Consider the following 72089-nt stretch of genomic DNA (forward strand, 5'->3'; position numbering starts at 1 on the left):
AATATTTCTTAACAATATGGCCTATTCTGTTGTTTTTGTTTTGAACTAAATTCTGGGAATTGCAGTTCCAACAGACAGACAGACAGACAGACAGACAGACAGACAGACAGACAGACAGACAGACAGACAGACAGACAGACAGACAGACAGACAGACAGACAGACAGACAGGCCCATAGGTATTGCTATATAAACAACACTACAGATGGATGTTACACAGTAGGACTTCCAAACTTAGGAAAGACGCTCAATGGCAACAAAACGCTCTGTTTTGAAAAGCAATCTGTATCCTCATTCCTTCATTCAGTGGGTCCCAACGTGAGGTCCAGAGGGAGCCTCAGGGTTCCTTGAGGGGGTTCCAAATGAACCCTTATAGGTCTGTAACTCTGAGAGTGTACACATGGAACCAAATGGACCCTTACAGGGTCTGTAACACTGAGAGTGTACAAATGGAACCAAATGGGCTCGCAAGGATCCATTGTATTCTCTCAGAGTTAGGAGGTCTCTGAAATTTAATTTAACAAGTTTACGTAAAAACAAATCCATTAATTGCATTTTGTTCCAATCGGCAGTGAGCAGATCCAGAGCCCCCAAAAGATCCAGTGCAAATGGTGGGACGTCATCAGGACAGATTGCCCCCACCCCCAAGGTGAGAAAGTGCAGTGATGCACGCAGACCGTCAGTTCTTCTAACCTTCTTGTGTTATTTTCAAAATGTGAAATTACAGTTGGTGTAAGTGCTATTCATGTGTTATAAGTGCTATCTACAAGTTCTAAATGCACAACGCTCGTTCCATTTACAGATTTAAAGATGCTAGGTTATCAGCTCAGATCATTTTATACTTTTTCGAAGACCTCACTGATTTCTGTGAGCCATTATGTGTAAACACACTGAAAAATGATCATCTGTCCAAGAAGGAGAGCAAGAAGAGTACGACGATGAAGGTGATGGACAGGAACAAGGAGAAGAGTGGAAGAGGGAAGAATCACAGTAAAGGATCTGGAGGTGGGTGAACATGATGCAGTAGATGAGTTTACATCGTCTTAATTCAAAGACTTTAAAGGCATATTTAAACAACTCAGCATCTGGGGACAAGCAAAGGGCACATATCTTTCTAAATGATGTACATAGCATATGTAAGCATGAACATAAATAGGCAAGTACCTATACAAATAAATAAGATGCAAATAAATATGGTAGGAACCTAGTCCTTTCTCCAGCTAGGACTTGGGTATAGATATAGGTAAATTAAAGTACAATTGAACAAATATGAAATATTTGTTTCGGGGGCCCGAATCCCAATCTTGCTTGGGGCTGCCAAAATTCTACCGCTAACTTTGACTAGGTGGATCACAAAAATATTAACGTCAACTCAACTACTCTTTGCCCAGAATCAAACCCAGAACCTAACCCAGAACCCAAAACAGAGCTACAAGGAATTATAGAGGACTTACTGTGGCAGTTGACATGTTTTGCAACAGTATACAGATAATTAAATGCTGGCAAGCCACTGTTAATCTCCCCTGGAAGAATTATGTGATGTTATTATTATTATGTGAATGATCTTCACCTGCGTCTAGTAGTTTTGGTAAAATGTGTTTTCCTACATCATATGAAGACACTATAAGACACTTCCAGCTTATCCCTGGTCGTTAACTGACCATATTTCCTCTCTTGTTCTTCCTATGTTACCCCTCTCCATTGGGGGGCTCAGATCACAGTAGCGTTGGTGGTGCGGGAGGGGGACCAGGTGGTTCAGATCAACACAGTCTTTTCAACCAGAACCAGCTGCACCAATTCAGCGCCCAGATCAAGGCCTACAAGATGCTGAGACGCCGTCAGCCTCTACCAGAGCACCTGCTGATGGCTGTGCAAGGCAAGAGGCCCATGCCAGGCATGCAGCAGCAACCCATGCCCAACATGCCACCTTCCACTAGGCCTGGAGCTGTACCAAGAGCTGGTCCAGGACCAGCTCAAGCCAACTTTGCTCAAGCTAGCAGACAACATGGTGAGTTCTTTTTTTTCCTCCATAATATGTATTTCTACTGAATTATCGACTAAAGAAAACACAATAGTTTCAAACAAAGAAGTTGTATAAAGGCTGAACAGAGACCCCTGGTGGCAAGATGTGATTATGTTGCTGTGCTGCCTCCCCATTTTGAAACCATTCTGTTCTCATGTATAGCATTTATGTTTGCAGGCATGGTAGTTCCAAGTATGCCTCCTCCCGGACCAGCAAGCGTTCCTCCAGGCCTGCCAGGGAAGCCTACCAACGGACCTCTCAAATCATGTCCCAAAGGTAAAGCTACTTTCAAACCTGGATAGGTCAAGCGGCGCGATTACATACAGTAATCTGTTATATAATATATCAATAATCACCAATAATATAATATACCATCATTCGAGGGAGGGGGAAGAGAGCTACAGATCTCGAACGAGCGGAGGGATTTTTTTTACATTTTTTTTACCGGCATTAACCAAAGTGAAGCGATTGAAACAACTGGAAACAAATAAAGTATATCTTTAGGTTTGAATGCACCTAACTGCTAACTATAGCAGACAGCATGGTGAGTTATTTTTATCAGCTTGCAGAGCTTATCAGTGATAGCCCTGAGTGCTAGTAGCGATGTAGTGGCGAGATTTTCACGATTGGCTGGCCTCCAAGCCAATGGGAGACTAGCCCTATACGGCCAATGGGACACTAAGCCCCACGGTCAATGGGAAGCCCGCTCTCCTCTCCCCCACCGCACCATGACTAGAGACTGCACACGCAACTACAGGAAGCCCCACTAAGGCCCAATATGCAAGAGAATGGAATGCAAGCTGATATATAATGACTTGAGTCATTTGTTGTTTTCCATAATTTATATATTTTTGTTCTACAGAATTATCGACTAAAGAAAACGCAATAGTTTCAAACAAAGAAGTTGTATGAAGGCTGAACAGAGACCCCTGGTGACAACATGTGATTATGTTGCTGTGCTGCCTCCCCATTTGTAAACCATTCTGTTCTCATGTATAGCATTTATGTTTGCAGGCATGGTAGTTCCAAGTATGCCTCCTCCCGGACCAGCAAGCGTTCCTCCAGGCATGCCAGAGAAGCCTACCAACAGACCTCCCGAATCATGTCCCAAAGGTAAAGCTACATTGAAACCTGGATGTGTCAAGCGGCGCGATTACATACAGTAATCTGTTACATAATATATCAATAATCACCAATAATATAATATACAATCACTCGAGGGAGAGGGAAGAGAGCTACAGATCTCGAACGAGCGAAGGGATGTTTTCCTTTTTTTTTTTTTTTACCAATGCTGACCTGCATAACCAAAGTGAAGCGATTGAAACAACTGGAAACAACTTTATCAGCTTGCAAAGCTTATCAGTGCTAGTAGCGAATAGCGATGAAGTGGCGAGATTTTCACGATTGGCTGGCCTCCGAGCCAATGGGAGACTAGCCCTATACGGCCAATGGGACACTAAGCCCCACGGTCAATGGGACGCTAAGCCCGCTCTCCTCTCCCCCACCGCACCATGACTAGAGACTGCACACGCAACTACAGAAAGCCCCACTAAGGTCCAATATGCAAGAGAATGGAATGCAAGCTGATATATAATGACTTGAGTCATTTGTTGTTTTCCATAATTTATATATTTTTGTTCTACAGAATTATCAACTAAAGAAAACACAATAGTTTCAAACAAAGAAGTTCTATGAAGGCTGAACAGAGACCCCTGGTGACAAGATGTGATTATGTTGGTGTGCTGCCTCCCCATTTGTAAACCAATAAAACCATTCTGTTCTCATGTATAGCATTTATGTTTGCAGGCATGGTAGGTCCAAGTATGCCTCCTCCTGGACCTGCAAGCGTTCCTCCAGGCATGCCAGGGAAGCCTACCAACGGACCTCCCAAAACATGTCCCGAAGGTAAAGCTACATTCAAACCTGGATAGTTCAAGCAGCGCGATTACATACAAAGTCAATGCAAAGACGAGACATGAACGAAGCGAGCGGTCGCCTGATATCTTTGACTTGTCCCAGCTGGACAAATCCAACTGAAGCGACTTTCGCTTCCCCCCTACTCCACCCATCATGTCAGCCAATCAACATTGATGTTTTCTGGAGCCAAGTAAATGTTTTGGCTGTTTGGTTTTATTCATACAGCTCCAACTCAACTGACCGCAGGGACTCAGCAAAGTACAATATACAAACCCTTTGCAAAGCAATAGGAACACATTTTGTTGCTCATAAATGATATAGTAGCAGGAATTATGTTTTCTAGCTCAGCTCTATACTGTAGGTGTTTCAAGGTACAAAACGGAACGAGCAGATCCATTTGGTTACACTCTCAAAGTTAAATGACAGTGTACTTCTTATATCTGTTATATAATATATCAATAATTATCAATAATATAATCTACCACCACTCGAGGGAGGGGGAAGAGAGCTACAGATCTCGAACTAGCGAAGGGATTTTTTTCTTCAAGATGGCATTATTTGGTGTGCTGCCTCCCCATTTGTAAACCAATAAAACCATTCTGTTCTCATGTATAGCATTTATGTTTGCAGGCATGGTAGGTCCAAGTATGCCTCTTCCTGGACCTGCAAGCGTTCCTCCAGGCATGCCAGGTCAGCCTACTAGCGGACCTCCCAAATCATGTCCCGAAGGTAAAGCTACATTCAAACCTGGATAGTTCAAGCGGCGCGATTACATAAAAAGTCAATGCAAATACGAGACTTCACGTAAACGGGTGGGCGCGAATGAGGCAAACAGGGCGACGTGAACGAAGCAAACAGTCGCCTGGTACCTTCGACTTGTCCCAGCTGGAAGTCGCAAGAAATTGCAGCGGTCTGGTCTGACCAGTTGCAGACCAGTGCCATTTGTAGATAATGGTTGCAAGTAGTTGCAAAGAGTTGCAGTTGCAACTAGTTGCGTTGCGAATCCTTGGCTTGGACTGGCCTTTAGACTCCAAGATTATTATTCTTTTTTTTGTTCAGGTAATTTCTTTTTGAAGCTTACCTGTGAAAATCCTAGTACTGTAGTTTCTTAGGCTAACCGTAATCATTGTCGGTTGTCTCTGTGTGTCAGGTTCTATAAAAGCTGTAGGAATCACGACAGGGCAGGTGTATCCTTCGAGAGCGTCCAGCTATGTCCCTGATGTGGATCCCATCGATGCAGCAGCTCTCCAGAAGCTACTTGGAGAATCCCAGTCTATCAATGACCATCAGGTACAAGAAACCAAGGTTATTTAAAATAAAAGCTTGTAGATCTGCTATTTTTTAAATATTTTCACAGTTTCTTGAAAGTACAACGTTGTATTTTGAACGCTTCAGTTGATGTTACATTTTTTTATTTTACTGACTTTCGCAATTATTAATGGAATTCTCATTTATCCCTAGAAGTGGTTCTCAAACCTTTTAATTTCAAGGATCACCATAACTCTGAAAGTATACCAATGGAACCAAATGGTCCGTTTGGTTCCATTTGTTGTCTCCACCAGGCCGAAGGCATGGGGAGAGAGTATGTTTTGCACTCCGTCCGTGTGTGCGTGTGTGCGTGCGTGCGTGTGTGCGTGCGTCCGTGTACAGCTAATATCTGTTCCTTTCCTATTATTCTATTTCTATCGCTGTCTCTATTATTTCATTCCTTTGTTCTCTTGTTCTCCCGCTCTTTATACACTGGGAGCTCAGCTCGCAAAACGACCACGGAGCAAAGCCGGGCAGTGCTGTCCTGTGTCCTCCTGGCCGTGCAGTGTGTGTGTGTGTGTGTGTGGAGACAGAGGAACGGGGAGGCAGGGGAACGGGGGGAGCTACGGGAGGCAGACAGGCTGGCTATACTGCGAGCCCGTCTCCCTGTTCCTCTGTGCGTTCCCCCACAGAGGGCTCAGTGATATTATGTTGTAGTTTTCGGTGATAGCGGTGGTCACCTCATCACCGAAAACTCAACTATGAATAGGCCTTGAGGGTCCCTGGACCACACTTTGAGGACCACATACTATCCTAGATGTGTTTAAATTACACACTGATATTGGATCGGTACTCGTTATGGGTACGAAAAAATGCTACTAGAAAACTGAAAGAATAATAATGCTCAACAATATAATGTCTGTTTCTGTTTATAGACGAATTCAGAAGACGGAAATGTGGTTTGTTCTCCTGAACAGAAGAGAAGAGTTTTACCAGCATGGATGACAGCATGGATGACAGCAGAGGAGGTGAGTTTTCTGACAACGGCGGAAGATTGGGAGTGAGTCTGCAGCTCTGATTGCAATTGCAAGTTCATTCCATAGTTTTGGAGCCAGAAGGGAGTGAGCGGGTGAGTTGTAGGGTTGGATCAGACTTTGAAGATATGGGGGTTCCATTTGGTTGCTTTGTAGGCCAGCATCAATGTTTTGTACTCTGTGCGGGCAGCAACCGGTCCGGGAGCCAATGGAGAGAGCGGAGAAGGGGAGAGACGTGAGAATTTGGGCTGGTTGAAGACCAAGCGTGCTGCAGCATTCTGGATCAATTGGAGAGGCTTAAGTGCACATGCCGGTAGGCCAGTAAGGAGAGAGTTACAATAGTCAAGTTTTGATATAGCTAATGTCTAGTTAAGGAGCTAGGCTGAAAGTTCGGGAAATCGGATTAAACCGCATTTGCTGCGCTATGGGGTGATGAAACTGAACGAGCAAATGGAATTGCGCACAAGTCAAATAACTTATTTGACTAAACTATTATAAACACAATGAACACAAGGAAGTGACAGGCACTCAAGGAGAGATGAAGCAGCCTTCGTGTCGATGTAGATTGGCTATTTTAACTATTCAAAAATGTTTTTCTAAATAGTAAAAGAAAAAAGGCAAAGTGGTTTAGGGTGAAAATAGAGCCATTTGTGTACAGGGAGAAACGGAGTGAACCAAGTACATATCCCTGTGGGACCCCAGTTAGGAGGGTTCTGAGGGTTCCAAGAAACCTGGTAGGTCCGGTCGGTTAGGTAGGAGGAGAACCACTTTAGTGCCGTCCCAGCGATGCCTAGGTCAGTGAGGGTGTCCAGGAGCAGCAGGTGGTTCAAATTCTGCTGGTAGATCTTGAGAAGAATCAGGACTGCAGAGCCTAGCCAGCATGTAAGTGCTTCTGTGACTACAAGGAGTGCAGTTTCCATGGAGTGGGCCGGTTTGAATCCTGACTGGTTGGGATCCAGCAGGTTTTTCTGTTTTGAGGCGTCAAGAGCTTTTTTCTTTTTTCTTTTGAGTGGCATTATATTACTCTAGCTGACTTGAAGGCAGATGGGGCCCAGCCTGAGGTTACCGATTTGTTGATGATGGAGGTAATGAAGGGGAGCAGAGCGTCCTTGGGTTAGTGGTACAGGATTAGAAGTGGATAGTGAGAGGGAGAAGGCAGAAAAGAGTGAGTTAAAGTGGGAGAGGTCATCTGGTTGCTTCGTCTTATATGCCACTTCCTTTTGTCTGCCCTGAGGTGTTCGTTCAGCTCTGAGGGTTTCAGATAGCCAGGGAGGGGGTGGACATGGTTGTGCTGGGCTGGAAAAGAGAGGACAGTGATGGTCAAATGCAGATGAGATAGTGGAGAGAAAGGATGAGTTTGCAGTGTCAGGTGAGGCGTGAGGGGAAGGAATCCAGGTAGGGTAGCGAGGAGAGTATGGAGGACGAGAGGATGGAGAGAGAGCAGTAGTGGTGGGTCGGTCTTGAACAATTGATTCATAAGAGCTGGTTCTTTGCCGTGAGCCGTCACGTCTTGAAATGATTCGGTTTCACACTATACTATATTGCCTCCCCCTGGTGAGCCGGGACCCCTGATGGGGGGGGGGGGGGGGGGGGGGTGGAACTGGTTGAAATAACCTGTTCCCTCCATGCGCTACGTCCTATCGGGGAAAGGGGATAGATGCCAAACAGATTTCCGCAACTAACACAGAGAATCAGGCTGGAACCCAGGTTAGAGTTTCTTAGGACATTTAATATGGTGCTTTGGACACCTCATAGAAATTAGTTTGCCAGGACTAAGTAAAAGTGATCTTCAGTCACTCTCGGTTTGGATGACAGATACTCCTGCAAACTGGTCGCTCTTCATAGCTAAGCTCAACTTGTGATGGAATGAACTCTATAGTTGTAAGTCTAGTATTTTTTACTTCAGTACTGTTTGGTATAGTTTAACGGCCCACGGTAAAATCTTCATCTTTGCACAACCATGGTCTATCTTTTAATTAGACAGCTTTAAAGATGCTAGGTTATCAGCTCAGATAATTTCACACGTTACATTTTTTTAAAGACGTCACTGATTTCTGTGAGCCATTACGTATAAACACACTGTCTTATTTTAAATTAGGAATCACTTGGTAGTAGCAACTCACACAAGAAGAAGAAAAGAGGCCGTGAAAACTTCATTTACCGGGGTGAGTCGAGGATGTATGTCAAGCCGAAGAAGGATAAGGACAGGGACAAGGCCATGGAACAGCAGCACATTACAGGACCTGAAGGTGGGTGAACATGATGCAGTAGATGTGTTTACATTGTGTTAATTCGCCAAAGACGAGATAACTTGTCAAAGGCAAGAAAGGCGAGATTTTGTGTTTTTTATTGTTTAAGTTAGATCGTACTCGTTGCCACTGTCTGAATAACTCTCGGTTGCTAGGCGATCGAGTAAACAAGAAATAAACGGAAGTCAAACGTCAGCCAGCTGTCTCCCTCCAGCAGAACAGATTTTTTTAAATGCATTTATCTCGGATTCTTTTCACAGATTGCGTTTTTTTCCAAAACAAGCTTTATTCATGGGCCATAAAAGTGTCGATGATCACGAACACGGTTACAAAATGTACGTTTCGGGTAAATTAAAATAAGATCACGAGACAACTTCACACAGCCGTTTTAACTTCCGGTCTTCAAAATAATAAGAATGAATGAATGAATACCTGCTCAAAGAGTTAATTAACTCAGCATCTGGGGACAAGCAAATTACACATATCTTTCTAAATTATGTACATATAGCATATGTGAACAAATAAGCATTAACATAAATAGGCAACAAGTACTGCAAATAAGTAAGTAAATAAGTATTCAACAAAGCCATCTAATAAGATAAATGTTGATTTAGAAGAAACCTAGTCCTTTCTCCAGCTAGGACTGATATAGGTAATTAAAGTACAATTGAACAAAATATGTAATAACAGAATTACAAAACAACACTGTGCTTAAACTGCACGTGCAAATGTACAAAAATAAGCACACAACCTATTGGCTACATTGATTATCCTCATAATGTAGTAACTGGTTCAGTATGCGTGGAGTTATATCCGATTCTGTATTTAAATTATTCTCATTCTCTGTACAGGGTTTCTTCTTCCAGGCACCTCCGGTATGTACACCTTCAAACATGTGGGTCCTATGTATGCCATGGGCCCACCTGCTCCGTTACCGTTCTCATTCCACCATCCTGAAAACGATCCTAAGAAGGAAAAGAAGAAAAAGAAGGATAAGACTCAGAAGGAAATAAAGAAGGTAATGTTAAAGCCCCATTGTGTGTGTGTGTGTGTGTGTGTGTGCGCACGCGATTGTGTAATTGTGGGCAGACATTCTAGTTGATGTCTAAAATATGACAAATAAATACATCTTTGAATCTCATATTCCTCTGTCTTCATTCAAACAGCCCAAGAAAGCAATGCCCCTTACAGGGTACCAGATGTTCTGTAAGGAGTCCGGGGGAGCAAAAGCACTTAAGACTGGAAACAAACAACGTAAACATTTCATTTATTATTATTATTATTATTATCCTACTGTGAATAAGCAAACCTCTGTCTTCAAAATCCGTCCTCAGGAATTCTGTCCTCAAAACCTGTCTATTCTGCCCCGTTCACCTCGGTTGCTGGAGCAATTCATCTGAATTTGCACACCGACATTGACCATCATCATATGCACCAAACAACAATGCCAGTTATTCACTTTCCCAAAATATAAGCTGTTTATTGTGAACTGTCATCGTCACGGTTACAGCCGTCGCCATCATCATTACAGCCCCGCAAGCTGTGGGATGACTGCTGCTCATGTCCAGCTGCTGGCGAGTGTCGGCCATTGCCACACAGACAACGCTAGCCTGCAAACTTAGAAAGGACTTTCATTTACGGCCCTTGTCCACAAACACTACGTTTTATGAGCTGGAGGACGGTGCTTTGGATATCATTTTCATAGCATTCGCACGCAGATTCACATATGTGTGTGTGTGTGTAAAATAATGATTAATTCACTTGAATGGTGCTAATAGTTGCTCCTACTTTGCAATGCACAGTGGATAACCCAACTTTGAGTGTGCAAATTCCCGGGTATGGACTAGTTATTATTATGTATATCTTTTTTGTTAATGAATCAATCTAACATTTTAACATCTATCCCAACATTTCAGTGCTGAACCTAAGTGTGTGAACAAAAGGTATCCAAATAATAATAAAAACAAAACTCTTGTCTGATCATATTTACTTACAAGAAGATGACCACATTATAGCCAACATCACAAATTAATCACAACCTAAAGGTTTCCAGAACTATTGTACTTATTTATTTTCCTCTTGCCAACTTACCAATGGTTTTGCTTTGATGTCTTTCCATCATGCTGTATCTATAGCACTTTCATTACTGTCTCTTGCGACTGAGTTTCTCTCACAAGATCAATAAAGCTCTCATCTTACATAATGTCAGGATAACAGATAAGAAAGCACTGTTTTTATTTTAGAATATGTTTATTATACAAAACTATAAGAAGTATATAAATATATCAGATAACTTAGATGACTGACTGGACTGGACCTTTAACTGTAATGAATTGAATGGAACTAGCACTAAGTCAGTCTGTATTTCTGATCTACAGTGTTTGGACAGATCAGTAGCAGGATGGCAGAGATTTGGAGGAATTTGCCTGGAGAAGAGAAACTGGTGAGTTAGTTCAAGCTTTTAACAGTTATAAGTCATAAATATCTTTAGTGCTCTGAGCGTTATTTCGTTAGGGCTTGTGGTGTTGGTGTGTAACATGCCCCTTTTGTTGCTCAGATGTGGAGGCAGAGAGCACAGACTCAGCAGGATCAGAAGCTCAGAGCAGAGTCTATGATCCTAGAGATACGCAAGCAGAAGAAATTAAGAAAGATGAAGAAGAAGAGCAGCAGCACAGGTAACCATTCCTGAACTCTTCATTTTTAGTAGAAATTTACTTCCAAGTGTTAAAAGGATCCCTGGTTAATAAGTAAAATATGCCTTAAAACATTATAATGAACTAAAGCTATGCACATCACTTATAACATTTTAAAAGCTATTTAAAAGTAGGGTATTAAATAGATATAAAACATTATCATAAGATCATTATTATTATCATTATTAAACAAAAAAATGCTTTATTTATTTCCTTTGTATTTTGTTTCTTTTCTTTATATTAACTTTGTATTTCGTTTCTTTTCTTAAAAAAGGCTAGGCAAAATGAGCTTCGGCTTCAGCCTAGACCTTTTCGGTGCCATCTCTTTGTAAAAACTTAAATGCAAATGATGAAACTTACCATGTAAATGTAGCGCACCGAAATAAACTATTCATTCATACATGCCCTCTATAACGAAAATCTTAAAATAAAAACACCTTATGCAGCTGGTGGCTACTGACGTGTGATAATTAGAAATGTCTTTGAAAACAGCAATGCAAAGTGGAAAGTGCGAATCATTGGTTTCGACTGGCCTTTAGTCTCAACTCAGCTTAGCTGTGAAAATCCTAGTACTGTAGTTTCTTAGGCTAGCCGTAATCATTGTCGGTTGTCTCTCTGTCTCAGGTTCTAAAAAAGTGAAAGGTGCAGTGTCTTCGATCAAAGACATGGTCAAACACGAGAGGGAGATGACGAGGGCCTGGACGAGGAAGAAGAGAAGAAAAGGTAATCATTCTTGAATTCTTCATTTCTACTAGAAACTCGCTTCCAAGTGTTAAAGCCAGTTCCCACCAGACATTGCCGCAGTCTGGACTGACCAGTTGCAGACCGTTGCCATTTGTAGAAGATAATAATAATAATAATAATAATAATAATAATAATACATTTTTAAAAATAAACAAAAAAATAATAAATAGAATAACTCGGCTTCCCATCATTGGTTTCGACCGGCCTTTAGTCTCACCATTTCTTTTTTTGTTTGTTTTGTTCAGTAATTTCTTTTTGAAGCTTAGCTGTGAAATCCTAGTACTGTAGTTTCTTAGGCTAGCTGTACAGTAATCATTGACTTTTGTCTCTGTGTCTCAGGTAAAAAAGCAAAAGCAAAAGAAAAAGCTCAACTGTTAGCGCGCAATCGCAAGATGAAGAAGGAGAGAAGCATAGGTAACCATTCCTGAATTCTTCATTTCTAAGTGTTTCTCACCAGAAATTGCAGCATCTGGACTGACCTGTTGCAGACCGGTGTCATTGAATTCGCTGATCTGTCAGGTACCCAAAATAATTCCCCAAGATCATAAATTTAGGGTCTACTCTACCCAATAAAAATATAATTTCCCTGTAGGATATCAAAGGTATACAGACGCTAGTCTCTGGAAAGTACACTCACATTTACAGTATATTTTAAAAATCTGCAAAACTACGCAGCATCAAGGGGTTTATTGGGTAGACCCCAAAATTATGATCACAGGAATTATTTTGGGTACTTATGATTCCGGCTTGTGGTTTCCTGCCTGATGACTACAAATCAGCGACTACAACATGACATAAATGGTGCATTTATATAGCGCCTTTATCCAAGGTGCTTTACATTCACCCATTCACACACACATTCATACACCGATTGCGGCGGAAGCCATGCAAGGTACCAACCAGCAAATCGGGAGCAATATGGGGTTCAGTGTCTTGCCCAAGGACACTTCGACATGTAGACAGGAGGAGCCGGGATTCGAACCGCCGACCCATGGATCATTGGACGACCTGCTCTACCTCTTGAGCCACAGTCGCATTTTGATCAAAGATCCTGGGAGGAGATGCATTTTAATTGATTTTCATATAATTCAAAATGGCGGGTGATCTAGAGGTCAGAGGTCAAAAGTAAGAGCACCGTTCTTGTTCGGCATGAGGAGACTCATATGTGTGTCGAGGTTTCATTGCTGACGGTCAAACGGTTCATGAGCTATGCGTGGTCAAAGTTTGCATTTTCAATATTGCGCCACCTTTTGGACAATGGTTGTGGGCTTCGCATCCTCACCGTTTGGCATGGCCCTCTACCATATCTCCAAATTTCGCGAAAACCGACTGCACGGTTCAGCCAGAACTGCTATTTTTGGCGGAAGAAAAGAGACAACACAGGACTGCTTGGTCCTTTAATAAAGGACCAAGTCCTTTCAGGACTGCTTGGTCCTTTAATAATAATGTACTCAAGGTTATTTTTTTATTTTTATTTTTTGTTACACAACTAAGCAACAAAACTTTGTTCTTTTCAGATCCAGCCTATGAAAAGCTTCAGCTTGAAAAAATGAAGGCATCACTGAACGCATCACTACAAAACATAGAGCGGAGAATGAGGGCAAAGAAAAGGAAAGCTGGCACATCAGGAAATGCTACAGTGAAACGAGAATCAGTGGCTACAGAGGAACCAGAACTAGAGGCTACAGTGGAACGAGAATCAGTGGCTACAGAGGAACCAGAACTAGAGGCTACAGTGGAACGAGAATCAGTGGCTACAGAGGAACCAGAACTAGAGGCTACAGTGGAACGAGAATCAGTGGCTACAGAGGAACCAGAACTAGAGGCTACAGTGGAACGAGAACCAGAGGCTACAGTGGAACGAGAACCAGAGGCTACAGTGGAATCAGAACCAGAGGCTACAGTGAAACGAGAACCAGAGAGTCCTGTAGAAATAGAACCAGAGAGTCCTGTGGAAATAGAACCAGAGAGTCCTGTGGAACTAGAACCAGAGAGTCCTGTGGAACTAGAACCAGAGAGTCCTGTGGTAATAGAACCAGAGAGTCCTGTGGAAATTGAACCAGAGAGTCCTGTGGAAATAGAACCAGAGAGTCCTGTGGAAATAGAACCAGAGAGTCCTGTGGAAATAGAACCAGAGAGTCCTGTGGAACTAGAACCAGAGAGTCCTGTGGAACTAGAACCAGAGAGTCCTGTGGCTACAGTGGAAGTGGAACCAGAACCAGGTTGTTAACCCATCTAAAAATGTCTTCTACATCCTGACAGTTTTCTGAAAAAGCTATGTTTCTAGTCAGTGGTTCTTTGATTTTTCAAAAATAGCAGACCTACAAGCTCGTAGCGCGCCACTCGGTGGCGCGCTATGAGCTTGTAGATCTGCTATTTTTCAATAGCTAAAGCATAACATAATGCTAACACCAAAAGGGGTTCCCGCCCAACTCAGCAAGGGTGCAAAAGCTCATTCCATAAACAAGATGGTGATAAATACTGACTTCTGTCAGCGGCGGTAGCATATCATAATCCTCAGTTGAGTTGTGTTTTCCAGATAGCGTGCCTTTGCGTCCACATTCAGTTTCTCTCTGTATGGAATTTCTCTGCCACGCATATATATCATGTATATATTTATACTTTGTAAACAAATGACCATTTAACATTGAGCTGTCCACATTGTTTCGCTGCCCACTGGACCTGTATCCGTCTGGGGTTAAAGGGGCCTTTTACATAAAAAGTGGCCAAACCCCCGAAGGGGTCTTTCAACCTGGCTTCCATGTTGGGCATGTCATTTTAAAAAAAGAAGAAGAAGAAATAAGAGATCTACAACCTCACAAAGCACAATGATATGACGCTTTGTGAGCTTGTAGATTGGCTACTTTCATATGGCGAAGTACATAGGGCATTTAGATTAATTTATTGGGGATACAATTTAAGGCTTCTGCCTGACAGCAATGATATGCACAAGTCCAAATATGTATTTAAATATGTGTATTTTTCACCAAGTTGCTTTTCTTTTTCAGGTGGATCATGAGGAGACTGATTTATTGGCCAGGTTCACATCACACATCATTCTACAGAAACAGAATCTGGGGGATAGATAGCGGTTGTGTGTGTGTGTAAAGCAAAGCAAAGTTCTTTGTTTACCCAGGGTGAATGGACTAAGCTCGAGATGCTTGTTTACAGCCAGACCCTGCTCATAGAACATGGTAGGGGTTCAATGCCTTGCTCAAGGGCACTTCAGCGGTGGTAATTTTAACGTGCCGGTCCGGGGATTCGAACTGGCGACCTTCCGATAACAAGACCGCTCCGCAAACCGTTCGGCCACCGCTGCCCAATGAAGTGTGTGTGTGTGTGTGTGTGTGTGTGTGTGTGTGTGTGTGTGTGTGTGTGTGTGTGTGTGTGTGTGTGTGTGTGTGTGTGTGTGTGTGTGTGTGTGTGTGTGTGTGTGTGTGTGTGTGTGTGTGTGTGTGTGTGTGTGTGTGTGTGTGTGTGTGTGTGTGTGTGTGTGTGTGTGTGTGAGTGAGACAGAGTGCAAATTTGATAAACTTTGTTGAGAATGTTGTTTGCCAATGATTATTAATTAATGAGTAAAGATGTGTTGAAACAGAAGAAAATATTACTGAAATCATTCAAAGGTATATTGACTGAGTTGTACTGGTTTCCTTTCAACAATGTTTTTCTGTATCATTCTGCCTTTCTCTCTTACCTTGCATGAAATCTCAGGCTCCATAATGTGAGCCGTAAAATGATTATATTTATTGTTTTAAATGGATATTATATATCTGATTAAAATCCTTGTTTTAAATGGATATTATATTTCTGGTTAAAATCAATGAGTTATTAAATGTACTGTACTGGTTTCCCTTTCAACAATGTATTTCTGTATAATTCTGCCTTTCTCTCAAGTTTACAAGAAATATCCATAATGTGTGCCGTGCTGTAAAAATGATTGTATTTAATGTTGTATAAAGTGGATATTATATATCTGATTAAAATCATTGTTGTAAATGGATATTATATATCTGATTAAAATCAATGAGTTAATAAATTAACTTTGGATATATGAAATATTTGCCATGTCTGCTTTGTCTATCCACGTTTAGAACACATTTGTTAATTTACATTTTGCATTTTCCTGCAAGGTAATCTATGTAAATGTTAATACTGTACTTTCACATTGGTTACTAATGCATTACTCTGATTACTGTATGTTGTATCCTGATGCTGATACAACGTATTCTAATATGGCTACATACTCGATGCTGATTGGTTGCGTTCGGTAGGCCCCTCCCCCAGGTCCACACGCATTGTTGTGTTGTCTCTACTGATATCAAAGATGGCGACCGGACCCGCGTAAATCGTTGAACCCACAGAGGTAGTACAATTTCATTAATTCGTGCATTTCACTTCTCCTGGTGTTTCTAAAATACACACCCCTGCCGCCCCAGTGCGGACGTGCACTTATATGAAGTAAAATGCATGAAAGTCAGTGTGTTCGTCCACTTATGAAGAGCCGGGCCTAGGCGGTGTTTGAAAGCCACGGGCTGTGGTTGCAGCCGTGTCCAGAAAGCAGAGCACATTGAGCCGCTGCAGAGCGAGCGGTGGAAATGTTGGGAGTTAAAACTCAAAGTGAGAATGGAAGGGGGTGTGTTTGTGTATATCTACGAAAGGAGGCGGGAATTTGTCTATCAATTATGTACTGTTTTGTAAACGATAAACCTGTACTACTACTGTAATAAGCAGCGCATCCAGGGGTTTGTGTCTTTTTGGTCAGTTAACTAAGTGATCTTCAGTCTCTCGACTTGGATGACAGATGTTCCTGCAAAGTCGTCGCTCTTCATAGCTAAGCTCAACTTGATGGAATGAATGAACTGGCTGGCTTCAGTTCTGTTTAGTATAGCTTTATAGGCCACGAGAGTAGTATGATATTTTACGTTATGAACTCAAGGCACAATTTACAAAGTTTTTAGCTGGTTTGATTTAATAATATTCTGTGTTCTGACTGAGTGACATAAAACGGTATATGTCCAACTTTGAGGGTTTGTGTAAACGACAAACATTGTCCTAACACAAACATTGAATGCCATTGATAATGAATGGCCAGCTTTGAGTGTTTGTGTAAACACAAACATTGAAGACAAAAGTGAGGATGCAAATTATGATTGGCCGGAGATGATGTATGATGATAAGAGCTCCCCTCACTTCACACGGGTGCGAGTTTATTCTTTAATATTTATCTGCATTTAAAAACATGTGTTTAACGATATAATTGTGTAACAGATCATTGCCCCTGTCTTCATGTTTACATTGCATTGTTCTGCAGCAAGAAATCCTTTTTAGGAAGAGGAGTCATGGCTTTTGAAGAGATCAAGGGTAAAGGATCCGGAGGAATGGGTAATTACTGCTAATGTAACTCATGCTATGCACATGCTGTTCACTATATTACATCACCATACAGTTAACACCACACAATTATGAAGCTTTCCTAACTGTACCCCAGTTAGGAAAGAAGAACTAGTTATGCCAATCACTGGGACCTAATCACTTGCCAATAGATGTATTAAACCACATATTCCCATATATTCTACATGTGCCATCATTTTCTCCTCAAGGTAAGCCGCGTAATAACGATGTTCTGCTTCTTTCAGATGTGGGTATGGAGGGAGACAGGGGCCTTGTGGCTGGTCGTAGTCAGAGAGAGAAGAGGAGGTCGTACAAGGACCTGCTCAGAGAGGAAGAGGAGATTGCCGCTGAGGTCCGCAAGTCGTCCAAAAAACGGCCCAAGGTAAAATCTCTGCAAAATCTTCAATTTTTTAAATTTACATTAAGAGATTAGACAGCTTTAAAGACGCTATGTTATCGACTCAGATAGTTTTACGCTTTGAATTCTCTGAAGACCATACTGATTTAGGTGAGCCATTACGCATAAACACAGTGTCTTTTTTCAAATTAGGACTCAGAACTTTTCCTCCTTGGTGGTGGCGATTCACATAAGAAGAAGAAAAAACACAACGATGACTACTATTACCGAGGTGAGAGCAGGGAACATACAGTTAAGCTTGAATTTGGTTTTGGTTTCTGTTGACAGAATCAGTTGTCTGATTGTGTGGTATTAACTCCTTCATTCAACTGCGTAAGACCACGATGGCCCTGGTCCAACTGCCCACAAGAAGAAACGCAAGTCTGCCGATCGCTCCCCGCCACTCTCCTCCCCTTCCGCCGCCTCCTCGCACCCTACAGACACAGCAATGGGCCTCTTGCAGGCCATCACCTCGCCCATGGCCACTGGCTCAGAACCCAGCCCACACCTGCACAAGAAGCCCTCCTACCCTACCTTCTCCTCTCACTCATCAAAGGACCGCAAGCGTGAAGGCACCGGGAACAAAGGGGGCCACACTCTCTCTCACTCGCGCCCCGTGCCCTCCTCATCTTCGTCGTCCTCCAAGAAGCACTCCTCGTCCAAATCATCCCTGTTCCACGGCGGTGCCCCCAAGGAGGAGCCATTGACGCTGCGCGAGGCTGATGGCCTGAAGATGAAGCTCATCATGTCACCAGAGAAAGAGGAGGCAGAGAGCTACCCCCCATTCCCAGCATCCCACGGGGCCAAAGGTGCACGGAAGGAGAAGGATCGGGAGCGTGGCGCCCCGCCCTCCAAGTCACCCAAGAAGAAAGTGCAGCAGAGTCGAGATCCGCTGCCTGTGGTGGGGAAGGAAGTGGAGGTGGAAGGTAAGAGGGTATTAAATGACTTTCGCTTGGATGCATCGTGTGTGTGTTTGTGTGTGCGTGTGCGCGTGTGTGTGTGTGTGCAAAATGCATGCCACATCTTTGCAACAATATGGCAACCAGAAAGACTAGTAGGTTGAGTCTCAATCAATTAAATTCATATTTAACCAAATGCCGTTTCAGGAGCAGCTTAAAACTATAATCATTACTTATTTGAATGAATCCTATTTTAACCAATTTGTGCAGTATAGTATGTCAATACTTTATAATTAGCACCTCTGCAGTGGTTGGGGCACATTAAAGACTCAATTTCAGGATAGATTCTGAGAAGCTGGAACTCAAGCCGACAGCTACCATCCCCTCTGAGGTTTGTTTATCTAGCTTTTAGTCGTAGAGCGCTCATTCTGTCCTCTTAATCAGGTCACTATGGAGGAGGCATGGGAGATGACAGCTCTTCCTCCGGAGGGGAGCTGGAGGCAGGAGAGCTGGTGATAGACGACTCGTACACGCACCTGTCCAAGAAGAAGAGCAAGAAGAGCAAGAAGAGTAAGAAGAAGAAGGACAAGGAGAAGGACAGGGACAAGGAGAAGAGTGGAAGAGAGAAGAAGCACAGCAAAGGATCTGGAGGTGGGTGAACATGATTCAGTAGATGAGTTTACATAGTCTTAATTCAAGGACTTTAAAAGGCATATTAAACAACTCAGCATCTGGGGACAAGCAAAGAGAACATATCTTTCTAACTTTCTAAATTATGTACATAGCATTTGTGAACAAGCAAGCATGAACATAAAGAGGCAACAAGTACTGATACAAACGAATAAATAAATAATATGCAAATAATTAAGGTAGACAGAAATAAATAAGAAAGAATAAGTATTCAACAAAGCCATGTAATAAGATAAATGTTGATTTCCCCCCACGAAGAAACACAGTCTTTTCTCTAGTTAGGACTTAGATATAGGTATATTTAATTACAATTGAATAAATATTAAACAGAAGTACAAAACAACACTGGGCTTAAACTACACAGACAAATTTGCACAAAAAACAGCACCTATGGCTACATTTTATTATCCTCATAATGTAGTAACTGGTTCAGTATGCGTGAAGTGAGATCAGATTCTTTAATTAAAATTGTATCTTTAACTTTTTACATCTTGTGTACATGGTCTCATCCAGACGCCTCCAGAGGTCACGGTCACTCCCATCCTCCCACGGTCAACCACAGTCTTGTGGGTCCTATGTATGCCATGGGCCCACCTGCTCCGCAACACCACCATCAAGGTAACAACACTGTGACGGAAAAGAAGAAAAAGAAGGAAGAGAAGCATGATAAGGATAAAGAAAAGGTAAAGTTGAAGCCCCGTTCAGTGCCACTGGTAGTCGAGTCAGTTCTAGGGCTGCAACTATCATTATTCTATTGATTACTCATCTACTGTGCGTGTGCGTGCGCGCACGTTATATCAACTGTTATTATACAACTGTTATTATATCCGTGGTCATCATATGGGCATACCTAATAATGGATGCCAAAAAATTGACATTTTTGTGTATTTTATATCAAAAGTCCATACAAAATTAAATTTTAATTACTTCCTTGAAACGAAAACATGCTGCGTGATGACGTGTCGAGGCTCACATTATTAAGCTCACCCGTTTGATTCCTATTGCTGCATCCTCCTGCAAACACATGTTGTTTTGATTAAAGAATTACTCGGTTTTTAATCTCATTCAAGATGACATCCAGACAGTGTATTAGTCGTTTTAAAATATGTATATAGGTTGTGTATGGGTTAGTAATAATCCCCTGGCATTGCTGCACAGCACGTCTCTCTGTCACTTTGTTTACAAACGACTCGCATGTGCATGAGACAGACTTACGTCCCATAGCCTGGAGGGATGCGACGCTCTGATTAGTTCAGAAACTTAGATTCTGCCGTTTGAGGCTGAAACTTCAAAATAAAAAGCCCAAATTAACCATTTCACCCCTCTCTAATTCAAACAGCCCAAGAAGCCCAAGCGAACAGCGCCTACGACAGCGTACCAGGTGTTCTGTAAGGAGTACCGGGTCAACATCAACGCAGAGCAGCCAGCACTAGGTCAAGGTCAACTGAAGGCTGGACCCAATAAACAAAGTAAACACTTCATTTATTATTAGTATTATTTTATGTAAATATGTTTTGGGTTAATCAATGAATATAACAAATTTAATTGTGGGTGCTGCACTCTAGATTGCCACTAACTGTCAACTGGCAATTTCGTCATTGCATGTGTATTCGCTCATTATGTGTGGTAATACAAATATCATGAGACAGAAGTTGTTTTGGGTTGTGGGAATGTTTTGGGGTGGGGGTAGCCAAAGTAAACCCAATCTTCATCGGGGCTGCTGAAATTCTACGGCTAACCCTGACTTGGTGGATCATAAAAATATTAATGTCAACTGAGAAAGGTTATTAACAAAATCTATATATTTTTATTTTCTTTATTGGTTATAATTATGATTTATGTGATCTCTATTATATAAGTGCATATTTTTATTTATGTTTTGTCCTCTTACCAACTTACCGATGGTGTTGCTTTGACTGTAATGTCTTTCCGTTTCCTTCATGCTGTAGCTACTTCAGCACTTTCTTTTCTTGCCCTGTAATCTGTATTCTTTAACTTTTATAGTGTCCTTGAAGACAGTATAAATTTCCCCTGTGGGGTCAATAATGCTCTTATCTTACATAACGTCAGGATAACCGATAAGAAAGTAAACATTATAAATATCTTTGAGGCATATAATGGCACTGTTTTTATTTGGGAATATGTTAATTATATAATACTATAAGAAGTATAATCTAAATATATCAGATAAGTTGTTAATATTTTGTTAAATCCATTCTATGAATGAACTGGCACTAAATCAGTCTGTATTTCTGATTTACAGTGTTTGGAGAGCTCAGTAAAAAGCTTGCAGAGGTATGGAAGGCTATGCCTGAGAAAGATAAACTGGTGAGTTAGTTCAAGCTTTTAACACAAGTCAGAAACAGAAATATCATTGGAAGTGCCCTGAGCATTATGTCATTAGGGCTTGTGGTGTTGGTATGTAAAATGCCCTCTTTGTACTGTTCTGCTCAGGTGTGGAGGCAGAAAGCACAGTATCTTCAGCACAAACAGAACAAAGCCGAAGCCACCACCGTCAAACGCAAACCCTCCACAGATGGAAAAAGCAAAGGTAAACATCCCTGAACTCTTCATTTCTACTAGAAACTCACTTCCAAGTGTTAAGGCCAGTTCACACCAATGCAACTAGTCGCATCTTGAAACCAGTTGCAAAAATTGCAGCGGTCTGGACTGACCAGTTGCAGACTGGTGCCATGGTGCTGTTTGTTTTTGGTCAGGTAACCTGTGAAAGTCCTAATAAAAAATCCTAATAATAAAGTTTCTTAGGCTCTACATATCTACTAAGCATTAATTTGTATCACTAAAACAGGTCTGAAGCAGTGAACACAACTCAGACAGACGCCACATGTAGAACTCCAATCAGAGCCTCACTAATTATTTGTATTATGGTCAGTGAGGAAGAGTGCAGGGATGTTGAGTGATACAAAACAAGTGCTTCCCAACGTCTGGAGGATCAAATGTATACATATTCATAGGATATGGAATAATAAATGAAGGCAAAGATAGAGGTAAGAGGTACATATTTTTTTGGGGGGGGGGATACTTGATATGTACCTTTATTGAACAGAGATCATTTCTCTGAAGATTTAAACCATGAAACATGTGGAGAGGTACTTTAGATAAGATTATCTGTCACTGCCAATGGCCCCCATTAATAGCCAGTGACGTTTATTGGCACCATTATTGTTTTAGCAGCCGTAATCATTGTCAGTTGTCTCTGTGTGTCAGGTTCTATAAAAGGTGTAGGAATCGCCACAGGGCTGGTGTCTCCTTCGAGAGCGTCCAGCGGGGTGTCTCTGTCACCGGCACGAATCCCTGATGTGGATCCCATCGATGCAGCAGCTCACCTGCAGCTACTTGGAGAATCGCTGTCTCTCATTGGCCATCGGCTACAAGAAACCGAGGTTTGTATGAAGACAGACACATACACAAATAGAATGCAGGGTACTAAGGCTGTACCTTAGCCCTTTTTTTAGGACTCGAACTTCGGCAGGAATTTTCGAGCGAACATCCGGACCATTTGTTTCTAATTAATTAAAAAAAATAACCTTTGAGATATCCGTCTCGATCAGAGCGCAGCGCGTCTCCCCTGCTCTTTATCAATCTCTCTCGTCTCTCCCAACACACACACACACACACACACACACAGTGGCTCCGCGAAAACAGCTGATCTGCAAGCTCATGTGAGCTTGCTGGCAGGCAGCTAAAACAGCGTATATTGCTCGTTATTTGTCCCACCTGTGTATTCTCAGAAGCGCATTGAAGTGCTTAACAATGATCAGAGTTCCCTGCTTTTTGTGATGTGATGCTAGAGAGCATATGCTAATATACCATGGCTAAGAACGGTTCCCCCTGTCAGCGATCATGCTGGTGTGTGTGTGTGTGTGTGTGTGTGTGTGAGAGAGAGACGTCAGACATTCCATTCAATGGAACTCTTTTGTTCTCACAGAACAAGGTGAGAAAGGTCAATCAACTCAGCTGCAGGCCAATCACCAAATTAAGAGATGCACGGGAGATGGGACAGCAGAACTAGGAGATATTTCTTTAAAAACTTCTGACAGGAATGCACTAGAAACTTACTTTTTTTACATGCTCATATCGCATTCTCGCCGAGATATATTTTCGAGTTAATAAAAAAAGGGAAAAAATTATAATATTTTATATTTAATAAAAAAAAACTAATGGTTCAAGCCCATTAATTAAGATTTGAGTGCCAACCCTAACGAGCGAACATTCGAACCTTGAATGTTTGGGGACAGCCTTACAGGGTACACACAAGGGCAAGTTCTTACGGGAAGTGGACACATTGTATCACATTTTAAAGGATCTTAGTTTTTGGAGGCAATCAGTGCCATGATCTGGTACTTTTTCAGTTTTTCATTCGTTTATGGTGTTGACAATTACTACTCTAGAGTCTAGACAATTCCGGTGTGGATATATTGTGTGAGGATGTCTTCCTTGGGCTTCTTGATCTCCGACGTGTCAAGCCATACTTCCCATGACATTAATATAATACCAAATCACATTATTTGTTCAGCAAAACCAATAAACAGTTTTTCTTTCTTTTCTTAGGGGATGGTAGCAGTTTCAGGAAGTTTGTCTGTCCTCTTAGACTCCATCTTGTGTGCCCTGGGGCCGTTGACGTGTCTCACGGCACAGATTCCACAGCTCAACGGATGTCCTCGCACTGTGCTGGTATGTTACTGGTATCGATTCATATAGCATGAACGCCAATCTGGTAGTTTCAGCTCTACTAACCACTTTGGTTTATATTCAAGTTTGTCATTTCCCACAGGCCCAATCCTTTCATGCAAACAAAACAACTTAACGTCTTAGCCTATAACCAAATCCCTTTCCAACCGTATCCAATTTATAAATTATAAATATAAGTCTTCCCGAACGAAGCAAGGCAAAAGCACAAATGTAAAAGGCTTAGGATTTTAAAAGGCTTAGGAAAGGATTTGTTAGGTTTGAATGGGCCGGGCGCACCGCAAAAAGTCACAACCATCCCCTTAAGACACTGGCACTCATTTGTGATGCCATTGTTGAAACCACCACAAATTCAAGAGTGAAGATGCTAATAGGAAACTTGTCAAATTGATGTAACCTTCCTCCCTGTCAACATGTACTAAATCCAATGTGAAACACATGTCCAAGTGAACACACTACTAACAAATCCACAATTGACAGGGCCCTCCTCAGTGAAATTCAGAGGTTTGCGTGTCGGCTTGTACTTAAATAAATAAGTTTTGTGTTCCACTTTTTAGTGGTGTATAGGCTGTCTTTCTGCTGTCTTCAGCGCTTCCTGCTTCTCATTTCGCACAGTAGTATAACTACATTATGTGCTTAACATATTCTGTCCTCTGAAACAAAATAAAGTGATTGGAAGAAAATTACAGCTGCTTTGTGGTTATCAGAATACAACACACAGAATGCATTTCTTACCCCCTAAATTCCAGTATGTAAGAGAAATAATATCAAACTTGGACATACATAATGGGATGCATGGACAAAACTGCCTGTCGATGATTCCCATTGAGTCTGGACATGATTTCATAATGAGTCTATATGTAAAACTTGAATGGAAATTGAATGCGCAGATATTTATCTTTTCAAAAAGGTGAGAACATATTTATTTTACACTTTAGTTAGTTGTAAAGAGTTTGTTCATGTGTGTTTGTGTTGCTATCTGTTAACTAAATTCCTCTTTATTCCACCCTAGTCCATCCCTGTTATTAACATGTCAACATGTTAATTGCACCCCAGTTATTTACAGTCAGTGAATGGAATGGATGCAGATTCGTTGGGACAAATGTAATCAATCATTATTTGTACAAACAAAGCAATTTGTGGTAACATTTTTTAATGTTTTTCTGTTTATTTCAGTCCAACACATTGGACAACATTGCCTACATCATGCCTGGACTTTGACTGAGCAAGTGAGGACAGCACAAGCATTCTTTCGCCCAGTTCTTGTGTATTTTAGCCATGAAATGAAGCAATGCGAGCAGACATATGTGCCATTTATAGAACTGGCACTCAGAACATGGACGTTTATTTAAGCCGCTGTTTGGCACCGGAAATTGTTCCTGGTACCGACATGTTTTTAAAGTGTATTTTTAAAGTCTTTATTTTCTAATTGTGCTCTTTTTTTTTTAAGGAAAACAATTTTATTGATCACTTTAAATTTGGCATGTCTTGGTTTTACTGTTACTGTATGTTCTTGTAGGAACGTATGTGTATTTGTGTGCCTGATTTTCTGTTTGTTTGGCTGTTGAGCACATTTGACTGATAAGTATGCAAGTGTGACATGTACATACACATTCATAAGCAGTGGAGACTACTTTTTTCTAAACAAATAGATAAACATAGTCAGGGTCCAAGTCTCTTTTTGTCCATCACCAACAAAAGACTAATATATTTGACAACTGCTTATTTTTCCCTTTACAATGTAAGTACATTATGTTTTCTTTGTTTTATACCTGTGTGATTTTACCATGCAAAGCATGTCAATTTTGACAATGTATAGAAATGTAATTCTTTTCCAAATCATAAAAACTAGTCAATAATTCACTTTTCAAGTTTCAATATAGAAACCACTTTTAAGAGAAATCTTGTGGTAATGAAGAGCTTTTTTAAGCAGAATATTGTACGCCAGAGTTCAAATACATTTCCTGCTGGCTATTGCCCCTTAATTGGAAATGACAATAAAATTATACATTTTCAAACAGACACAGCTTTCTTTCTTCCCCCCCCCCCCCCCCCCCCCCCCCTTTTTTAGATGTAGGTTTAGGTTTCGCCTGATCCAAGTCCATAAACTATAAAATAAACATAGCAGCATTGCTGCAGTGCTGCTGCTACATTTCCAACAAGGAAATGTCTTAAGGCATTGATTGATAGCAAGTAGCAAGGACAAGTGTCTTCAGACATTGATATATTTCTAAAGAGGAAATGTGTCTCCACTGCATTTCTTGCAAGGTAGTCAGCCAGGCGGCATTGGATATTTGGAGAACACAGCAGATGGACCTCGCGCTGCAGTGTATAGTAGAGTAGTCGACTGCGTACGGTGCACACGGGCCTTATTCGTGCTTACAGAGTCAGTCAGGCACTAGGAACAGAGCAGCAACATAGGTCAGCCTCAGGAAGTGTGAACGAGGAAGTGTCTAGTAGCCTACTGTACATTCCTGGGCCTGGCCAAACACAAAACGCGAATAAGAAATGGCACGGAATGAACAAGTAAAAGGTAAGCCTTATAATTTACTGCATATATAGCTTATTTATTGCACGCTTACGACAGATTCAAACTAAAGTATGTCCCGTCCCATCCCATCCCATATATCACTCCATGAATGCCGCTCCCTGTGCGCTTTTTTCATAAGATGGGACGGGGATCGGTTGTTGGAACTAGACGCGGCGGCTAAACCGCTTGTCAGCAGCTGCATTGCTGCAGAATATGACGGTGATGGAGAGATGAGATGACTCAACTTATGACTGTCATTATACAACTAGCTTACGACCAAACTAGCTAAACGAAAGTGCGCACTGTCTATAGGCTATCCAACAGATGTTTGTTTATGGCTCTGTTATATAAATCAATTAACACGTAATAAAAGATAATATCCAACGTCTTGTTTATGGACACTCACGCAGTCTCTTCCCACTTCTTAATTGTTACCAGAGCTAAGGTTGGTTCTGCTTGGCCGGACGGGAGCAGGAAAGAGTTCAGCTGGGAGCACCATACTAGGCCTGGAAGTCCTTCAGCCCCAGCATGATGGCAGCGATGCTGCTGCTACCAGGGAGTGCCAGCGCCACAGAGGGGATGTTGCAGGAAGATCGGTAAAATAAATTATGGGGCTTTGGGTTTCATTTTACAGATCACGCCTATATGCTCTTGGGCAGTCCACGTTTAAATAGTATTATAGGTTTAATTGGAGCAAACGGCGAGCAAACTTAATCTTCCAGAAAAGTTTTGATAAGATTCAGATCCCAACGCAAAGTTATTCAAGCGGCTTATTATAATTTGACATCTCGCTCATTTGAATTAAATTCAAATGAGCTTTATTGGCATGAGACAACATACATTTACATTGCCAAAGCAATTGTCAAAGTATAATAAAAACCGTTTAAGAAAATGGGGACAGTAGCTACAGTTGGAGGGGATACAGTACAGCATTGTGTTAAACAGCTGTTCCTGCATGTCACTTTGCATCCTTATGTTATGGCATAAAGCTTTTTGAATCAAATAGCAATCGTTTTGGGACATCTAGCATTTTTTCAAAACTATTGAAATAGTTTACAGATAAGCCTCAGATTTAAAATGCATTTAAAGGTTTGTGCATTTAAAGGTTTGTTTCCTGGGTAAACAAAGAACTTTGCGTTGCTTTGCTTTGCAGTAGGTCTAGACTAGATCTACTCGGTCTACTACTAGACGCTCTCTGTTTCTGTGCAGGTAGTAATTGTTGATACTCCAGACTGGTTTAACTGCCCTCTTGAAGAAGCCAAACACCACATCTCCTCCTTCATTGCCCTATCTACCCCGGCACCCCACGCCTTCCTGTTGTGTGTTCCTGTGAACCGCCCGACCGACGGCGAGGAGACCAAGGCTCTGGACGCATTGGAGAAGCTATTTGGCAGCTGGGCGGTCAGCGACTTCACCGTGGTGCTCTTCACTCACGTAGACCAGCTGGACCAGGACCAGCAGCTGGAGGAATATCTGTCCACACAGCGCCCGGACCTTCTGGAGCTGACGGAGAGATGCGGGGACTGCTACCACGTCCTGAAGACCAGGGCTGGTGAAGAGGAGGAGAGGAGAAAAGCAGTGGAGGAGCTGCTAGAGAAAGTGGAACAGCCGGTAGATCACCTCAGCTGTGCCCTGTATGAGGATGCCGAGGCCAGGGTGAGAGAGAGGCAGGTGGCTCTAGTGAGACAGAGGAGAGGAGGAGAGGGGGCTGACGGTCAGGCGACGTCAATCCAAGAGGAAGACGTTGGCGAAGATGAGATGGAACAAGTACGAGAGGAGGCAGAGAGGAGTGTAGGGGATTTGACTGTGGACGTGGATGTTATTTTTAATTCTTCCGGCCTTATCCCTGTCTCCCCTCCTCCCTCGTACCTCTGGGGCTTGTGGGAGAAGCTGACGGGCTGGATCAAGAGGCTTCCCAAGATGTTAAGACGGGAGGCTCTACTGGGAGCACTGGTTGGTCTGTTTGTGGGTGGGCCTTTTGGCGGGATGCTGGGTGCTACTGTGGGGTCAGTGGCTACCGAGGTGGGAAGACGACACACCCAGAAAAACAAATGAGATGGAAGTGAAGATGTTTCACTGTGTCATTGGGCTGGGCGATTGTAGAAAAACAAATAGTATATGTTTATCATGATAACCAGGCCTTCTTCTGATATCAATACAATATCTGTATGGAAACTCACATGTCAAATGTCGAGTTGATGTTCATCACATTGGACTGCAGGGCAAAGTCAAACTAGAACTGTCATTTTCAAGTATTTTGGAAATGTGACTCAGTGATTGGTTTAAATTAGCAAATTTAGATAAATTGTGTATCTTGATTCACAGTATTAAAAGTAAAACAGTATTATAAATTGATCAATGAATTGCCCACCCCTATATGTCACATGATTGCATCTGATGTAAACTTCCTGCACTTTACATTTCAACTGTATTACACTGCAGGTCAAGGTGTTATCAAGCTATGAGTAATTTACACACCAAGTGCCCTCACAGTATTTATGATATATCTATGAGCACTGATAGTGCCACAAGGTTTTCTATCTGCAATATTGCATTTTGTGTGGACTTTTCTTACGGGGTACTTGTAAGGGATATCCACTGGGTGGCGACATTGACCTGGTAATGGAGAAGGGTATGGTTTGACAAGTTTACCAAAGAAAATAAATGCTTTTCAAATGCTCTTTCAACTGCACTAAAACATTTCTCTGTCCTTTTTTCCCCCATTCACTCAGTTAAGAACTTTGGAACTCACACATTTAACTAATAGCAAATGAGAGAGTTGAGGATATCACTTGCTTAAGTCTAAGAAAGCAAAACATTAATTTTAAAGACACATTCAGCAGTTCTGTCCATGTTTTAATAAGACGTATCAAATGCTAGGGATCGATTGTAGTCTTCCCATTCAATATACAATTCAGGGAGACGCTCCTGTAACTGGTAGGCAGAAGACAAAGAGCCTGTAGAATTCTGCATAGCCGTATAGACTAAAGTCAAACTGCACACTGAGTCCCAGTAATGAGAACTGTCTCTCCCCGTCTCTCTTCTCTTTACACAATGGCAGGTTATGGTTTTGACATTGATGTAATTGATACTCTGCTAAAACCATCAGTCATAACCCATCCTTACATCTTTCTCTTCTCTTCTCTCCCTCCCTCCCTCCCTTTCTCTCTCTCTCTCTCTCTCTCTCTCTCTCTCTCTCTCTCTCTCTCTCGCTAAGTTGCGCTTGCTCACTCTAAGCTGCCTGAGGCTCTGCCTCAGGAACAGCTAGGCGTTTCCGAATGTGGGTGGTCCGCCCGAGGTGGGAGGGAGAGAGAGAATTAGACCAGCTCTCATGTTTCCCAAAAAGAGAGAGAGAGAGAGAGAGAAGGGGGGTGAGAGTGAGCGAGAAAGATGTGTGTGAAGAGAGAAAGAGAGAGCAGAGGGAAAGAGAGTCGAAGGCAAAGACCATGCTTAGGGACTACATCTGTCCTCCAGATGTGGCCTCCACAGTTGTCTGAAACAGGGCAAAAAGAAAGTTTTTAAAGTAAAGGAAAATTGGTGCTAAACAGTTTTTTATTGTTAGGGATTACATATACAGTGAAGTATAGAGTCCAGTGTACTGTACCAGCCTTGGAGTGCATCGACCAGGCTGTCACCTTTCTCCTCCCAATGAAACTGCAATGAAATGACGCACTGCACTCCTTGAAGATAATGTATATAAAAAGAACACCTGTCCAAATATTATTCCGTCTTACTGGATACACATCGGGCAGAAGACAGAGTGTGTAATGATAGAGTCGGTGCAATGGAGAAAGATTAGGGAGGGAGGATTTTGGGGGGAGGAAAATTTATTTCTTCAGGAAGGCAAGACCATGGGACGCAAAAGTATCAAGGCACCCGAAAGAGCTTGCAAATCAAGGCCGACTGCGTTTGTGAGCATCCCACTGCAGTGCAGGGAGATGAGTCCTCGGACAGAGGGAGAGAGAGTGATGCAGACTTGATTTGTGCCTGCATGTGTATGAGCACAGCCACAATCTGAACAAACATCTCAGGGAATCACAAGTGACCCATCATTAACACGCAGGCTGTAACTCCTGGGGCCTCTCCCTCGTAGCAAAAATGTTGTTCTATGGGCCTTGCGGTCCCCCATTGAAGTGGGGGCAGTCCACTGCAAGACGTGGACACCGCAATATTTTTTGTTATCATCGCGCCCTATGGGCTGGAAAAAACAGCAAACCAAAGGAAAATAAACAAGATGACACACTTTTTCCTCAACTGCACAAGGCCTTTTCTCTCTTTGGTTGGCTTGCACGAAAATGCACTCTCAATTCTCATTAAGTGCTCAAATTCTTTTTGTGCAAGAGTGTGATATAGTGAGCATTGGCTTTTAATTGTTTATTTTGAAGGGATATTCCTTACATGTTATTTATCAAAATGACTATTTGAGTAAAAAGGCCTTGTTAAAATAATGTATTTAAATTGAAGTCAGCTAAAATAATCTGGTCATGATAAGTTGAGTTTAAAAAGACAGGGACGCCTCATGGGTGAACTCAGAGAGGAAATAACTATATACCACCATGTGTCATAAAGAATATACAAAAACTGAAATCTGGCCTTGAAAGAACAAAAAAAACGCTACACGAAAGTACTAGACAAGAACGTTTTAGGAAATTCAAACAAATACTTGTAATTTATAGACCGCTATAGAATTTATACACTGCTATTGAATTAGTTTTTGCTGTTGTTTTTAGGGGGTTTGTATAGGTCTTATTTTAACTTATTTTCAACAAACAAACATACAACACACTCACCGGTCATGAAAGCCATTTTCAAGCTAGCAATTTTGGTCATTTTACGTTGCTTTCTTAACAATGTGCAACGGAGAAAGAGCACATACTGCAATCATCCTGTCAGAGTCCAGGGCGATGGTGTTTGCCAGCAGAGTGAGGCCTGAGACAGTGGTGTCCAGTGGCCACTGTCTCCTCCTCTCTCTCTGGGTGTGCGAGCTCTGAGCCCTCTCATCTTTTTCCTATTAGTGCTGTTTTCATGTTCCTCCCTAGCATGAGCGTGTGTGGCTGCGATTGTTTATGAAGCACTCGGAGGAGCTAATGCTCTCCTATCCTCTGTGTGTGTGTGTGTGTGTGTGTGTGTGTGTGTGTGTGTGTGTGTGTGTGTGTGTGTGTGTGTGTGTGTGTGTGTGTGTGTGTGTGTGTGTATGTGACGTGTGTGTGTGTGTGTGTGTGTGTGTGTGTGTGTGTGTGTGTGTGTGTGTGTGTGTGTGTGTGTGTGTGTGTGTGTGTGTGTGTGTGTGTGTGTGTGTGTGTGTGTGAATGAGAGAAAGAAAGAATGTCTGTGTTGGAGAAACTTGTAGAAAACACAGTAAGGCACAATGAAAGTTTGGAACATCAAAACTTTGTAAGAAAAACAAATAGGAAATTCACATGTTCAATGCATAAAATGAAGTAGTTTATTGCTTTAGAAACTGGTCAGCATTTATTGTCATTGCCAACCATAAACCTAATTAGTCTTTTTCAGGATATGTGGGGAAAATTAACAGGCAAGGCATGGCTTTGACAACCAGATTTATTTTTTGTTTACCTTCACCAATCCCTATTCATAACAACATAACATATGTTAGATCAATGAATGGATTATATACACGCGTGTGTGTGTGTGTATGTGTGTGTGTGTGTGTGTGTGTCTGTGTGTGTGTGTGTGTGTGTGTGTGTGTGTGTGTGTGTGTGTGTGTGTGTGTGTGCGCGCGTGTGTGCGTGCGCGCATGTGTGGTTTATAATTAATTGTCTTGTCTGATTTATAATTGTCTTGTCTTAAATGAATTAAAGGACCACCAGTGTTTACTACAGTGCATGCCAATGTCCATTGCCAGCGGCCACATTTTACAGTTTATGTAAACCTCAACAATCTGTCCCTAAAATTTCTTTATTTTTTTAATGTTTTGTCCATATTTAATACATGTTACAGAATGTACCTGAACTCACTGTTCAAGTCAAATTCTAATTTGAAATGCTGCACTTGTAATGAACACTTTCCAGATGTATTACAATTTGTCTCAATGTCTGTATTAGAGTAGTAAGTAATATAGCAAAGTCTTAGAAAGTGTTTTTCCACGCCGTTTCAACACGAATGGTAATGAATGATGTTTAGAAATGTACGCCAAGATCTACTAAATAATGCAATGCATACATGACATGTACAGTATCCAAAATCTGTTGATGACAGGTTCACTCTCTGCTGATGGTGAGAAGTCTAAATTAGCCTGGTATGGTCCTTTAAGTCAATGAGGTGAAGCACTGAGGTTGAAATAACGCAGCACACCGCCTTAATGACAACAAAACGTGTCTCCCCCTCACGAAACAAGGTGTCGGAACAGACAGAAGAAAGGAAGCAACAGGAAAGAAGCCCCCAGACAACATTAATACAAAATCACACACAGCTGTTGAGGTTAGGGGTTCCAGCACGTTCCGGTGGACACGCACGCACGCACGCACGCACGCACGCACGCACGCACGCACGCACGCACGCACGCACGCACGCACGCACGCACGCACGCACACATTACATAGACCGGCCACACATGTGCCAGCAGCTGGCCTGTGTTCGGCGCTGGGAGAGGCACGACCGAATGGGAAGTGTACTGGTGGAACCGACCGGCACGAAAGTCACCTTTCATTCCCTCACACTGGACCGGGCTGACCTGCACCAGATGTGAAGGAAGAAGCTCTCTTTCGGAAAGGGATGGAGGTTGGAGGAGGTGAACGAGCCACCAACAGAGAGACGGGTGAGAGGCTTGAGAGCAGCAGTGCGATATTGAATGTTGTTGTGTGTGTGGTCTGTTTCAGGTTTTGCATGCCCTGCCAACTTCTGCCCAGTTTAAAAGTGAATTCTAAATATGGTCACCACATTTGTGTAATTTATTCTCAACCTTACACAAGTTCTGTCACTTGAATTCCAAAAGCGCATTGGGCCATAACTAATACCCTATGGCAACATCACAGAGTCATATGTCACCAAATGAGTTCCAGTTTGAACGTTTTTAGTGTGCGTGTGTGTGTGCGAACAGCGACTGCCTCGACAATTGTTCACTTGCCAAGGGACAGATAAACAGCGCGAGTGGGAGGGGAAAGGTCATGTACTGTATGTGTGTCTTACAGGCGTGTATATGAGCCTACTGTGGTATTATGTTTCCTGTGTTTTAAAGCAGGACTACAGTATGGGCTAGGGAGGAGGAGGAGGGGTGCGGACGGACAAGAGGCAATTACATCAGGACAGGGAGGCAAAACTGAGCCGTATTTAAAACTAAAAGTCACATTACCTCCGGGGGCCCAAACTTACAGACAGGCTTTGGGAAGACGAGAAGTTTTCATTTTTTTGTCCCCCCTGAAGTTATCTGTGTTGCGGTGAACGTCTGAGTGCACGGCATTAAAGGACTACGAGAGCTTGAGTTCTGTTTGTGTGACAGTTCGTAGGAGTTAGCGGTTTTTCACCACACCTCCTCCAACAGACGGCCTTTGAGGACTCTAGGGGGGCTTCAGTCAGAACAGAAGACAACTCACTACTTGTGGATCTGTGTGGTGTGGGTGTTGGATGGTCTCGCAGCTCGCCATAATTGATGAATAGTGTGGTCCACATTAACTGACATGCGCCGTTGGCTGTAAGTGGGTGCGGTGAGTGGGGCCTTTTGAAGCAGGGGGCCGCGGGCCGTGTTTGAACCGTCGGCAGAGACCCCTGTCTCTGTAACGGACACCGACCTGTGGTTTGATCGCCGTCTCAGCATACAGACCGGCACAAGCACATACAGTATATAGACACACAAACGGATGCATGGCCTTGCATGTGTGCTCACTCACTGTCATACACACCAACAAGCATGTGAATGCACACGCAGACACAAAGATGCACACACCACACAAACATACTTTATCCTCCAGTTGCATTACAGGGCTTTGGGGGAGGTGACTGTATTATTCCTCCTGCAACACTGCCTTAATTCAAGGCAGATCTGACCCCAGTGCGTTGTTCTCCCAGCTCTCCTCTATTGGATCAAGTCATAATCCTGCCTTCACCACATGAATGGGACGCACAAAGAGGAGCGGCACTCGTTCCTGCCACATACGTCAAATGTCACTCAGGTCCATATGCTGTCATGCATGCTTATAGTGGGTATCGCCGTGTCATGTGAGAGCCGAGGGAGGCTTAATGGAGGCCTAGAGAGACCCTGATCTGGAGACAGACAAGCAGGAAGATTGGAGCCATGTCTCTCTTTTCCTCTCGCAGATAAATACACAGTCACACACGCACACAGAGATACACACCAACCTGGAGTTGATCTATGGTTACCCTGTTGTTTTCACAGATCCACAATCCCACACATCTTCCAGCCAAATCAAACCAGAGGAACTGACCCACGACGCCACTTCAGAGCCTGGCCGCACAAAGCGATCTCTAAATAGGGGCGTTTTGAGGAGACACTTTACTGTAAGCTATGACTAAGAGTACTGAAAACGTCTCAAAACAACACTGGCAAGCCTTCTGCTTCCATGGTAGGACGCGCACAGCACGCCATCGCTTTCAGCCTGACACATAATATAACTCTCCCGCCCAGCGGTCCTATCTCGTCATATCGTTTCAAAAGACGCCAAGACCCCGAAACACACAGCACACGCGGCCTTGAGCTAACAAGGGACGTAGGCGAGGTTTCTCGGGGCTTTTCCAGTGATTGCGTGCAACAGACGGTAGATGGCAGGGGCCGAGGCAGTTTGCGGTGGGGGGGTTTGACGTTTGGTGTGTGTCACGGTCCGGCTCCCACGCAGTGGAAACACAGGGGCCCCCGGGGCGGCGGGTGCTACTGAGGCCCCTGATCCTCACTGACGCCCCAGGGATAGACACGCCCTTCAATCTGAGTCTGAAATGAGAGACAGGCCATCGTGCACAGGGATGGGCCTCTGATTTGCTCTGTGGTCCCTTTGAAAGCATGCACTCTGCAGAGGCGAGAGAGAGAGAGGGAGGACAGGAGAGAGGGAGATAGAGAGAGAGAGGGAGAAAGAGAGACGGAGAGAGAGAAGACATCAAGAGGACATGACAGACAGGATGCAGAAGAAATCAGATTAAGATGCGCAGCTGCGATGGCTTTGCTTCGGCCCTGAGAGGGCAGCGGAATCAATATGGAAACGATAAGATGTGTCAAAAACCTCTAGATTCACGTGCAACGGGTTATAGGGATGACTGAATTCTCAACTACTAAAGATAATTAGTATGGGAACATCTTGTTGACTTCATACTCTCATTTAAAAAAATACTAACCAATACCAAACATAAATGACAAAATAAAAGAAATATTAATGTTTTTGTATTTAGCAGCCTGATCTGGTATCAGATGATGAAGGGCATGTCAGAATGCCTATACGTACCATATCCTTGCACAAATGTGTTTCAGTTTGTGCATGGTTTGTGCACACGAGCGTGCTGGCGAGAGAGAAAGGAGAGTGTGAGAGACAAATGGTGAGAGAAACAGACAGATTGTGGTGGCTTTGATGTGCTCTTGGTGATGGTTGCTCGGAATAGATACTAGGTGGAAAAAACCTAGTATCACAGGACAAATGTTTCTCAGAAAACCACTACAGCATATGGAAGAGCGCATGTGTAATCGTGCGTGCGTGCGCGCGCGCGCGTGCCTGTGTGTATTTAGCCTAGGTTACTTTTGGCATAGTTATAAAATAACTGAAATGTTACAAGAAAAACAATACTTTTTTGTATGAATTTTTTGTTATTTTTGGTGAGCGTTGCCGTCCATAATTAAGAATAAATTAGGCTTTAGCATGTGTGCCAATGTGTGTGCTGGTGCATGTCTGCCTGTCCGTGTTTGCGTGTGTGTGTGTCACACTGTAAATGGCTTGCACACACTCGTTCATGTGCAGACTATCGAGGTGTCAATCACTTAGAGTGATGAAGTAGGGAAAGAGCTTTTTCTCCCAAATATCCCGGAGCGGGGCAGACAGCCGACACGCCTTTAAAGGGAAACAAAACAGCCTCCACCACATCTGAATCCGTGTTGTATTCTCTCCTCCTCAGAAGAACAGGAAAAGTAGTACTTGTGTGATCAGAACCCCGCCACCAATATGCTCCCCATATGTCTGAGTTCAGCGTTTGTCTTTCAACTCTGGTCATGTTTTTGTTTTGGAGGAATTTGGCTTTTCTGCACACATCTATTTATCTATTCTTTGCTCTATGTACCCGGCGTATTAAGCGAAGCCCCGTCTTTGCGTGGACGCTGACAGCCCATCACTTAGCAGCGACTCGATGGTTTGCTTTATCGATGGCGCACACAGCAGAATTAGGAAAATAGGCCCTAAAAGGGGCCAAATGCTAAGACTCATGGCTTAGCCCCGCAAATAGATCCCGTCTCAGTGCAGCTCAGATACGAGGCACATCAAGCGACGTTCAATGTTTTTTCAATCTAAATTCCACGATTACTTCACTTCCAGCACCATGCCAAACCCCAGTCACAGCCAACATCTGAACACTCCATCACTCACTGAAATATTACAGACAGCGAGGAACTCACAGGCGGAGAGAGAGAGAGAGAGAGAGAGAGAGGTCTTTTTTTGGAAAAATGAATCTGTGTATTCACACTGCCCGTCCAATAATTAACCGTTGCCATGACTCAACATGGCCTCAGCACGGCAATTATCTGAGCGGCCTGTCATATTTATTTAAGTAGGAAGCTAACACTCCTGAAGTCCAGCCATGTCGTTGTTAGATCGTGTCGGATTGAAACCATGACATATTAAGTCGAGTCCCCCCACCCTCCTCCTCCTCCTCTATTGAGGCAGGGTGGTCCTCATGAGCCCGTCTAGTGTGTGGGACTGTCACAACAACTTGACCCCCAGAACCGACGTTTCTAACATAATTCTGAACAGACACACACACTCAGACACACATGTGCGTGTTGGCATAATATGCACACAGATGGGCACGCATACAACACACATACATGCGTGCAGATGCAGAATGCACGCACGCGCGCACACACATACTCATACACACTCGCTAACCCCTGTCCCATCTGCAGGGGTGAGGGTGCAACGCTCCCCGAAATAACAAAGCCGCCATTGACACTGACCCTAACCTTCCTCCCACGTCCCTCCATTCATCCCTCCATCCCCTCGGCCCTCATCTCCCTCCCACGTTGCCCCGGACCGGCAGCGCTGCTGGCCACGGGGCTCGGAATGCGGTTCAGGTGCAGGACGGTGCTGTTTCCAATTACCAGGGTATAAATTAGCGTGGCTCTCCGCTGTCCTTTCTCCAAACATCGCTGTCTCCTCATCCCTGTCCACCCCTCCACACTTCACTCCGATGCTGACCTCCCCTCTATCGCTTCGCCACATAAATTTCCCCCCCTTTATGGCTCTTGTCGGCAACCCCTGCACTCCCCTAACTCACACTGCAGGCTCTGTTAATGCACAGTGCATTTGGTGTAAAACCTTCCATTGTCAGTCAATGAGAGTATAAATCCAAGGGCATATAGGCTATATATACTGTATATATATATATGTATGACTTTGAGGGGAATATGCCTCCCGGTTTTACCACAAGTCTGGTTGCCGTAACTCAGCTATATCTCACAGAAGACAGGGATGGACGCGCGTGCGGCTGCGTGTCACGACAAGCTGTGCAGCGTGTGACCGTGTGGTTTAAAGTTGATATTCAATTACTCAAAAGTCAAAATCCACGCACGCGGAAATGTAGCCTTATTCCTGGATGTATTACACGGCGTATTTGCGAGCTCTTTTCCACAGGTCAGTCTGTTAAATGGAGTGTTATTTTTCCAGGGCAGAGAGATCAGCCCCCAGTGTAGCCAAGTAGGACCTGAGGTCAGCCTGGCACTGAGAGTTCACATCTGTTCAAATAAATCCTCCGCTGTGCCATCAGCAGTAAAAACACACACACGCACACGCGCGCACACACGCACACATGTGCGCGTGCACACACACACACACACACACACACACACACACACACACACACACACACACACACACACACACACACACACACACACACACGCTCATGCAGATGCACATGCATGCGCACATAATTCAGAATCCACACATGCACACTTATAGACACACACGCACCCATGAATACACATGTGTAATGCAGAATCCATACACATACACACACGTGCACACAGACACACGTGCACACACTCATACGCACGCACGCACGCACGCACGCACGCACGCACACACACACACACACACACACACACACACACACACACACACACACACACACACACACACACACACACACACATTGACACACATGCATTGACACATTTGGCACACAAAAACTGTATTGTTGAGGCAGGGACGTAGCAAACAAAGCGTGTGATAATATTTCATCATAACTTTTTGTGTGGCTTTTCTTTTTCCACAAGCATTCTCGTCGTTGACACCTGTCAGCCGTGTGTGTGTTTTTTCTTCCCGTTTGTCTTTACGAGCGCGGGCTGCTGTTACACAGAGAACACAGCACGCAGGGGGGAAATTTACAGAGCGTGTTCTCCCCCCCCGGGCTGTTCACCGCTCACAGGGATCAAGTACTCCCAAGGTGCCCCCCCTACACACCTACACACACACACACACACACACACACACACACACACACACACACACACACACACACACACACACACACACACACACACACACACACACACACACACACACACACACACACACACTAGTACCCACCAGCGCTGATGCTATGTCTTTTACAGAACCTCAAGACCTCAGCGTGCCCTCTGAGCGTTCTCTTTATGAGCCCCAACTCATCCCTCGACTTGCAGAGAAAACAAGGCTGGAGCAGATTTTTATAGATCTCTGGGGGGAAGGAGAGAGGTTTGGAGTGGTCCTGCTGCTCTCCGGGCATCCGAGAGGAATGAGGAGGAGGAGGGAGAGGAGAGAAGAGGGTATATGGGCGGTGGTGGTGGTGGTGGTGGAGACAGGAGGACTGATGGAGGAGGTCACGCCGTTTCAACACTGTTGTCCGTCATGACAGTGGTTCTCAAAGTTCTAAATGTCAAGGACCCCTAAAGGCCTAAATTAATATGTATTCGGCTGCAGACCCCATCTGAAAAGATTAGCCTACGTGCCGCTAGGAACCCTCATTCAAGATGTGAGTAGGTTAAAAATGTTTACAAAATATCTCTGCTTTCGGGAAGAAACTCCAAATTGTTCATTTTTCAGGAAATGAAAATTATACGTTTTTCAGGAAATTAAGAAAACCTTATATTTTCAAAACAAAGCAATACTGCCCCATCAAAGTTGGTGTTGTGAGTTTATATATATTGTCAATTAACTTGCATGAGTTAGTTGCTTTAGCAGACAGTTTGAGGGTCCAATAGTGTTCAATAGCACTGATTTATGCAAAAGAAAATCAAAAACCTCAAAAATTGAGTTATGAGGACCACTTTGAGAACCACTGTGATGTCTGCAGCAGAGGAATATGCACTGAGGTAGAGAGATGAAGAGAGTGACACAAAGATAGACTGAGAGATGGAGAGCATGCAGACACATGGAGGGCGTAAACTCCCATGCATGCGCGCTCACGTGCGCTCCCTCCTCCACTGTAGTCCCATGCCTCTTAAGATAAACACAGTGGTTCACTTAACAGCTTTCACCTCTCCCCTCCCCTCCATTCATCCTCCACTCCATCCCTCTCTCCTCCTCTCCATTCTCTGCCTCTAAATCTCAGTCCCTGACTCACCCATACATTCATTCTCACTCTCCCTCCCTCCCTCCCTCCCTCCATCCCTCTCTCTCTCTCTCTCTCTCTCTCTCTCTCTCTCTCTCTCTCTCTCTCTCTCTCTGTTTCATTCTCTTTCTATCTCTCCCCTTCCTATATTGCTCCAGATGTTTGGCCCGGCAACAGTGAAGTGAATGAGGGGGGGGGGGGGGGGGGGGGACACGGTTAAGAAGTAGGGGTCTCCAGCGTCGACTGGAATGCTGCCCCCACCATCCATCTCCATCAGCGTAGACGCATTTGTTTGACTTGAGATGTGATTATGTTTTCTCTTCCCCACACCTGCAGCTTCCTCTGAACCCCCCCTCCCCTGCAAAAAAAACCCTTGGATCCCAGACCCAGACCCAGACCCGTGTTCTCTCTCTCCCTGATCAATCACTTCGGCTTGGAAAAATACTGATCCAGCTGCCACCGGCGGCTGATTCCCAGCCACGTTTTAATGTTCTCTGCTGGTGGCTCTGACGAGGGGCCGGGGGACGTGTGTGGGAAAACGAGGGACACATGAGCAACATCCTGAGCAGTAGTTTTGTGTTTAAAGAGCACGCCAACAAACACTCCAGGGCCAGGACGTGTTAGAATCCAGTGAAGTCATGTGATGAAGTAATCATGCTGTATTCCTCTCTTTCCGTTGTTTGTCATCACCATTGGCTGACTGATCATTATTAGGCTGTCGCCTGGGGGCATGAATGATCCCATGCTCTTCATATCAGGGTACGTTTTGATGTTGAGACGTGTGTTCAAGTCCCATTACTCTTCACCTTAATGGCCTGACGTCGTCATGCGATGAAAATACAACATGTTATTTGTGTTGCACAAGACCAGTGTACGACATCATGTGTATAAATTACGGAAAGCGTAAGCCTAGGCTATTTTGGGTAATATCCATGTGCGTGATGTAGGCCTACACTTATACCTGCGTACATGCCCAAAATAGGGATGCCAGGATTAATGTGGTAAAAGTGATCTGAGGATAGATCAAAAAGTGATGTGATGAGAGTGCATATATTAGCGCTCATTGTGTCACTATATTTAGCACATTGGTTGGAGATGCACAAAAAAAAACAAAAACAACTAGAAAAAGTGCCCTTCCGGGCACAGGTCTCCACCAGTGTGTGTGATGTTTGGCAAAATGTGTAGGAGTAATATATAAACGTGTGTGTGTGTGTGTGTGTGTGTGTGTGTGTGTGTGTGTGTGTGTGTGTGTGTGTGTGTGTGTGTGTGTGTGTGTGTGTGAGACGCGGCTTGGCCTGTTGTAGCGCCACCATGAGGCTGATTCGAAAACTGTCAAGTGGCATTTCTTCCTCAGCCTAGTGGGAATATGCATGCACAGTTTCACCGCAATCGGACGCTGCGTTGAGTAGTTGTGGCGATTTGTACAAAACGGGTACAAAGCAGGCTACTCCTGAAAAGTTTAGAAGCCAATCGTAGCCAATGAGGGTGGATTATGATAAATCAAACAAACCCGTCTTGATCACATGACTATGGACTATAAAATCTGAAGGAGTAATATTAGAAAATGTGTTTTACATATGTCGGCCTCCTGGTGGCACTATAAAGAGCAGATGTGAAAAATTCCAGGCAAAGGTTTTTCCTTGGCCTCTAGGGAGTTGGCATACAAAGTTATCCACAGATCCATGCAGTTAGAGGTAAAAACACTTTTCGGCCAGTTATAGCGCCACCATGAGGCTGAGTTGAAAATGTTCATGTGGCATTTCTTCCTCGGCCTAGTGGGAATGTGCGTGCACAATTTCACGGAAATCACATGATGTGTTCATGATTTGCAGCATTTTGTTTGAAACTGAGCACTCCTGCGAACTTTGGAAGCCAATCTTAGCCAATCAGGATGGAGTCTGAGAAATCTGAAAGACCTGTTTCGTTGAATGGCTCTAGAGAGACTGTGTACCAATTTGTGTGATGTTTGGACAAAATCTGTAGGTGTACTGTCCAAAAACTTGTTTTGCACAAAGCGGCCTCCTGGTGGCGCTATAACAGGACACGGACACACACACACACACACACACGGACGGAGTGCAAAACATACTCTCTCCCCATGCCTTCGGCCTGGTGGAGACAATTATGACATAATATAGCATGATGTTTTTTTGTTTTACAGGCGTGGCCTCTAAAACATGGTTTGTCTGTCTGGATTTGTCTATGCTGTATAGTGTATTCATGTATGTATCTATGTATGTACTGTATGTGTATATATTTTTTTTTTAGCAATACACTGTCATACAACTTATTTTATTAACTATAAATGTTCCCCAGGGTAATGTAATTGTAATTTATTTTTCACTGTAGGCCTATGTGGGAATGCAGAGAGTTTGTGGCATTCTGGAGTGAGATCTTACAAATAATTAGAATGCTATAGATGTAAGGATACCATTGGATCCAAAACTCTGCATATTGGGGTTGTACCCATAAGCCTGGCCATACCAAGGAATAAACAAATTGTTATAGACGTTGTTGTTACTCTAAGCGAAGCGCACAATTGCTCTAACATGGAAAAATACTCAGAGACCACGAGTGAGCCAATGGCTCAGGGAAATGAGCAGTTGTAAGGATAGGATAACTTATATTCTGAAGAAAAAATGTGAAATGTATGATGAGGTCTTCACCCAACTCTTTAACACGTTAAGATACGCGTTAAATACACTCCGCAATGATGATAATGCCTCATGAACTGTAGTGATCCTATGCACTCTTTCAGACGCTGATGCATTTGATTTGTTCTGACTTATTTTCATTCTCATTTCTCTGCTTATTATGTACTGACTTCTGTTAAGTGTCTGGTCCTTTTTGTTGTCTCCACCAGGCCGAAGGCATGGGGAGAGAGTATGTTTTGCACTCCGTCCGTCCGTCCGTGTGTCCGTGTGTGTGTGTGTCCGTCCGTCTGTCTGTCCGTCCGTCCTTCCGTCCGTCCTTCCGTCTGTGAACAGCTAATCTCCGGCACCGTTAACCTGGTCGATGCCAAATTTTGCACACACACTCCCTGGATGCCAACGACCTCTGCCCCAAAATGTCCAGAACGGCCTGTTATAGGAGGCCGCTTTGTGTTTTTGGACAGTACACCTACAGATTTTGTCCAAACATCACGCAAAATGGTACACAGTCTCTCTAGAGCCATTCAACGAAACACATCATGTGATTTCCGTGAAATTGTGCACGCACATTCCCACTAGGCCGACGAAGAAATGCCACATGAATATTTTCAACTCAGCCTCATGGTGGCACTATAACTGGCCGAAAAGTGTTTTTACCTCTAACTGCACGGATCTGTGGATAACTTTGTATGCCAACTCCCTAGAGGCCAAGGGAAAACCTTTGCCTGGAATTTTTCACATCTGCTCTTTATAGCGCCACCAGGAGGCCGACATATGTAAAACACATTTTCTAATATTACTCCAATATATAATAATATTTTATCCAAATTTCACGCAAATCGGTACACATGCTCTCCATAGTCATGTGATCAAGATGGGTTTGTTTGATTTCTCATAATCCACCCTCATTGTATGGCTTCTAAACTTTTCAGGAGTAGCCCGCTTTGTACCCGTTTTGTACAAATCGCCACAACTACTCAACGCAGCGTCCGATTGTGGTGAAACTGTGCATGCATATTCCCACTAGGCTTTGGAAGAAATGCCACTTGACAGTTTTCAAATCAGCCTCATGGTGGCGCTACAACAGGCCAAGCCACATCACACACACACACACACACACACACACACACACACACACACACACACACACACACACACACACACACACACACACACACACACACACACACACACACACACACACACACACACACACACGTTTATATTGCTCCTAAACATTTTGCCAAACATCACACACACACTCCTATCCTCCTGGTGGAGACCTGTGCCCAGAACGGCACTTTTTCTAGTTTTTCATGATTTTCGAAGATTAAAAAAATCATGAAAATCATGAAACAACAGTGACACTTGGTGGTCAACAAATTGTATTTCCGTGCTCAGATGGACGGACAGACCCAGCCAGCCAGCCAGGGACACATATTGCTGTCTATAGGAGTGACTAGCACCACTCAAAAACGACATACATCATCATGGTTTTCGTCACAACATAGACTACTATAGTATGTTGTCTTTCATGATTTTCGACGATTAAAAAAAAGATGAAAATCACGATAAAACGACATACATTCATGGTTTTCGACAACATATTATAGTGATTATTTGACGTGCCAAAATCTGCCATTGACCCCAATTACACCTTTTAAAGGACTAGATACACTGTGACACATTTCAACGATTCATTTTCAGGCAAACATGTCCACTGTAACATTTTAAAGTTTGAATGGGGTTTCTAGTGTAAGTATGTTACGTAGGACTAGTAGTGCCAAAGTTGGTGCTATTGCCATTGACTATGCATTGGGCTTAGTCTTGGGCTGAAGGATTTAGAACAGCAGTTGTAATAGACATTAGTTAGTAGCAGTATTGCGCGCTCTGCTTGCGCACAGGTAGGTACTTGTGTGCAAGGCGCAAGTTGGCATCTCGAGTGTGCATTTCTAGTTTCAGTTTGTAATTAAAATAATCAGGCATGACATTCGTGTGATAAGCAATACTATAGTATTTTTTCCAATGTTTATATGTGTTTGAAATGTATTTATTTTGTATCCGTGTTTAGGCTTGTGTATTTGGAAACTATAAAACGTTTGCCACAAGAAATGAAAAGTTTCACAAATACATACCGTTGCTATTACCAAAGCACAGACATACCGTTATTTACATATTATGACATTATATTTAAACTGGAAAATCTGTTTTTGGCAGACAATCACTTTTATTGCAAGAACTGTGCAATCATCAAATGCAAGTTGTGTAACTAATAATGAACTACGCAACAAAGCCAGAATTAAGATTCATCTTTCTCCTTGGAAACATTCTAATGGGTGTGGACGACATAAACAATGTTCTATTCTATTGTCAGCCATGTCTGTAAGCACATGGCTTTTTTTTTTCTTATTTCCTAGCTTTGCCATTTTTGCAGAGACTTTAGGTACAGCCGGCATGTGCCATTTTGTGTGCCGAATTTAAATACACCTGTACTTCACAGACACCATGGATACTGACATGACCACTAGAGGTTCAGGCAGCGTCGCTGCCTTCACATCTAGAGATTGGGCCGCGTTGCGACCCTCACTGAACCAACAGTGCCCACTTGTCCACGTGCCAGCAGGTGGCCAGCTGTCCATGTGCCCACATGTTCATAGGTTCCCAGTTGTCCAGGTGCCTACTCATCCAGGCACCCACTCGTTCAGGTGCCCAGTTGCCCACTCGTCCAGGTGGCCACTTGTCCAGGTGCCAACTTGTCCAGGTGCCAACTCGCCCAGGTGGCCACTCGTCCCGGTGCCCACATGTCCCTAGTGTTTTTGGCCGGTTAAGACTCACCCGTGACTCCAACATGCGTGGCCGGTTAAGACACATGCATGGCCGGTTAAGACTCACCAATGGCTTCGGTTATAGGTTAAGGTTTGGGGTAGGATGTCGGACCAAAGTAGTGTTATGTCGGAATGTATGTTAGTAGACCAAAGATATGCACCCAGGATACTGATACGACACTAATCACTCCCACTAATTTGAAGCCAATTACAGCCTGGTAAACAGTATGAAATCTAAAAACGCTGTTTGACGCTCATTTTCACATGACTCCCAAGATCATTTGTACCTAATTTTGTGGTAGAAAACCTTTCTACCTCCCATCATCGGGCCTAGTGCATGAGTTAGCAACCAGTCCTTCAAGACACTAATGCTTATACGTAAATAATACATATACGATGATATTGTAAGCTTGTGATCTGCTATATCATCATTATGACAAAGTATAAATCAGGCTTTAGCCACTGAATCACAAGACACAGTCTACTTGTTCTTCAAGAGTATTTGAAGCTATCCCATGGGACGTTGGATTTCAGAGTAACACAAGCTGAACACACAGCTTTGACCTCTGGAGCTTTGTGTTCAACCCACTCAGCCACTGACACCAAAACACACTTCCTTTCCTTTCTTCAACCGTTTTTTAATCTTTCCCCCAGGCACAATGGCTTCCAAAACACGACTTTTACATTGTTGGGCTATAAACAGGTCAGGAACAAAAACCTGAGCATCTTCATCCAAGTCCTGAACACACTGACGCCAAGACAACTTCTGTTTGTGGTATTCTTAAGCTTTCCCACTGGGATAAGTTGTGCTTACTGGTATATTATTCAGTCAGTCAGCCAGCCAGTCAGTTAGTTTCTCTCTCTCTCTCTCTCTCTCTCTCTCTCTCTCACACACACATGCACGCACGCACGCACGCACGCACGCACTCACGCACGCACGCACGCGCGCATGCAGACATTTAACATCTTTATTTGCATACACATTTAACAAGAAATTCTTGAACACAAACAATAGTAGATGCGCAAACTTGGAAATCTCTACAAGTGCTTCAGGATACAGATCTCGGGTACAGGAAGCATCGAACAGAACAGAATTTTGCCAATGCCTTATAGCTCTCGGCTTGGGTATTCCTGCAATGTGCAGTCCCCTCACGACTGATTTATGGACATTACAGAGGCTTCCAAATATGAACAAAAAGTAGATTGCACGCACGCACGCACGCACGCACGCACGCACGCAGGCACGCACGCACGCACGCACGCACGCACGCACGCACGCACGCACGCACACACACACACACACACACACACACACACACACACACACACACACACACACACACACACACACACACACACACACACACACACACACACACACACACACACACACACACACACACACACACACACACACACACACACACACACAGAGTTTCACTCTGCTGCATGTTTTGGAGAATAACATCCAGAAGAACACTGGAAAGAGATGAGGAGATTCTCAGAGAGCATGGTGGCACTCTGTGATAAGCTGCTGTCTATGTGAGCCACAGGTTGTCGGTTCAAGTTCAGCCCGTAACCCATGGCCTCAGATGGGATACTATAGTATGCTGTTTTCTACATTTTTGAGGATTCTAAATAAAAGACGGGACGGACAGCATATTATTTTCATCATTTTTGAGGATTTGAAAAAAAGACAAAAATCACTACGACACCATGGACTATAGCCCATGGTCTCGGAGTGATTTTCGTCTTTTTTTCAAATCCTTGTTTTTCATCATTTTTGAACATGGGCTATAGCCCATGGTCTCGGAGTGATTTTCCAGAAGAACAATGGAAAGCTGAGGAAATTCTCAGAGCATGGTGGCTCTCTGTGATAAGCTGCTGTCTATGTGAGCCCCAGGTTGTCGGTTCAAGTTCAGCCCATAACCCATGGCCTCGGATGGCATACTATAGTATGCTGTTTTGTACATTTTTGAGGATTCTAAATAAAAGACGGGACAGACAGCATATTATAGCATGCCGTTTTTCATCATTTTTGAGGATTTGAAAAAAAGACAAAAATCACTCCGACACCATGGACTATAGCGCATGGTCTGATTTCATCTTTTTTTCAAATCCTTGTTTTTCATCATTTTTGAACCTGGGCTATAGCCCATGGTCTCGGACGGCATGCCGTCTTTCATAATTTTTGAGGATTTGAAAAAAAGACAAAAATGGATTTGAAAAAAAGACGAAAATCACTCCGAGACCATGGGCTATAGCCCATGGTCTCGATAGCCCATGGTCTCGGAAGGCATACTATAGCATGCCGTTTTTCATCATCTTTGAGGAATGGAAAAAAATACGAAAATCACTCCGAGACCATGGACTATAGCCCATGGTCTCGGAGTGATTTTCGTCTTTTTTTCAAATCCGCGTTTTTCATCATTTATAGCCCATGGTCTCGGACAGCATACTATAGCATGCCGTTTTTCATCATTTTTGAGGATTTGAAAAAATACAAAAATCACTCCGAGACCATGGACTATAGCCCATGGTCTCGGAGTGATTTTCGTCTTTTTTTCAAATCCTTGTTTTTCATCATTTTTGAACATGGGCTCTAGCCCATGGTCTCGGACGGGATACTATAGTATGCCGTTTTTCATCATTTTTGAGGATTTGAAAAAAAGACGAAAATCACTCCGAGACCATGGATTATAGCCCATGGTCTCGGAGTGATTTTCGTCTTTTTTTCAATTCCTCGTTTTTCATCATTTATAGCCCATGGTCTCGGACGGCATACTATAGCATGCCGTTTTTCATCATTTTTGAGGATTTGTGTAATGGGAGTTTTAGAATGCCAATTCTACTATTCAATAAGAACTATAATTGTATTTCATTTCAGTCAAATAGGATGGACTATCACAAATACGCATTCGGACTGACCGACAGCTGTCACCTGACAGCTGAATCAGTTTCCAAGCCAGGCAGCCAAGGTGTTACTATTGCCAAATAGATATATACATCTCCTACTGTAAAACACCATGTCAGCAAATACACATTGGGGTAACTATTCCTGTCAGAGCAAAAAGGAGACTACCAATGCAGCTGTCAATCTGACAGCTGCATTCCCATGCTCACGAAGACCATTGTCAACAAAGGTGTTGCTAGTGGTGGGCTCTCTCATCTTAGCTTGGATGAGAATAGCATGTTGTTTCCTGCTTGCCTCCAACTATCCCCCATTTAGACTATGTCTAAATGTCGTCAGCAAAGGTATACTTATTTGTGTGTCACCTTTATCTTTAGCGCAGATCCTTATATGAACATTTTGTATAGCATCTCTGTTATCCCATTTAGAGTAGTTTCCTGTCTGTCAGCAAACACCATGACCACCACCATGAACGGAGATGTTGTAACACCACCTGTTATTATCTGTCCATGTCCTGTTGTATTTGAATAAAACACCTGTCACTGACTGTCAATTTGGGGGTGTGTGGTTGGGAAATAAAGGGGAGGGAAAGGGACAAGTTGAGGGGTGGAACAGGGTGATGCTGGACTTTTGACTGTACTACGATGCGCAACCATGCGACCATGCTGCTGTACTGAGATGATCGACACGAATAAAGAACGATGATTGACAATATGCCAGACTCCTTGATGCTGTGTCATGCCTTCACCTCCCTCTGCTGAGTGCCAATGATGGGACCTCATAATTTCTATAACAAATGACGCTATGTGAGCAGGGTATTTGGATCAGCGTTGGCCAGACGGGTCATTAACAAATGACGCAGTGACGCAGGGCCGATATTTCGTCTTCACCATAGATGAGTACTTGGAAAAAAAACCCCGACGATTTTAAAGATGGGGGCAAAGCAGAGCCGAAAGAAACTTCGACAGGAAATGAGCGACGCACAGCAAAGGGAAATGGCACTCCAACACCAACTACAGGTCCAGAAGAAACTCATGGACGACGCACAATCACGTGTAACTCTACTACAACAGAAACTTGAAACCGCGGTAATGCAACTCACAGGCTTACACGCCAACTACACTTTGCATGCCAAACCAACCAACGACCAGGACCAAGCCAACACAACCGACGACCAAGCCAACACCGTTCCTGTCAACGAAGAAGACCAGAACAGCGACTACAACGACCAAAGGGGAGACACACGACTACATGTGTCCCTACCACATGACCGCTACTACAACGACCACATCAACCACATTCACAAAAGAGACTTAACCAATCTACTGGGTGGCTTCGAGGCACTGTCACTTGATGTGCCAGACTACATCGAGCCTACCCCACAACCAACAGCCAGGACACCACATCAAGTAATCACCAGACCACCCGTCTGGGCTGCAAAACAACACCCACAACCTTGGGGAGCCTGGCATAGCCAGCCGGGCAACCCAAGGCCATTCCACAGCCAGCGAGTTAGACGACCAGGACCACCAGGACCAACACCATACTGGCATGGCCGAGCCAGGCTTGACGTTGCTAGAGAGGACGTGAGACGCCAGGAATCCGGACGCCGCTGGCATGGCCGAGCCAGGCCTGACGTTGCTAGCATGGACGCGAGACGCCAGGAAAAACAAGACAGAAGAAATCGACACAGACATTGGGCACGATGTTTGGGAAAGAAGACGACCGTGTGTTTTTACTGCTTCAAGGAAGGCCATATGACCCGTGAGTGCCCTTTAAACCAGGAAGCTTGGCGTTGCCGTAAAGCAGGCCAGCAAATCAATTTTGGCTAAAGAGAAAACAACTGAAAGTAACTAGATCTTTAGTTTGTAATTTATCCTATGTGATTTAATATATTTTAGTTTTTCTACATGTACAAGTAGTGAACTACAAAATTATAAACTACGATCTGAGTTAAAAGCAATCCAACAGTCTAGGGAAAATTATAACTAGGCTTATTAAAATCCACTTTAAAATTGGTAAAAATGTAATTGTAAAACAGCAGCTGAAAACCAGAAACCTAAAATAGGACAATGGGTAAAGTTGTAGTGGAATTTGTTTCCACCCACAGACCATACTGAGTGCATCTCACTCTCCCCCCAAAATGGAAGGAGAGAGTGGCAAAGGTGTTTTCAGTGTGTGTGTGTGTGTGTCAATAAACCCAAATTAGGAATACATTTACAGTTTTGCAAATAAGTAATATGGATCTAAAGTAACTATTCAAAAGTTAGTGTTTCAAGGTGTTAAATCAATAATGTGAAATCGATCATTTAAGATGGCATGGCACATGGTTAAAAGTCTAATATTAGTTTGTCTCCTGTAAATTAGTCTGGTTTTACTAGGTAGCCCACGGTAATTCTAATTCCATGTCAAGAATTTATGAGAATTCCACGTGATGTATGAAAAAAGAGGACAAAAAACCTATTTTCGAATAGTAAGATCTGCAGTTAAATCGTTCCAGTGAGCTTTCAAAATAGGTCCTTATCTCCGTGGGCTAACTTAAGTACTATAATACAGAAAATGTTGAACGAATGGAGATAATATTTAGACAGAGAAAACCTCACCTTGTTCACATTAGCAACAGTTTAATTTGAATTAATTCGATATTGGAAAAAACAAATGTCTGATTTACAGCTTCCTTTCTTTCTCTTTCTCGTCCAGCTAGCAGGAGGGGGGGGGGGAGGAAAGGTATTTGTGTGTTTGTGGGTAACTGAGTTAAAAGTAGCAGAGAGCCTAAACTACAGGATTTGGTCACGGTCAGTTTATTTATTTATTTATTTTCGGGTGTGAAAACAGCCTGAGAGGTGAACTAAACGTGGCCATATTCAATTATTTTATTGTTGTTAAGTGTTTACATTCTATCCTAATAGAATCCATTTTAATTCTTTCCATTTGAATGTAAATCCTACCCTAATTGTAAGTTTAATCATTTCAGTTAATTTTGTTCTTAAACTAAACTATTATAGGTACGTGTAGTGTGGAATTACACTTTACCAACAAATAGTATTGGAAACGGAGCAAAGAATAACTACCTTTTCGAAAATTAGCAGATCTACAAGATGATTCTAGATGTGCCTATCTTCTAATTTAACTATAGATGTGTTTTTTTCGTGATTCTAGATGTGCCTATCTTCCTAAATTTAACTAGATGTGTTCACTATCTCCTAATTTAATTATAGATGTGTTTTTCTTGATTCTAGATGTGTCCAGTAATTTTTAAATTTCTTAATAGCGAAACCTTCTTTATCTGACCACTGTCATCAAACATGAATCTAGCCATACAGTTTTAATCATCAATATTTGTCATTCTAAAAATCTCCTGGGCCATGTAAATTAATAAGGTATCAATTTTCATATATAAAGCGGTGGATTGTAATGGCAGTTTTAGAATGCCAATTCTACTATTCAATAAGAACTATAATTGTATTTCATTTCAGTCAAATAGGATGGACTATCACAAATACGCATTCGGACTGACCGACAGCTGTCACCTGACAGCTGAATCAGTTTCCAAGCCAGGCAGCCAAGGTGTTACTATTGCCAAATAGATATATACATCTCCTACTGTAAAACACCATGTCAGCAAATACACATTGGGGTAACTATTCCTGTCAGAGCAAAAAGGAGACTACCAATGCAGCTGTCAATCTGACAGCTGCATTCCCATGCTCACGAAGACCATTGTCAACAAAGGTGTTGCTAGTGGTGGGCTCTCTCATCTTAGCTTGGATGAGAATAGCATGTTGTTTCCTGCTTGCCTCCAACTATCCCCCATTTAGACTATGTCTAAATGTCGTCAGCAAAGGTATACTTATTTGTGTGTCACCTTTATCTTTAGCGCAGATCCTTATATGAACATTTTGTATAGCATCTCTGTTATCCCATTTAGAGTAGTTTCCTGTCTGTCAGCAAACACCATGACCACCACCATGAACGGAGATGTTGTAACACCACCTGTTATTATCTGTCCATGTCCTGTTGTATTTGAATAAAACACCTGTCACTGACTGTCAATTTGGGGGTGTGTGGTTGGGAAATAAAGGGGAGGGAAAGGGACAAGTTGAGGGGTGGAACAGGGTGATGCTGGACTTTTGACTGTACTACGATGCGCAACCATGCGACCATGCTGCTGTACTGAGATGATCGACACGAATAAAGAACGATGATTGACAATATGCCAGACTCCTTGATGCTGTGTCATGCCTTCACCTCCCTCTGCTGAGTGCCAATGATGGGACCTCATAATTTCTATAACATTTGAAAAAAAGACGAAAATCACTCCGAGACCACGGACTATAGCCCATGGTCTCAGAGTGATTTTCATAAGAGAGAGCTCAATGGCACCCTTGTTAAGACAACATCCATCTGAGCCAGAGGTTGTGAGTTCAAATCCAGCTGAGTTCACTCTGCTACATGTTTTGGAGAATAACATCCAGAAGAACACTGGAAAGAGATGGAAAGCTGAGGAGATTCTCAGAGAGCATGGTGGCACTCTGTGATAAGCTGCTGTCTATGTGAGCCACAGGTTGTGGGTTCAAGTCTAGCTGAGTTCCTTCCTTCTACTCTTCACTGTGGACCACATTTTGGAGAATAACACCCAGAAGAACAATGGAAAGCTGAGGAAATTCTCAGAGCATGGTGGCTCTCTGTGATAAGCTGTCTATGTGAGCCCCAGGTTGTCGGTTCAAGTTCAGCCCATAACCCATGGCCTCGGACAGCATATTATAGCATGCCGTCTTTCATCATTTTTGAGGATTTGAAAAAAAGACAAAAATCACTCCGACACCATGGACTATAGCCCATGGTCTCGGAGTGATTTTCGTCTTTTTTCAAATCCGTGTTTTTCATCATTTATAGCCCATGGTCTCGGACGGCATACTTATATAGCATGCCGTTTTTCATCATTTTTGAGGATTTGAAAAAAAGACGAAAATCACTCCGAGACCATGGACTATAGCCCATGGTCTCGGAGTGATTTTGTCTTTTTTTCAAATCCTTGTTTTTCATCATTTTTGAACATGGGCTATAGCCCATGGTCTCGGAAGGCATACTATAGCATGCCGTTTTTCATCTGCTGTCTATGTGAGCCCCAGGTTGTCGGTTCAAGTTCAGCCCATAACCCATGGCCTCGGATGGCATACTAGTATGCTGTTTTCTACATTCTTGAGGATTCTAAATAAAAGACGGGACGGACAGCATATTATAGCATGCCGTTTTTCATCATTTTTGAGGATTTGAAAAAAAGACAAAAATCACTCCGAGCCCATGGTCTCGGAGTGATTTTCGTCTTTTTTTCAAATCCTTGTTTTTCATCATTTTTGAACATGGGCTATAGCCCATGGTCTCGGACGGGATACTATAGTATGCCGTTTTTCATCATTTTTGAGGATTTGAAAAAAAGACGAAAATCACTCCGAGACCACGGACTATAGCCCATGGTCTCAGAGTGATTTTCATAAGAGAGAGCTCAATGGCACCCTTGTTAAGACAATATCCATGTGAGCCAGAGGTTGTGAGTTCAAATCCAGCTGAGTTCACTCTGCTACATGTTTTGGAGAATAACATCCAGAAGAACACTGGAAAGAGATGGAAAGCTGAGGAGATTCTCAGAGAGCATGGTGGCACTCTGTGATAAGCTGCTGTCTATGTGAGCCACAGGTTGTGGGTTCAAGTCTAGCTGAGTTCCTTCCTTCTACTCTTCACTGTGGACCACATTTTGGAGAATAACACCCAGAAGAACAATGGAAAGCTGAGGAAATTCTCAGAGCATGGTGGCTCTCTGTGATAAGCTGTCTATGTGAGCCCCAGGTTGTCGGTTCAAGTTCAGCCCATAACCCATGGCCTCGGATGGCATACTATAGTATGCTGTTTTCTACATTTTTGAGGATTCTAAATAAAAGACGGGACGGACAGCATATTATAGCATGCCGTCTTTCATCATTTTTGAGGATTTGAAAAAAAGACAAAAATCACTTCGAGACCATGGGCTATAGCCCATGGTCTCGGGGTGATTTTCGTTTTTTTTCAAATCCGTGTTTTTCATCATTTATAGCCCATGGTCTCGGACGGCATACTATAGCATGCCGTTTTTCATCATTTTTGAGGATTTGAAAAAAAGACGAAAATCACTCCGAGACCACGGACTATAGCCCATGGTCTCAGAGTGATTTTCATAAGAGAGAGCTCAATGGCACCCTTGTTAAGACAACATCCATCTGAGCCAGAGGTTGTGAGTTCAAATCCAGCTGAGTTCACTCTGCTACATGTTTTGGAGAATAACATCCAGAAGAACACTGGAAAGAGATGGAAAGCTGAGGAGATTCTCAGAGAGCATGGTGGCACTCTGTGATAAGCTGCTGTCTATGTGAGCCACAGGTTGTGGGTTCAAGTCTAGCTGAGTTCTTTCCTTCTACTCTTCACTGTGGACCACATTTTGGAGAATAACACCCAGAAGAACAATGGAAAGCTGAGGAAATTCTCAGAGCATGGTGGCTCTCTGTGATAAGCTGTCTATGTGAGCCCCAGGTTGTCGGTTCAAGTTCAGCCCATAACCCATGGCCTCGGACAGCATATTATAGCATGCCGTCTTTCATCATTTTTGAGGATTTGAAAAAAAGACAAAAATCACTCCGACACCATGGACTATAGCCCATGGTCTCGGAGTGATTTTCGTCTTTTTTCAAATCCGTGTTTTTCATCATTTATAGCCCATGGTCTCGGACGGCATACTTATATAGCATGCCGTTTTTCATCATTTTTGAGGATTTGAAAAAAAGACGAAAATCACTCCGAGACCATGGACTATAGCCCATGGTCTCGGAGTGATTTTGTCTTTTTTTCAAATCCTTGTTTTTCATCATTTTTGAACATGGGCTATAGCCCATGGTCTCGGAAGGCATACTATAGCATGCCGTTTTTCATCTGCTGTCTATGTGAGCCCCAGGTTGTCGGTTCAAGTTCAGCCCATAACCCATGGCCTCGGATGGCATACTAGTATGCTGTTTTCTACATTCTTGAGGATTCTAAATAAAAGACGGGACGGACAGCATATTATAGCATGCCGTTTTTCATCATTTTTGAGGATTTGAAAAAAAGACAAAAATCACTCCGAGCCCATGGTCTCGGAGTGATTTTCGTCTTTTTTTTCAAATCCTTGTTTTTCATCATTTTTGAACATGGGCTATAGCCCATGGTCTCGGACGGGATACTATAGTATGCCGTTTTTCATCATTTTTGAGGATTTGAAAAAAAGACGAAAATCACTCCGAGACCACGGACTATAGCCCATGGTCTCAGAGTGATTTTCATAAGAGAGAGCTCAATGGCACCCTTGTTAAGACAACATCCATGTGAGCCAGAGGTTGTGAGTTCAAATCCAGCTGAGTTCACTCTGCTACATGTTTTGGAGAATAACATCCAGAAGAACACTGGAAAGAGATGGAAAGCTGAGGAGATTCTCAGAGAGCATGGTGGCACTCTGTGATAAGCTGCTGTCTATGTGAGCCACAGGTTGTGGGTTCAAGTCTAGCTGAGTTCCTTCCTTCTACTCTTCACTGTGGACCACATTTTGGAGAATAACACCCAGAAGAACAATGGAAAGCTGAGGAAATTCTCAGAGCATGGTGGCTCTCTGTGATAAGCTGTCTATGTGAGCCCCAGGTTGTCGGTTCAAGTTCAGCCCATAACCCATGGCCTCGGATGGCATACTATAGTATGCTGTTTTCTACATTTTTGAGGATTCTAAATAAAAGACGGGACGGACAGCATATTATAGCATGCCGTCTTTCATCATTTTTGAGGATTTGAAAAAAAGACAAAAATCACTTCGAGACCATGGGCTATAGCCCATGGTCTCGGAGTGATTTTCGTCTTTTTTCAAATCCGTGTTTTTCATCATTTATAGCCCATGGTCTCGGACGGCATACTTATATAGCATGCCGTTTTTCATAATTTTTGAGGATTTGAAAAAAAGACGAAAATCACTCCGAGACCATGGACTATAGCCCATGGTCTCGGAGTGATTTTGTCTTTTTTTCAAATCCTTGTTTTTCATCATTTTTGAACATGGGCTATAGCCCATGGTCTCGGAAGGCATACTATAGCATGCCGTTTTTCATCTGCTGTCTATGTGAGCCCCAGGTTGTCGGTTCAAGTTCAGCCCATAACCCATGGCCTCGGATGGCATACTAGTATGCTGTTTTCTACATTCTTGAGGATTCTAAATAAAAGACGGGACGGACAGCATATTATAGCATGCCGTTTTTCATAATTTTTGAGGATTTGAAAAAAAGACAAAAATCACTCCGAGCCCATGGTCTCGGAGTGATTTTCGTCTTTTTTTCAAATCCTTGTTTTTCATCATTTTTGAACATGGGCTTAAGCCCATGGTCTCGGACGGGATACTATAGTATGCCGTTTTTCATCATTTTTGAGGATTTGAAAAAAAGACGAAAATCACTCCGAGACCATGGATTATAGCCCATGGTCTCGGAGTGATTTTCATCTTTTTTTCAATTCCTCGTTTTTCATCATTTATAGCCCATGGTCTCGGACGGCATACTATAGCATGCCGTTTTTCATCATTTTTGAGGATTTGAAAAAAAGACGAAAATCACTCCGAGACCGCGGACTATAGCCCATGGTCTCAGAGTGATTTTCATAAGAGAGAGCTCAATGGCACCCTTGTTAAGACAACATCCATGTGAGCCAGAGGTTGTGAGTTCAAATCCAGCTGAGTTCACTCTGCTACATGTTTTGGAGAATAACATCCAGAAGAACACTGGAAAGAGATGGAAAGCTGAGGAGATTCTCAGAGAGCATGTTGGCACTCTGTGATAAGCTGCTGTCTATGTGAGCCACAGGTTGTCGTTTCAAGTTCAGCCCATAACCCATGGCCTCGGATGGCATACTATAGTATGCTGTTTTCTACATTTTTGAGGATTCTAAATAAAAGACGGGACGGACAGCATATTATAGCATCCCGTTTTTCCACATTTTTGAGGATTTGAAAAAAAGACGAAAATCACTCCGAGACCATGGACTATAGCCCATGGTCTCGGAGTGATTTTGTCTTTTTTTCAAATCCTTGTTTTTCATCATTTTTGAACATGGGCTATAGCCCATGGTCTCGGAAGGCATACTATAGCATGCCGTTTTTCATCTGCTGTCTATGTGAGCCACAGGTTGTGGGTTCAAGTCTAGCTGAGTTCCTTCCTTCTACTCTTCACTGTGGACCACATTTTGGAGAATAACACCCAGAAGAACAATGGAAAGCTGAGGAAATTCTCAGAGCATGGTGGCTCTCTGTGATAAGCTGCTGTCTATGTGAGCCCCAGGTTGTCGGTTCAAGTTCAGCCCATAACCCATGGCCTCGGATGGCATACTAGTATGCTGTTTTCTACATTTTTGAGGATTCTAAATAAAAGACGGGACGGACAGCATATTATAGCATGCCGTTTTTCATCATTTTTGAGGATTTGAAGACAAAAATCACTCCGACACCATGGACTATAGCCCATGGTCTCGGAGTGATTTTCATCTTTTTTTCAAATCCTTGTTTTTCATCATTTTTGAACCTGGGCTATAGAGCGTCGCAGTCCTGCCCCCTACCATGGACCAGGAAATGAATCCCAATGCATTTTTCCCATAGACATTTGCAAAAGTATTTATTTAAAGAAGGTTACGCCACGGACAAAGCCAACTCGAGGCGTGACAACTCATGACAACACAACAATATTTTGGACCAAACAAATAATTACAAAGAAGAAAAACAACAAAAAAAGTGCCTGCCGTTTTTTTCTTCTTTCTAATTATTTTTTCGGCCCCAAAAATGTTGTTTGTTGTCATGATTTGTCACGACTCGAGTTGGCTTTGTCCGCGGCGTAAACTTCTTTAAATAAATACTTTCTGAAATGTCTATGAGGAAAATGAACGGAGAATAATTTCCTGGTCCATGGTAAGGGGCGGGACTGCGACGCTCTATAGCCCATGGTCTCGGACGGCATGCCGTCTTTCATCATTTTTGAGGATTTGAAAAAAAGACAAAAATCACTTTGAGACCATGGGCTATAGCCCATGGTCTCGGAAGGCATACTATAGCATGCCGTTTTTCATCATCTTTGAGGAATGGAAAAAAAGACGAAAATCACTACGAGACCATGGACTATAGCCCATGGTCTCGGAGTGATTTTCGTCTTTTTTTCAAATCCTTGTTTTTCATCATTTATAGCCCATGGTCTCGGACGGCATACTATAGCATGCCGTTTTTCATCATTTTTGAGGATTTGAAAAAAAGACGAAAATCACTCCGAGACCATGGACTATTGGTCAGGGGACTTTAGTATAATTGCCTTATTTGAGTCTGAATCCAACATATAAAAAACATATTTGTGATTTTTGTTCGTTTAATTTGATTCCAGCAAACAGAAATGTGCTAGTTTTTCCTTTTTTTGTTCAGAATTGAAAAATGGGAAAACGTAACCGAAAAATCACAAAAATGGTGGTGCCTTAGTATAATTCTGTTTGAGTCCAGCAAATAGAAATGTTCTATTTTTTCCTTTTTTTGTTCAGTATTGAAAAATGGGAAAACGTAACCGAAAAATCACAAAAATGGTGGTGCCTTAGTATAATTCTGTTTGAGTCCAGCAAACAGAAATTTGCTATTTTTTTCCTTTTTTTTGTTCAGAATTGAAAAATGTGAAAACTCGAAGCCAAAACCCAGCTTTTAAAAGCTGCGTCAAAGTTGAGTTTTCAGGAGAAAAAACAGCACGCAAAAAAAGCTATTCATTCCAAGCTTCAAAACGAAAAAGCTGGTATACATAGAGATAACATGGGAGCACGAAGCAAGAAGCTGCTTCTAGCTTCCTTGGTGTTAACGCGGCTTAAGTCTGATTATGCCTTTGGGTTTTTTGCACTACTGATTGTTACCCGTTTCCTTTCTTGTCAGTTAAAATCATCCTTCATCATCACTTCCATCTTGTCCATCACCTAACCCTAACCCTAACCCTAACCCTAACCCTAGTTGTCTGGTACCAGATTGGTTACCATATGGTACCAGAACAAAACAAACAAAGACGCAGTTTGTCTGGAACCAGTGGCGCAGTGTGTTAGGACGCTGCCACATGATTGGGAGATGGTGAGTTCAAACCCCACTCAAGTCTTTACTTTCAAGACCGATTTCAGAAGAAGAAAACCAACAAAAAAGCAGTTGAGTTGTCTGGAACCAGTGGCGCAGTGTGTTAGGATGCTGCCACATGATCGGGAGATGCTGAGTTCAAACCCCACTCAAGTCTTTACTTTCAAGACCGATTTCAGAAGAAGAAAACCAACGACCTATCAACCAACACATTCAAAGGCATATCAATCCCATTAATCCGTTTTCTTATCAAGTTGAAGGCATCCCGGATTTTGTTGAGGGTGTGTTGGGTGTTTCATGGTTTCTCATCAACTCCATGTTAAATCACCAAATTACCCCCCAACGGACACTAGCCCTAAGCCTAACCCTAACCCTAACCCTAGTTGTCTGGTACGATTGGTTACCATATGGTACCAGAACCAAACAAACAAAAAAGCAGTTGAATTGTCTGGAACCAGTGGCGCAGTGTGTTAGCACGCTTCCACATGATCGGGATAAGGTGAGTTCAAACCCCACTCAAGTCTTTACTTTCAAGACCGATTTCAGAAGAAGAAAACCAACAAAAAAGCAGTTGAATTGTCTGGAACCAGTGGCGCAGTGTGTTAGGACGCTGCCACATCATCGGGAGATGGTGAGTTCAAACCCCACACAAGTATTTACTTTCAAGACCGATTTCAGAAGAAGAAAACCAACAAAAAAGCAGTGTGAATTGTCTGGAACCAGTGGCGCAGTGTGTTAGAACGCTCCCACATGATCGGGAGATGGTGAGTTCAAATCCCACTCAAGACCGATTTCAGAAGAAGAAAACCAACAAAAAAGCACTGTGTATTGTCTGGAACCAGTGGCGCAGTGTGGTAGAACGCTCCCACATGATCGGGAGATGGTGAGTTCAAACCCCACGCAAGTATTTACTTTCAAGACCGATTTCAGAAGAAGAAAACCAACAAAAAAGCAATGTGTATTGTCTGGAACCAGTGGCGCAGTGTGGTAGAACGCTCCCACATGATCGGGAGATGGTGAGTTCAAACCCCACTCAAGTCTTTACTTTCAAGACCGATTTCAGAAGAAGAAAACCAACAAAAAAGCACTGTGTATTGTCTGGAACCAGTGGCGCAGTGTGTTAGGACGCTGTCACATGATCGGGAGATGGTGAGTTCAAACCCCACTCAAGTATTTACTTTCAAGACCGATTTCAGAAGAAGAAAACCAACAAAAAAGCACTGTGTATTGTCTGGAACCAGTGGCGCAGTGTGGTAGAACGCTCCCACATGATCGGGAGATGGTGAGTTCAAACCCCACTCAAGTCTTTACTTTCAAGACCGATTTCAGAAGAAGAAAACAGACAAAAAAGCAATTGAGTTGTCTGGAACCAGTGCTGCAGTGTGTTAGGACGCTGCCACATGATCGGGAGATGGTGAGTTAAAACCCCACTCAAGTCTTTACTTTCAAGACCGATTTCAGAAGAAGAAAACCAACAAAAAAGCAGTTGAATTGTCTGGAACCAGTGGCGCAGTGTGTTAGGACGCTGCCACATCATTGGGAGATGGTGAGTTCAAACCCCACTCAAGTCTTTACTTTCAAGACCGATTTCAGAAGAAGAAAACCAACAAAAAAGCAGTGCGAATTGTCTTTACCCAGTGGCACAGTGTGTTAGGACGCTGCCACATGATCGGGAGATGGTGAGTTCAAACCCCACTGAAGTCTTTACTTTCAAGACCAATTTCAGAAGAAGAAAACAGACAAAAAACCAATTGAGTTGTCTGGAACCAGTGGTGCAGTGTGTTAGGACGCTGCCACATCATCGGGAGATGGTGAGTTCAAACCCCACTCAAGTCTTTACTTTCAAGACCGATTTCAGAAGAAGAAAACCAACAAAAAAGCAGTTGAATTGTCTGGAACCAGTGACGCAGTGTGTTAGGACGCTGCCACATCATCGGGAGATGTTGAGTTCAAACCCCACGCAAGTATTTACTTTCAAGACCGATTTCAGAAGAAGAAAACCAACAAAAAAGCAGTGTGAATTGTCTGGAACCAGTGGCGCAGTGTGTTAGAACGCTCCCACATGATCGGGAGATGGTGAGTTCAAATCCCACTCAAGTCTTTACTTTCCATTCCGATTTCAGAAGAAGAAAACCAACAAAAAAGCAGTGTGAATTGTCTGGAACCAGTGGCGCAGTGTGATAGAACGCTCCCACATGATCAGGAGATGGTGAGTTCAAACCCCACTCAAGTCTTTACTTTCAAGACCGATTTCAGAAGAAGAAAACCAACAAAAAAGCACTGTGTATTGTCTGGAACCAGTGGCGCAGTGTGGTAGAACGCTCCCACATGATCGGGAGATGGTGAGTTCAAACCCCACGCAAGTATTTACTTTCAAGACCGATTTCAGAAGAAGAAAACCAACAAAAAAGCACTGTGTATTGTCTGGAACCAGTGGCGCAGTGTGGTAGAACGCTGCCACATCATTGGGAGATGGTGAGTTCAAACCCCACTCAAGTCTTTACTTTCAAGACCGATTTCAGAAGAAGAAAACCAACAAAAAAGCAGTGCGAATTGTCTTTACCCAGTGGCACAGTGTGTTAGGACGCTGCCACATGATCGGGAGATGGTGAGTTCAAACCCCACTGAAGTCTTTACTTTCAAGACCAATTTCAGAAGAAGAAAACAGACAAAAAACCAATTGAGTTGTCTGGAACCAGTGGTGCAGTGTGTTAGGACGCTGCCACATCATCGGGAGATGGTGAGTTCAAACCCCACACAAGTATTTACTTTCAAGACCGATTTCAGAAGAAGAAAACCAACAAAAAAGCAGTGTGAATTGTCTGGAACCAGTGGCGCAGTGTGTTAGAACGCTCCCACATGATCGGGAGATGGTGAGTTCAAATCCCACTCAAGTCTTTACTTTCAAGACCGATTTCAGAAGAAGAAAACCAACAAAAAAGCAGTGTGAATTGTCTGGAACCAGTGGCGCAGTGTGATAGAACGCTCCAACATGATCGGGAGATGGTGAGTTCAAACCCCACTCAAGTCTTTACTTTCAAGACCGATTTCAGAAGAAGAAAACCAACAAAAAAGCACTGTGTATTGTCTGGAACCAGTGTGGTAGAACGCTCCCACATGATCTGGAGATGGTGAGTTCAAACCCCACGCAAGTATTTACTTTCAAGACCGATTTCAGAAGAAGAAAACCAACAAAAAAGCACTGTGTATTGTCTGGAACCAGTGGCGCAGTGTGGTAGAACGCTCCCACATGATCGGGAGATGGTGAGTTCAAACCCCACTCAAGTCTTTACTTTCAAGACCGATTTCAGAAGAAGAAAACAGACAAAAAAGCAATTGAGTTGTCTGGAACCAGTGGTGCAGTGTGTTAGGACGCTGCCACATGATCGGGAGATGGTGAGTTAAAACCCCACTCAAGTCTTTACTTTCAAGACCGATTTCAGAAGAAGAAAACCAACAAAAAAGCAGTTGAATTGTCTGGAACCAGTGGCGCAGTATGTTAGGACGCTGCCACATCATTGGGAGATGGTGAGTTCAAACCCCACTCAAGTCTTTACTTTCAAGACCGATTTCAGAAGAAGAAAACCAACAAAAAAGCAGTGAGAATTGTCTTTACCCAGTGGCACAGTGTGTTAGGACGCTGCCACATGATCGGGAGATGGTGAGTTCAAACCCCACTGAAGTCTTTACTTTCAAGACCAATTTCAGAAGAAGAAAACAGACAAAAAAACAATTGAGTTGTCTGGAACCAGTGGTGCAGTGTGTTAGGACGCTGCCACATCATCAGGAGATGGTGAGTTCAAACCCCACTCAAGTCTTTACTTTCAAGACCGATTTCAGAAGAAGAAAACCAACAAAAAAGCAGTTGAATTGTCTGGAACCAGTGACGCAGTGTGTTAGGACGCTGCCACATCATCGGGAGATGTTGAGTTCAAACCCCACGCAAGTATTTACTTTCAAGACCGATTTCAGAAGAAGAAAACCAACAAAAAAGCAGTGTGAATTGTCTGGAACCAGTGGCGCAGTGTGTTAGAACGCTCCCACATGATCGGGAGATGGTGAGTTCAAATCCCACTCAAGTCTTTACTTTCAAGACCGATTTCAGAAGAAGAAAACCAACAAAAAAACAGTGTGAATTGTCTGGAACCAGTGGCGCAGTGTGATAGAACGCTCCCACATGATCGGGAGATGGTGAGTTCAAACCCCACTCAAGTCTTTACTTTCAAGACCGATTTCAGAAGAAGAAAACCAACAAAAAAGCACTGTGTATTGTCTGGAACCAGTGGCGCAGTGTGGTAGAACGCTCCCACATGATCGGGAGATGGTGAGTTCAAACCCCACGCAAGTATTTACTTTCAAGACCGATTTCAGAAGAAGAAAACCAACAAAAAAGCACTGTGTATTGTCTGGAACCAGTGGCGCAGTGTGGTAGAACGCTCCCACATGCTCGGGAGATGGTGAGTTCAAACCCCACTCAAGTATTTACTTTCAAGACCGATTTCAGAAGAAGAAAACCAACAAAAAAGCACTGTGTATTGTATGGAACCAGTGGCACAGTGTGTTAGGACGCTGCCACATGATCGGGAGATGGTGAGTTCAAACCCCACTCAAGTCTTTACTTTCAAGACCGATTTCAGAAGAAGAAAACAGACAAAAAAGCAACTGAGTTGTCTGGAACCAGTGGCTCAGTGTGTTAGGACGCTGCCACATGATCAGGAGATGGTGGGTTCAAACCCCACTCAAGTTCAAACAAAAAAATAAAGGTCCAGGGTGCAATCCCACCCCAGTCTTTACTGTGACACTTTGCTTTCCACAATGACATCAAGTAGCACAGAAAAGCTGTGTTGTAGTTAGCTCAGTGTGATGAGAGGCTGTCCTTGGGAGCCACAGGTCCAGGGTTCAAATCCCACATTAGACATGACTTTGACACTTTGCTTTAAACACTGATTTCCTGAAGGACAACTTTAAAGCAGCACAGAAATTCACCATGATTGTGTGCCGATAAGTGGCCCAGCGGATAAGTCAGATGATATCCGTAGTACACCTAGTAGAAGTGTGCCGGTTCAAACCCGACATACTCCTAGTAGGCGGTGATGGTTCAAATCACTGACACCTAGAGTAGGAGTGTCCCAGTGGATAAATCAGATGATATCCGTAGAATACCTAGTAGAAGTATGCCGGCCGACATACTCCTAGTAGGATGGTGCTAGTTCAAATCACCAACACCTACAGTAAGTAGGAGTGTGTGCAGTTAAGTGGCCTGGTGGATAAATCAGATAATATCCATAGAATACCTGGTAGAAGTCTGCCGGTTCAAACCCGACATAGGATGGTGCTGGTTCAAATCACCATCACCTAGAGTAGGTAGGACCGTGTGCTGTTAATTGCCCCGGTGGATAAATCAGATAATATCCGTAGAATACCTAGTGGGATGGTGCTGGTTCAAATCACCATCACCTAGAGTAGGTAGGACCGTGTGCCGTTAATTGGCCCGGTGGATAAATCAGATAATATCCGTAGAATACCTAGTGGGATGGTGCTGGTTCAAATCACCATCACCTAGAGTAGATAGGACCGTGTGCCGTTAATTGGCCCGGTGGATAAATCAGATAATATCTGTAGAATACCTAGTAGGATGGTGCTGGTTCAAATCACCATCACCTAGAGTAGGTAGGGGGTCAGGTAAGAGTATGTAGGGGCAGAGTAGGTTGAGGTGTAGATAGGGGGAGGAGTAGGCGAGGGTTGGTCAGTTAGGGGGAGGAGTAGGTGAGGGTGGTAAGGTAGGGGGAGATTAGGCGAGGTGGAGAGTAGCCGAGGGCGGGCCAGGCAGGGGAGAGTAGGAGAGGAGGGAGGCCAGGCAGGGGGAGAGTAGGAGAGGGGGAGGCCAGGCAGGGGCAGGGGGAGAGTAGGTGAGGACGGAGGCCAGGTAGGGGGAGGTAGGCCAGGCAGGGGGAGAGTAGGAGAGGGGGGAGGCCAGGCAGGGGGAGAGTAGGTGAGGGGGGCCAGGCAGGGGGAGAGTAGGAGAGGAGGGAGGCCAGGCAGGGGGAGAGTAGGCGAGGGGTGCCAGGCAGGGGGAGAATAGGAGAGGGGGGAGAGTAAAAGAGGAAGGAGGCCAGGCAGGGGGAGAGTAGGCAAGGGGGGAGGCCAGGCAGGGGGAGAGTAGGAGAGGAGGGAGGCCAGGCAGGGGGAGAGTAGGAGAGGAAGGAGGCCAGGCAGGGGGAGAGTAGGAGAGGAAGGAGGCCAGGCAGGGGGAGAGGGGGGAGGCCAGGCAGGTGGAGAGTAGGAGAGGAGGGTGCAGGCGGGTTCTTCCTGATTTTTTTTTAATAATTACTAAATAAAAATATTATTTTATTATAATTGTTTTATTTTTTCTAAAATGATTTAAAAAAAATAGGGAGACCCAACCTGCCTACTCTCCCCCTGCCTAGCCTCCCTCCTCTCCTACTCTCCACCTGCCTGGCCTCCCTCCTCTCCTACTCTCCCCCTGCCTGGCCCCCCTCGCCTACTCTTCCCCTGCCTGGCCTCCCCCCTCTCCTACTCTCCCCCTGCCTGGCCTCCCCCCTGTCCTACTCTCCCCCTGCCTGGCCTCCCTCCTCTCCTACTCTCCCCCTGCCTGGCCCCCCTCGCCTACTCTTCCCCTGCCTGGCCTCCCACCTCTCCTACTCTCCCCCTGCCTGGCCTCCCTCCTATCCTACTCTCACCCTGCCTGGCCTCCCACCTCTCCCCCTGCCTGGCCTCCCCCTCGCCTACTCTCCCCCTGCCTGGCCTCCCTCCTCTCCTACTCTCCCCCTGCCTGGCCTCCCTCCTCTCCTACTCTCCCCCTGCCTGGCCTCCCTCCTCTCCTACTCTCCCCCTGCCTGGCTTCCCTCCTCTCCTACTCTCCCCCTGCCTGGCCCCCCTTGCTTACTCTCAATTAACGGCACACGGTCCTACCTACTCTAGGTGATGCTGATTTGAACCAGCACCATCCCACTAGGTATTCTACGGATATTATCTGATTTATCCACCGGGCCAATTAACGGCACACGGTCCTACCTACTCTAGGTGATGGTGATTTGAACCAGCACCATCCCACTAGGTATTCTACGGATATTATCTGATTTATCCACCAGGCCAATTAACGGCACACGGTCCTACCTACTCTAGGTGATGGTGATTTGAACCAGCACCATCCTATGTCGGGTTTGAACCGGCAGACTTCTACTAGGTATTCTATGGATATTATCTGATTTATCCACCAGGCCACTTAACTGCACACACTCCTACTTACTGTAGGTGTTGATTTGAACTAGCACCATCCTACTAGGAGTATGTCGGCCGGCATACTTCTACTAGGTATTCTACGGATATCATCTGATTTATCCACTGGGCCACTCCTACTCTAGGTGTCAGTGATTTGAACCATCACCGCCTACTAGGAGTATGTCAGGTTTGAACCGGCACACTTCTACTAGGTATAATACGGATATCATCTGACTTATCCGCTGGGCCACTTAACGGCACACAATCATGGTGAATTTCTGGGCTGCTTTAAAGTTGTCCTTCAGGAAATCAGTGTGCAAAGCAAAGTGTCACAGTTATGCCTAATGTGGGATTTGAACAGTGGACCTGTGGCTCCCAAGGACAGCCTCTCATCACACTGAGCTAACTGATGGTTACTACAACAAAGCTTTTCTGTGCTACTTGATGTCAGTGTGGAAAGCAAAGTGTCGCAGTAAAGACTGGGGTGGGATTGCACCCTGGACCTTTATTTTTTTGTTTGAACTTGAGTGGGGTTTGAACCCACCATCTCCTGATCATGTGGCAGCGTCCTAACACACTGAGCCACTGGGTCCAGACAATTCACACTGCTTTTTTGTTGGTTTTCTTCTTCTGAAATCGGTCTTGAAAGTAAAGACTTGAGTGGGGTTTGAACTCACCATCTCCCGATCATGTGGCAGCGTTCTAACACACTGCGCCACTGGTTCCAGAAAATTCACACTGCTTTCTTGTTTGTTTTGTTCTGGTACCATATGGTAACCAATCTGGTACCAGACAACTAGGGTTAGGGTTAGGGTTAGGGTTAGGGTTAGGGTTAGGGTTAGGGTTAGGGCTAGTGTCCGTTGGGGGGTAATTGGGTGATTTAACATGGAGTTGATGAGAAACCGTGAAACACCCAACCCACCCTCAACAAAATCCGGGATGCCTTCAACTTGATAAGAAAACGGATTAATGGGATTGATATGCCATTGAATGTGTTGGTTGATAGGTCGTTGGTTTTCTTCTTCTGAAATCGGTCTTGAAAGTAAAGACTTGAGTGGGGTTTGAACTCACCATCTCCCGATCATGTGGCAGCTTCCTAACACACTGCGCCACTGGTTCCAGACTATTGACACTGCTTTTTTGTTGCTTTTCTTTTTCTGAAATCGGTCTTGAAAGTAAAGACTTGAGTGGGGTTTGAACCCACCATCTCCTGATCATGTGGCAGCGTCCTAACACACTGAGCCACTGGGTCCAGACAATTCACACTGCTTTTTTGTTGGTTTTCTTCTTCTGAAATCGGTCTTGAAAGTAAAGACTTGAGTGGGGTTTGAACTCACCATCTCCCGATCATGTGGCAGCGTTCTAACACACTGCGCCACTGGTTCCAGAAAATTCACACTGCTTTCTTGTTTGTTTTGTTCTGGTACCATATGGTAACCAATCTGGTACCAGACAACTAGGGTTAGGGTTAGGGTTAGGGTTAGGGTTAGGGTTAGGGCTAGTGTCCATTGGGGGGTAATTGGGTGATTTAACATGGAGTTGATGAGAAACCGTGAAACACCCAACCCACCCTCAACAAAATCCGGGATGCCTTCAACTTGATAAGAAAACGGATTAATGGGATTGATATGCCATTGAATGTGTTGGTTGATAGGTCGTTGGTTTTCTTCTTCTGAAATCGGTCTTGAAAGTAAAGACTTGAGTGGGGTTTGAACTCACCATCTCCCGATCATGTGGCAGCTTCCTAACACACTGCGCCACTGGTTCCAGACTATTGACACTGCTTTTTTGTTGCTTTTCTTCTTCTGAAATCGGTCTTGAAAGTAAAGACTTGAGTGGGGTTTGAACTCACCATCTCCCGATCATGTGGCAGCTTCTTAACACACTGCGCCACTGGTTCCAGACAATTCACACTGCTTTTTTTTGCTTTTCTTCTTCTGAAATCGGTCTTGAAAGTAAAGACTTGAGTGGGATTTGAACTCACCATCTCCCGATCATGTGGCAGCATCGTAACACACTGCGCCACTGGTTCCAGACAAATCAACTGCTTTTTTGTTGGTTTTCTTCTTCTGAAATCGGTCTTGAAAGTAAAGACTTGAGTGGGGTTACTTTGAACTCACCATCTCCCGATCATGTGGGAGCGTTCTATCACACTGCGCCACTGGTTCCAGACAATTCACACTGCTTTTTTGTTGGTTTTCTTCTTCTGAAATCGGTCTTGAAAGTAAAGACTTGAGAGGGGTTTGAACTCACCATCTCCAGATCATGTGGCAGCGTCCTAACACACTGCGCCACTGGTTCCAGACAATTCAACTGCTTTTTTGTTGGTTTTCTTCTTCTGAAATCGGTCTTGAAAGTAAAGACTTGAGTGGGGTTTGAACTCACCATCTCCCGATCATGTTGGAGTGTTCTAACACACTGCGCCACTGGTTACAGACACACTGTTTTTTTGTTGCTTTTCTTCTTCTGAAATCAGTCTTGAAAGTAAAGACTTGAGTGGGGTTTGAACTCACCATCTCCCGATCATGTGGCAGCGTTCTAACACACTGCGCCACTGGTTCCAGACAAATCACACTGCTTTCTTGTTTGTTTTGTTCTGGTACCATATGGTAACCAATCTGGTACCAGACAACTAGGGTTAGGGTTAGGGTTAGGGCTAGTGTCCGTTGGGGGGTAATTGGGTGATTTAACATGGAGTTGATGAGAAACCGTGAAACACCCAACCCACCCTCAACAAAATCCGGGATGCCTTCAACTTGATAAGAAAACCGATTAATGGGATTGATATGCCATTGAATGTGTTGGTTGATAGGTCGTTGGTTTTCTTCTGAAATCGGTCTTGAAAGTAAAGACTTGAGTGGGGTTTGAACTCACCATCTCCCAATCGTGTGGCAGCTTCCTAACACACTGCACCACTGGTTCCAGACAAATCAACTGCTTTTTTGTTGGTTTTCTTCTTCTGAAATCGGTCTTGAAAGTAAAGACTTGAGTGGGATTTGAACTCACCATCTCCCGATCATGTGGCAGCATCGTAACACACTGCGCCACTGGTTCCAGACAAATCAACTGCTTTTTTGTTGGTTTTCTTCTTCTGAAATCGGTTTTGAAAGTAAAGACTTGAGTGGGGTTTGAACTAACCATCTCCCGATCATGTGGCAGCGTCCTAACACACTGCGCCACTGGTTCCAGACAATTCAAGTGCTTTTTTGTTGGTTTTCTTCTCCTGAAATCGGTCTTGAAAGTAAAGACTTGAGTGGGGTTTGAACTCATCATCTCCCGATCATGTTGGAGCGTTCTAACACACTGAGCCACTGGTTCCAGACAATTCACACTGTTTTTGTTTGTTTTCTTCTCCTGAAATCGGTCTAGAAATTAAAGACTCATGTGGGTTTGAACTCACCATCTCCCGATCATGTGGCAGCGTTCTAACACACAGAGCCAATGGGTCGAGACAATACACAGTGCTTTTTTGTTTGTTTTCGTCTCCTGAAATCGGTCTTGAAAGTAAAGACTTGAGTGGGGTTTGAACTCACCATCTCCCGATCATGCGGCAGCGTTCTAACACACTGAGCCACTGGGTCCTGACAATTCACACTGCTTTTTTGTTTGTTTTCTTCTTCTGAAATCGGTCCTGAAAGTAAAGACTTAAGTGGGGTTTGAACTCACCAACTACAATCATGTGGCAGCGTTCTAACACACTGAGCCACTGGTTCCAGACAATTCACACTGTTTTTGTTTGTTTTCTTCTCCTGAAATCGGTCTAGAAAGTAAAGACTCATGTGGGTTTGAACTCACCATCTCCCGATCATGTGGCAGCGTTCTAACACACAGAGCCAATGGGTCGAGACAATACACACTGCTTTTTTGTTTGTTTTCTTCTCCTGAAATCGGTCTTGAAAGTAAAGACTTGAGTGGGGTTTGAACTCACCATCTCCCGATCATGTGGCAGCGTTCTAACACACTGAGCCACTGGGTCCTGACAATTCACACTGCTTTTTTGTTTGTTTTCTTCTTCTGAAATCAGTCCTGAAAGTAAAGACTTAGGTGGGGTTTGAACTCACCAACTACAATCATGTGGCAGCGTTCTAACACACTGAGCCACTGGTTCCAGACAATTCACACTGTTTTTTTTTGTTTTCTTCTCCTGAAATCGGTCTAGAAAGTAAAGACTCAAGTGGGTTTGAACTCACCATCTCCGGATCATGTGGCAGAGTTCTAACACACAGAGCCACTGGTTCCAGACAATGCACACTGATTTTTGTTTGTTTTCTTCTCCTGAAATCGGTCTTCAAAGTAAAGACTTGAGTGGGGTTTGAACTCACCATCTCCCGATCATGTGGCAGAATTTTAACACACTGAGCCACTGGTTCCAGACAATCCTGCGTTTTTGTTTGTTTTGTTCTGGTACCATATGGTAACCAATCTGGTACCAGACAACTAGGGTTAGGGTTAGGGTTAATATTGCTTTACCACAGTCATTGCAAAATCCCCAAATTGACTCAAATCAACTCCTGTACGATCATGAGTCAAACAGTGTGTACAGATAACAGTTAATATAGCATTATCATACTTTATATCACTGAAAAGGAGCAGAGTTTTCAATAGCAGCTTACCGTTGCTCAAAGCAACACAGCAAAACAGGAAGAAAGAGCAACGTGACGAAAAAGCGAAAAAGCGTGACGGAAAAGCGTGACGGAAAAGCGTGACGACACGATGTCTCTCTGTCTGTCTGTCTGTCTGTCTGTCTGTGTGATTTAACCATGTGACCAGGGAACAGAATAGACACGTGACTTCATTTTTTTATTCAGAAACAAAGTGTGTGGAATCAGACTGAATATTTAAAAAACAGAAAAATAAGCCACGTTTTGTTTGTGGGATTCAATTGAACCAAATTGCAATTCAGAAGAAAAACAAAATGAAAAATTAGTACATTTCTGTGTGCTGGATTCAAATTGGACTACCATATAAGGTTGACCAGTTTTTGTGATTTTTCGATTAACGTTTTCAC

The 72089-nt window shown here is 43.5% G+C and overlaps 3 protein-coding genes across 5 annotated transcripts; all 3 read left to right on the forward strand.

Annotated features, from left to right (window-relative positions):
* Window positions 1–10862: 10862 nt before the first annotated feature.
* LOC306936956 (uncharacterized protein) lies at window positions 10863–15034 on the forward strand. Its single transcript, XM_079520622.1, has 6 exons — window positions 10863–10913; window positions 11028–11145; window positions 11788–11886; window positions 12247–12321; window positions 13425–14129; window positions 14916–15034. The coding sequence occupies exons 1-6, from the start codon at window positions 10872–10874 to the stop codon at window positions 14924–14926; spliced, it is 1050 nt and encodes a 349-aa protein (XP_079376748.1). The 5' UTR covers window positions 10863–10871; the 3' UTR covers window positions 14927–15034.
* Window positions 15035–16167: 1133 nt separating this feature from the next.
* hmgxb4a (HMG box domain containing 4a) lies at window positions 16168–26007 on the forward strand. 3 transcript variants are annotated; one of them, XM_079521189.1, is made up of 13 exons: window positions 16168–16270; window positions 17219–17289; window positions 17544–17680; window positions 17849–17927; window positions 18034–18621; window positions 19039–19245; window positions 19798–19967; window positions 20624–20753; window positions 21548–21612; window positions 21739–21835; window positions 22513–22688; window positions 23857–23979; window positions 25171–26007. In XM_079521189.1, exons 2-13 carry the CDS (start codon window positions 17247–17249, stop codon window positions 25213–25215), a joined length of 1860 nt encoding a protein of 619 aa, XP_079377315.1. In that variant the 5' UTR covers window positions 16168–16270; window positions 17219–17246; the 3' UTR covers window positions 25216–26007. The 3 variants fall into 3 exon arrangements, with proteins under 3 accessions (XP_079377315.1, XP_079377317.1, XP_079377316.1); XM_079521191.1 differs by having other exon boundaries at window positions 16248–16270; window positions 17223–17289; XM_079521190.1 differs by lacking the exon at window positions 16168–16270 and adding an exon at window positions 16301–16524.
* A 377-nt stretch (window positions 26008–26384) lies between these two features.
* On the forward strand, window positions 26385–29200 carry LOC306937441 (GTPase IMAP family member 7). Its single transcript, XM_079521196.1, has 3 exons — window positions 26385–26527; window positions 26963–27120; window positions 27734–29200. The coding sequence occupies exons 1-3, from the start codon at window positions 26503–26505 to the stop codon at window positions 28577–28579; spliced, it is 1029 nt and encodes a 342-aa protein (XP_079377322.1). The 5' UTR covers window positions 26385–26502; the 3' UTR covers window positions 28580–29200.
* The last annotated feature ends 42889 nt before the right edge of the window (window positions 29201–72089 follow it).

The sequence above is a fragment of the Electrona antarctica genome (genome assembly GCF_951216825.1).
Source record: "Electrona antarctica genome assembly, chromosome: 14".
NCBI lineage: Eukaryota > Metazoa > Chordata > Actinopteri > Myctophiformes > Myctophidae > Electrona > Electrona antarctica.

What these genes read in the sequence shown, in the direction of transcription:
- LOC306936956 (XM_079520622.1), top strand. Translation starts at nt 10,872, where the DNA reads ATGGCAGAGATTTGGAGGAATTTGCCTGGAGAAGAGAAACTG. An exon ending in GAGGAAGAAGAGAAGAAAAG is followed by an intron (nt 11,887 to 12,246) that starts GTAATCATTCTT and finishes TCTGTGTCTCAG; the next exon opens with GTAAAAAAGCAAAAGCAAAA. An exon ending in GAAGAAGGAGAGAAGCATAG is followed by an intron (nt 12,322 to 13,424) that starts GTAACCATTCCT and finishes TGTTCTTTTCAG; the next exon opens with ATCCAGCCTATGAAAAGCTT.
- hmgxb4a (XM_079521189.1), top strand. Translation starts at nt 17,247, where the DNA reads ATGGCTTTTGAAGAGATCAAGGGTAAAGGATCCGGAGGAATGG. An exon ending in GCACAGCAAAGGATCTGGAG is followed by an intron (nt 19,246 to 19,797) that starts GTGGGTGAACAT and finishes GGTCTCATCCAG; the next exon opens with ACGCCTCCAGAGGTCACGGT. An exon ending in CACAGATGGAAAAAGCAAAG is followed by an intron (nt 21,836 to 22,512) that starts GTAAACATCCCT and finishes TCTGTGTGTCAG; the next exon opens with GTTCTATAAAAGGTGTAGGA.
- LOC306937441 (XM_079521196.1), top strand. Translation starts at nt 26,503, where the DNA reads ATGGCACGGAATGAACAAGTAAAAG. An exon ending in ACGGAATGAACAAGTAAAAG is followed by an intron (nt 26,528 to 26,962) that starts GTAAGCCTTATA and finishes AATTGTTACCAG; the next exon opens with AGCTAAGGTTGGTTCTGCTT. An exon ending in GGGATGTTGCAGGAAGATCG is followed by an intron (nt 27,121 to 27,733) that starts GTAAAATAAATT and finishes GTTTCTGTGCAG; the next exon opens with GTAGTAATTGTTGATACTCC.